General features: G+C 34.4%; 3 protein-coding genes across 5 annotated transcripts; all 3 read right to left on the minus strand.

Moving 5' to 3' along the window:
* Positions 1–5,202: 5,202 nt before the first annotated feature.
* On the minus strand, positions 5,203–7,009 carry LOC115955167. Its single transcript, XM_031073223.1, has 3 exons — positions 6,960–7,009; positions 6,662–6,767; positions 5,203–5,354 (listed from the first exon to the last, which is right to left on the minus strand). The coding sequence occupies exons 1-3, from the start codon at positions 6,990–6,992 to the stop codon at positions 5,203–5,205; spliced, it is 291 nt and encodes a 96-aa protein (XP_030929083.1). The 5' UTR covers positions 6,993–7,009.
* Positions 7,010–19,221: 12,212 nt separating this feature from the next.
* On the minus strand, positions 19,222–35,225 carry LOC115955324 (sulfate transporter 4.1, chloroplastic-like). 2 transcript variants are annotated; one of them, XM_031073415.1, is made up of 17 exons: positions 34,665–35,225; positions 33,582–33,630; positions 32,589–32,790; positions 31,904–32,072; positions 30,065–30,130; positions 29,873–29,980; positions 24,736–24,843; positions 24,571–24,636; positions 23,185–23,245; positions 22,890–23,017; positions 22,222–22,263; positions 21,897–22,013; positions 21,657–21,708; positions 21,004–21,142; positions 20,753–20,841; positions 19,961–20,037; positions 19,222–19,868 (listed from the first exon to the last, which is right to left on the minus strand). In XM_031073415.1, exons 1-17 carry the CDS (start codon positions 35,010–35,012, stop codon positions 19,551–19,553), a joined length of 2,139 nt encoding a protein of 712 aa, XP_030929275.1. In that variant the 5' UTR covers positions 35,013–35,225; the 3' UTR covers positions 19,222–19,550. The 2 variants fall into 2 exon arrangements, with proteins under 2 accessions (XP_030929275.1, XP_030929276.1); XM_031073416.1 differs by having other exon boundaries at positions 32,589–32,794; positions 34,665–34,698.
* A 3,518-nt stretch (positions 35,226–38,743) lies between these two features.
* Positions 38,744–42,758, minus strand: LOC115957505 (metal tolerance protein 11). 2 transcript variants are annotated; one of them, XM_031075761.1, is made up of 6 exons: positions 42,387–42,758; positions 41,224–41,333; positions 40,879–41,124; positions 40,268–40,348; positions 39,890–40,123; positions 38,744–39,367 (listed from the first exon to the last, which is right to left on the minus strand). In XM_031075761.1, the coding sequence occupies exons 1-6, from the start codon at positions 42,562–42,564 to the stop codon at positions 39,020–39,022; spliced, it is 1,197 nt and encodes a 398-aa protein (XP_030931621.1). In that variant the 5' UTR covers positions 42,565–42,758; the 3' UTR covers positions 38,744–39,019. The 2 variants fall into 2 exon arrangements, with proteins under 2 accessions (XP_030931621.1, XP_030931622.1); XM_031075762.1 differs by lacking the exon at positions 42,387–42,758 and adding an exon at positions 41,915–42,189.
* Positions 42,759–72,089: the final 29,331 nt, after the last annotated feature.

The following is a 72,089-nucleotide window of genomic DNA, read 5'->3' on the forward strand; positions in this document are numbered from 1 at the left end:
ATCCAAGAGCTCCATGTCTCACAAAGGACCGTTGATCAATGATGCTAAGTACTACTCCAATACGTTTGAAAAATTACTGTACTCTCATGTAACAAGAGATTGTAATAACGTCTCTCATAGTTTGGCCAAACATGCACTTAACATTCAAAACTTTTTAGTGGGGATGGAGGAAGCTCCACCACAAGTTTTTCATGTACTTCAAGATGATTTAGCAAGTTTTTCATGTACTTTAGGCTGGTTTAGCAAGCTCCACCACAACCTATTTGTTTTGTGGACTTTTGGGTTTCCTATTTGTTGGGAAATTTAGACCCCGATTGATAGAATTAACAAGTTTTAAACCTAAGTTGTTAATTAGATTTATTATGAATAAAACTTGTTAAAACAAAAAAACATCAATATCATGTTAAAATCATGCAGCAAAAAAATAAATAAGACAAGATATGATGACCCAGGAAAACCAATGAAACAAACTAGTTTCACAGTAAAAAACCTGGGGGGAAACCTTCCCGAAAAATAATTCACTATAGTAAAGAGAAGTTTCAAATCTAGTACAAAACCTTTGTCTCTAGACTCTACAATCCCTGTAGATGAACTCAAAGTAGAAACCTTCTACCGCTTCAGAACCTTTAAACTCTTCAATATATGAACGTCACCATTTTTGCACAAATTTCAGTACGTGACTAACCAATGATGCATGGCTCCCAGTACGTGATTAACACACCAACTAGAATAAGATGTTGGATGCAAAGTTCTTCACTTCATCAACAATAAAGATCAAGAAGAACTTGGTTACAAAACCCTAAGGCACAAAAATACAGTAACTTCTTTCAGAGAGAATAAGACATCGGTCACCTTTTGCATATGTTCTTCTTGTATTCTCTTATGTGACGGCCTTTGAAAATAAGTTTTATATATGTCTAAGGTTGTGAGAAAAGAAACCCTACATATACAAGTCAGCATGGGCCGAAAATCAGATCTGGAAATCTAAATTTCGTAATTCTCGATCGATAAAGGAGGTGTCGGGCAGGTGTTGAGGGGACAGAAATTTGCTCAATCGATCGACCTAGCTATTGAGAGGTGTCAAGATTGCGATAAGAAGAAATTGAAGAGCTCGACAGATAAGCCAGGTGTTGAGCAGCTATCGAGCTTTAAAATTTTGCACTTTCTCACTTGATTCTTGGACAGACTTGCATGAGTTTAACACTTAAACTTGAAACAAGGTTTCTTGAAGTATTAAACACATCTTAGATCTACCCAAATACAAGCAAAATGCGCTTTGTCAAAGGATTAACCAATTACATAAAATAGTGACATATGTTTCTAACAAGTGAATCACATATATCCTAACACTACTGTGGGTGGTCCTATACTCAGCAGCCTGAGTACAATCCTGTTACTCAAACCCTTCTCTCTACCTCACAGAGTCACTTTTTCTCTCAAAGTAACTGCTCTTTTCTCTCAATGTTCTCTCCAAAATTGCCAACCTCCTCCTTCCTCATTCTCATCTCCTATTTATAGCTCAAGATTAGTGGAGGGGTTATGATTATTCTTGGCTATTAGTGAGTATGGAGATCCAATTCCATTACCTTTAATTGGATGTTTAGTTGGGAGTGGGAGTGGGATTAATGGCTTTGGAACTGGTTCCCACCTCAAGAGGGACGTTCGGCAGCGATATTCCCCAGGGCAATACCGGGCAGCTGAGACATAGTATCCCCGAGCAATCACGTTCTCGGCTAGGATGTGCTAGCTGGACAAGTCTCTGGCTATGAACCGTGAAGTGTACAGTTCAAGATCGCATGCCCAGCGGGCCTTAGGTCAAGCACAATGGCATGGATCCCGAACCCATGGCCTTAGCAGGCTAAGGGGCCAGCTTAGGACAAAGGGGTCGGAACCATGGGCCACACTGTAGGATTGAAGTTTGTGGCCCAAGTGGGCCTGAGGGCCCTTTTGCCATACATATACTCGCACATAATCCTTCTTTCTATATATGTGATAGGAGGTAGGATAGAAAACTTCTTCTTTTTTTCTTTTTTCTTTTTGCATTGTTAGGATTTGAGTTTGTAGTGTTGGCAAACCATAACAAAAAATAAGTCTCGTTGAGTTAGAATGTGCACTTTCAAGTCCAAGACAAAGAATTAAGTTTAGAATAAAGAAAGATGAAATATGCCATGTTTGATTGATGTTCGATTCCTCTCGATCGATCAAGAGTAGCAAATCAGCAAAAATCAGTAAATATAAAAAAGCTCATAACTTGTCCATTTCAAGCCCAAATCATGATCTATTTGTTACAATATTTATAGGACATTATAAGCTAACCCTAGATGGGGTTTTTAGAGAGAGAGAAGAGTGCTTCTTATGCCTCCTATTGTAGATCTAAGGTTTTTGTACTCAAAACTCTCTCAAATCTTGTACCGGCAATATTCTTAAAAGAAACTCAAGATCTAGTGTTGTAAAAGTTGCTGCCACATTCTAGTCAACAAGGGTGCTAGAGATCTAAACTTTCAAGGATGGTGTTGGAGTCATAGACTTGAGGTCTATGTGATTCAAAGCATTAGTATCAAGTGTATTGAAAAGTAAAGTGTGATCTGGAGGTTTATGTAGGTCCACATCAAAGAAGTTTGAGGGTTTCAAAATTAGGTTTGATAATCATAGTTAAGTTTATTACGAATTCAATATTTTTTATTGTAAACTTCTATTTGATATAGTAGATTATTCTTCTTGGAATATTTCCCCCCAGGTTTTTTTTACCTCGAAATTGATTTGTTTCATTGGTTTTCCTAAGTCATCATATTTGTGTCTTATTTACTTTTTCACTGCATTATATAAATGATGAATGTTTAACCTAATACCTACGTAATTGACTTAAGTATCAACTTGGTAATAATTAGGTTAAATTAACACGGTGTGTTTAAGAGTCTAAAAACTAACATGTATAATACTAAGGTTTTGTTGCAATTCAAACCATTTAATATATTAACCATTTTTTATACATCAGAGTTGTAGGGCTTTTAGGCCCAAGAGTTCATTATCTACTTGTATATTGGGCCTGTGGCCCAAGCCAAGGACAAGAATCTATTTGAGGAAGAGAAGTCTTTGTCAAAAGATAATGTGTTGATGAATAAAAATGTGAGTTTTGGTCATAATGACTCAATAGAGTGGGCCAAGGATGAATACATCCTCGGCTAGACAAAGTCGAGGTCTTAAGAGATGGCCTACCAATAAGGGTGACGATCCGGAAAATTCAATTGGAGCGAATAAGCAATGCAGAGACATCAGATAGGGAGGAGTCCTAAAATATCTTCGGAGAAAGCTGCTGCCTCCGCATTAAATGCACTGTAACTAACTCTCTGGCTGCATTAATGTGCAAGTGATGCCTGAACAGTGGATTTCAGCTTTACAGCTACTACATAAGGACTTATAGGGAGTGCTGATGGAACAAGTATCCACACCGACCGTCTGGCATGCACGTGGAAGGTGGAGATAAAAAGAAAAGACAGTATAAAAGAAGAAAGGGTGAGTGAGAAGAGGAGATCGGAAAAATCAAGAAAGAAACACTATAGCAATCTAGAGTCAAGCTTGTAACCTTGCCTAAGAGTATTAAATAAGAACTAGTATACTTGGACTTCGCCGATGATGTTTTTTCTTCAGTTTACACTTCTATATTTTTATTCTTTTGTCATCCAACCTACCTGACTTGTTATTTAGTTAACTAAAACCCAGTTTTCTAACTCATTCTCTACAAATTCATTGTTTTGGGCTTTTTAGGCCTAAGTCCATTCATACCTTGGGCTAGGATTTCAAATTTGATCCTTACAAGAGTCATATAACTAATTAAACCTTTTGTTAATATATGCAATATAAATTTTCATATATATGAAAATAATGAAGTTACTACTAATTTTACAAAAAAAAAAAAAAACTTATAAAATAGTTTTTTTTTTTTTTTTAAAAAAAACTTATAAAGTATATTGTGACAACCAATGTGATTGGTGTTATATCAATAACTTAATATAAATTCTTAATTATTTTTGTTTTGTATTCAAAAATTGACACATTCATTTTTAAGACTTACGTAGTAAAATTTTTAATATTCGTTATGTCATTTAATCTAAATAAAGATATAAATCACGTACGTAAAAATTGAAATTTATCTACAATCTAAATAAAGATATAAATAAGGGAAAAATTGAAATTTATCTGCCATGCATGCTTTATATAGATTTGTTTCAACAGTTTAAATCTAAGAATAATAAAAAACTATTATATATATATATATATATTTTTTTTTTTTTTTTAAGTGTGGCTCCATCAACTTTAATAGGTTGACACTCTATCATAATATATAAATCAGTATATATATGATTTTTGTTGATGTCGATAAATTCCATAGTTACACTTTCTCATAAAGGAGTGGAAAACTCTTTGTGACCATCTCTTCTTCAGTTGCACTTTCTCATAAAGGATCTGAATGACTCTTTGTGACAATCTCTTCTTCAATATTGCACTTCCTCAAAAAGTATCTGAAAGACTCTGTGATAAATGCAATCTTCCAAGAGTGAGAAGGACGTGGGAATTTAAGGTGCTGTTTGGTTCATATTGAATGTATATTCATTTTCAACTTTTTATTTTTTTGTACTTATTTTCTACTTCTCAAATTTTGTACTTATTTTCTGTTTCTAACTCATTTTATGCTTGGCACAAATTTTCTTGTCTTCTTTTTTTTTTTCTTTTTTCTTTTTTCCACTTTTCAAGTAAAAAATCAACACAAACTTTGAATTTTTTTTTTTTTTTAAATATTACAAAAGTGCTACTATATTCATTTTCAGTTAAAAAGAAAAAGACAAGAAGGTGTATTCATTTTAGTGAAAATGAAAAACACACAAACTTTGCATATTTTTCTTTCTTAATATATACTTATAAAAAAATAAAAATAAAAATCCATAGTTACAATAGGTGTGCATCCATCAATTTTAGAGTTTACTCCAGAGAATTAAAAATAAAAAGAAGAAAATTAAGAAAGAAGGAACTCTATTAGAGCATCACTCCATCATAGTTTTTATTATTGTACATAAAAATGGTGTGGCTGAGGCACTTTAATAGGATGCCACTCTATCACATATATATAATTTTGTTTTTGGTTGGATGTAAAGAATTTTGAGGTGATCATCTCCCAACCAGATACCATCGTTTTGGGATGTCATGTTAGTCATCGGAATCTTTTGACGAATCAGATATTATCTTCTGGATCAATCGGCTAGTCTCTTCCTCGGACATAAGGTCAGCTTTGCTCTGCCTCTGAGATTGAGCATAGGTCTCAAAGAATTCCTTGTTTTCTTTCTCCAGTTCATTCCACACTGCAATTAAATTTATGCATGGCTTAACGTTATCATTGTTCTCGTACAATAATCCTCCCTTTCTGTGTGTGAAACTATTTTTTTTCTTAAAGTGTGTTTCGAAAATCTCTTCCCTCTTGTATTTTTTGGAAAAAAAAAAAAAAATTGGACATAAATTTCTATAATGGCCCCCCTAAATTTTTACTAAAGGTCCGTTTAAGAATAACTTATTTAGCTAAATTTGAAAATTTTTTACTAAAATTACTGTAAGTAAAGTTAAAAATTAGCTGAAATAATAATATGACGTATAAATAGTACCAAAAAATGCAATGAAACCTATAAATAATACCAAAAATAAGCTAAATAGTAAAAGAAGCTGTCTAATATAAACTTATCTCAAATGCAACCTAAAGACACATAATATACTTGATTAGTGAATTTTTCATTCTTTAAAATTACTCTTTTGTCATATATAGCTCATTAAATTAAAGTATATTTAATGTACATCACATGTAATATAATTATATTTTATTTTTATTAAATTGAATTGTATTTTTTAGACATATCAAGACTTAATATTTTTTTGGTTGCAAAGACATAAACACTTATTTGATGTAAATATTTTTGTTCACATAAAAAAATATCATATGTTAAATCAAAATTACAAACATTTTATGTATAAGCTATAAATAAATATAAATGTGCGTGTGCGTACGTACGTGTGTGATATTCTTTAGATTTAATTTAATTTTTTTTTAATATTTAGCTTGGCCTCCTAAAAACTTTTCAAGCTCCACCACTATCTATTAGTACATAAATAGTCTGTAACAAACAAACTAAGTTATCCTGGTCTATTTATGAGATAATACGCTTAATCAAACCAAAGCCACAGGCCATTTTACAAAAGATAAAGCTAAAGCCACATGCTATTTTACAAATTACTGATAAATTAGATGATTATCGGTAAATAAAAATGTAATATTAATAGTAGACTAAACTCAAATGAAAATTAATAAAAATTTGTTACATCAATAGTTTGTAAGATAGTTTATGCTTATATATATAGCATTATTCTTTATATTACCAAGCCAGAGGAAAGTGCTATATATCTACGGGTATAGTGCATCCTGTTTGAGAATCTTGTCAAAGTTTCAAGCCATCCTCAAGCATTTATTACTCAACTAATAAGGTTTTTCCTTTTGCAGATCTCTCTCTTTTGTGTGTATGTGTCTATGTGTAAGCTTGCATGTGTTCTTTGCGAGCTTGCGATGACCATACGTCTTCTATACGAGCAAGAAATCATTAAGAGAGAGTTAAGGGAAACAAACCAGTGGAGGTGATGACAGGGTCGATATTTGCATGTTTTGAAAGGGCTTCCATGCACTCTTCTTTAGTCATGTGGAAAGTCAGGCAAGTCTCTATCAGGTGATGTACCTATATATAAAAAGTAGCTCCGATCATTAACCAAATGCAAAAACAAAACTAAATTAACATACGTATGAGAGAGGCAGAGAAGAGTCCCCCAATGATATCCTATAACATGTACGTACGTACGTAGTTCCATGTGTATATATATGTATCTTAGTAAGAAAAGAAAAAACAAGCTCTATCGATCTCAGTACTTACCAGGTGTATGTATGAGGCAGAAGAGTCTCCCATGTAGCGAGTGAGAGAATTATTCGTGCAAGAAGATGAGTATTTCAGCTGATGTGCAGAACTGTATATCTGGTACTATGACAAGGTGGAAGGGTTCACAGGAATCAGTAGAGTGGAGCTAGGTATCACATGTGGGAGCTAGGATAGATAATAACTGGTTGTAATGAGCTTAGAGAGATGATTTTTTTTTTTTTTTTGTTTCGTACGATGTTATTTGGCAGCGTTCCTTGACACATGTTACCCGTCCAGAAATTCTCCAATCAAACAAAGCCAAACCCCACGTTTGGTCGGTTCAAAGTGACGACCCAATGGCAACGACATCTCTATGGTAATGTCTCATGTCTATATAGTTTAACGATCCGGTTAATATATGTTTTGAAGGTATACATTAATTATTTATTTTAAGAAAGTTTTTACAAAAAATTAAAAAAGTCATTAAAACAGTTAATCACTTTTTATTATTATATGCCCTTAAGATATATGTTAGTAAAACCCATAGTTTAATTAACTCCCTCTCACTCTCGCCTCTCTCCCACAATTTACCTATCTAATATTAAATAATAATTAAAAAAAAAAAGTTCTCATTAAAGTAACTTAACTATGGACAAAGTTTAGCTATAATTGGTTGTAGTTTTAGGTTATAACATTATTTAATATCTTTTTATTAGAGATAAATTTTAACAAAACCACCATTGAATTACGAATGCGTTTGGATTGGGATGAAAACTTCATTGTTTGCGTTTTGTTTGGTTTTTTTTTTTTTTCTTCACGCGTTTTTGAGCGTTTTGAGTGTTGCGGCTACTGTTCATGCACTGTTTAATGAACAGTAGCCGCAAACTTTGACTTTTCAAATTTTTTTGACCAATCACAGCACATCGTGTACTGTTCACGGACCTACAAATTTCACTTTTCAGCAACTTTTTCATTAAAAATGGGTCCCACGATACTATTCACACATTTAAAAATTATTTCACTACAGTGTTTTTCAGTTTTCAGTTTCAATTTTCAATTTTTAGTTGTATCTAAACGGACCCTACATCTTCTTTTTATATCCTCCATACTTGCAAAATTTTAGAAAATTAAATATTAATAGCTATGTCATCAATAAATTATTTAAATTGAAAGTTTTTATAGTTTAAAATTATGCATTAAATATAAGTTTATAGATGATATAATAAATAATATCCAATTGACACAAAATTTGACATGTGTATTAAAAGCGTAAAGAACATGCAATTCAACAATTAGATTTTCAAAATATGTAATAATATTTATTTTATTGAATAAGGTTATACCCTTAGACTACAACCAATTTTATAACTAAACTTTATCATTTAACTATTAATTTAAAAAATTTCACGTGTTAATTAAATAAAAATTATTTGTCACATGTTAAATGTTTTTATTTACTCTTCACTAATCACAGCTTGACCATATCTCTTATTATTTTCATATAGAGTGATAAAAAAGAATAAATTGAAAAAAAAATCATATGAATGATATATTGCAATTTGTAGAATATAAAAGAGCATACACATGTAAGTGACATCTCGTGAAAGATTTATGGTCCATTTTGATTGTGGGGGGAGTGGAGTAGAATTCGCCAAAAATTTGGCTAATTTCCTACTAATTATACTTTAGTCCCCTCCATTCTCCCTCAATCCAAAGGGACACTTAAACATTTGGGTTAATTAATGTAACAGCTCCAATTCTCCAACTGTAAAGGATTAGTGGGAGAAGTAATCCTAAAGTCCCATATCGATTGAAGAAGTACATGAGGATGTACTTATAAAGAGTGTTTTACCTTCAATGTGCAAAGATCTTTTCTCCACGTCTTTATAATTCTAAAAAAAAATTCAACGAAGTTTTCTTTTTTGAAATTAGTTACTCTGAAATTTCAAATTTTCAAAGAAAGCATTACAAAAATTAATTTTGTGAAAATTGAGCCTTTACCAATGATTTTGACATATGATGGCACAAAGATTAATATATAGGTTTAAGAACAAGGTGTAACTCTCATATAGATAGAGAAATTTGGGCTTTACTGAATTTTGAGAGTTGTGTGTTGTCGTTAGAATCTTTCTCATTAACAAAGCCTTTTGCCTTTGTATTGATTTGCAAAATCTTGTTCAATTCTATCCACGCTTGATTTTGTTTGAATTTTCTTGGAAGAAGAAGTAGCTAGCGGTTCACCAGCCAATACATCTAGGAGTCCCACCAAATCATTAAACCTAGTGGTTGTTGCTCTTTAATTGGTGATTCACTAGCCAATAGATCGATAAAGAATCTCTCCAACTTATTGTTATGAGTCAAGTGTTGGATAAATTATTTAACTTTAGTTTAGTGATAGAATAAATCTTCCTAGATAGGTTAGTATTGTTATTTATTTGTATTTAATTTAATTCCTATGTTTTAGAATAGGATTACTTCCTATGTTTTAGGATTTATTGATGAGTTTATCTCATCATTGGTTATTTATGTACATAAAATGCATAAATGAGAATTAAGCAAAAAATTAACAAAAAGTGTTTATTTCCTCTCTCAAGTTCAAGAGATTGGTGTTTCTCAGAAAAAAAAAAAAAAAAAAAAAAAAAAAAAAAAAAAAAAAAAATTCAAAAGATTGGTCATCTCAAATTGACTACACTATCAATTTATTTCTGAGTTTACAACATTTGATATCAAAGCCATCATATCCAACTAGTTATAAAATAAAATAAAAAACTTTGCTACCTTTCTCATTCCAGCAAACCACAGAAAATCCACCCTCTAAATGGTACCAAAAGACTATCGCCTTCCTCATAAACCCCCCCCCCCCCACCCCCCCCTTCCAAAAAAAAATTGCCGCGTCATGTTTGGGTATCCATTAGCAGTAGTAGATCGATTGGGCATCCAAATTGAATCCTTGCTATCTGTCAAAAGAACAACCAACGACTTTGAAGGCAGTACTTTACAAATTCAAGCCAATACTATGGACTCACCAAAATTTTTAATAGAAGTATCGATGCCAACAACAAATGGTGCTTCGGCCTTAGTTCAACAAGAAACTGCTAAGGAGCATGACCAAGAGAATTAGATTCTACAAGAAAGTGATTCATTAGATGGTGCACATGCTAAAAAGTTTGAGTTTGATGATTGTTTTTATGATCAGTGATTCACCGGCCTCTACATCAAGGGACCCCACCTTATTCTCAAACCTGATGGCTCGGTTTATTGGCTCTCCTACATCTTGCATTCAAATTATGGGGGGTCCTGAGCAAATTTTTTTTTTTTTTTTTTTTTTTTTACAAAAAGTGAGAAAAGGAGAATTTGAATCTATATTCTTCTCATTGAGACATTTGGGCGATACCAAATTAGGAGTTTTTTCAAATATCTCCCTTGCACTCTTGATTTGAACGTTTAAGCCACACAATTTTATATTTGGGGCAAAGCAAACTTTCGTTTACAATTTCTTTCATTGCCTAATGGATGGTTTTTGTCATGGCCCTAGGCCTAGGCCACTTAGGCCACCGCCTAGGGCTCCCTACTAGAGGAAGGCCCCAAATTTTGGGAGAGCAATTGATATATTTAAAAAAAATGGAGATATAGAAAAAAAAAATAGTTTTATATTTTTCCTCTACTTTTAAGAAGTCCCAACAAATTGAGTAATACTATAAATAATACAACTTTAAATACATGGGTCTTACAAATAAAGTAATGCTACAATTAGAAACTATTTTACAACATTTTTACAAATTGTTGTTATAGCCAACTTCTTACTGGTTCTCATCTAGACCCACCGATAACATCACTTTTTTATTTATTTATAATCATTTACCACATCATTAGTTTGTAAAAGGTTTTGTAAAAGAATTTGTATCTCTAACATTTTCCCTTACAAATATATGTTTCACTAATCACAAGAAATAATTCAAATAGGAAAATGTTAGATACATTATTTTTTTGAGAGATATTTACAACATGCTGCTAATCTCACACGAACCCTTTCCCCCTTGAACTCTCAAGCACTTTGTGCATGGAGAGGTGTCAATTCAGCTACAAGGTCTTTGGCATGTTAGAAATATTATTAATTTTACTTGAAAACTTCACAAATTGATGTGACAATTAATATGATATGTGGACATCAATAACCTATTAAATGCATTTTTAAATTATTTTTGTGATTAGTGATACATCTTTGTAAGTTTCATGTTATAAAATTTATAATATCCCTAACATCATTCATTCAAATGCTTATTTATTATCTTCTTGAGATGTCATTAATCGCATTCATTTCTACATTGTTTGAAAGTTTTTTTAGTATTTTTTTTTTTTTGAGAGAGAGTTTTTTTAGTAAATTTGTTATAGTTTTAGCATTCCCCCCCCCCCCAAAAAAAGCATATTACAAAATGAAAGGAATAGATTTTTATTATAAAAAAAATTATGATATTAAATACTAGTTAAATATTATTTAAGTAATAACAAAAATACCCCCATTTAATTATATCGTCTTAAGCCTCCAAATTTGTTAAGCCGCCTTGCATGTCATTACTATTATTCCAACACGGATCAGTTTCACACCAAGAAAAGCCTGACTTTGAAGAAGGAACCTATGTCTGTATAATTTGAACTGGATGATCTCTTTAATTACTTGGGTAATTAATTGTGTTGCCCAATGTTTTGAAGGTAAGCAATTTCCACAATTCTTGGATGAAGACCCAAGTTGACGGAGAGGATGCATGCACCAGTGTGCGACAAGGCTTCAATAATGTAGGGCATCTTAATGATTTTGTATCATATGGGCCTACCCAGAATGGTTGGTGATGGTTTAAGTTGCGTGTATTAGTTTGATAGTTATTATTGATGTAGAGATCAGATTCTGGTTGATTTTTCTTTAGCCACGTCTTAAAGAAAATTTCTGGTGCTACAACCTAATGCATAATTTTGCCTACAACTCACCCATACGACGAATTATGGTTGGTGGAGGGGTGTTGATGAGTCCATGTGGAGACACCCCTCCACAAACCACAATTCGCCACATGAACAAATTGTAGGCAAAGTTGTGTACTAATATGTGACAGCAAAACTTCTCCGTCTTAAATGTCTTATATAAAAGTGTATAAGTACCCAAAAGAATTGTCGTATGTTATTAAATTTTATAAAAATAATCAATTTGAGTAGACCTTTTAAAAAATTTGTATAATATATTTGTAATCTTACTCTCATAAACCGTTACTACTATTTTTTAAAAGCTTATTTTGTAAGTTCCTTAAAAGACTCTTTTTTTTTCATGTTTTTTCAAGAGGCAAAATTCCTAAAAGTTTGACAAATAGTATATGTGTAAGTTAATATAAACCTAATAAAATTTTAGGAGGAATGCCAAAAGTCTTGTTAATATTAGTAAATAAAGAAGGTATTAGTAAATATTTATGGTAGTATCCATCCAAAACACATGTAACATCGTTTGAAAATGCAATCAAACATTTCACTTCAAACCCTTTTTGAAAAAGAAAATTGGCTGATATATATATATATATATATATATATATGATCTCTAAGGGAGGTCCCCCCACCCTTCGTTCTCTCCAATGTCCACATTCAAAACTTTCTACAAAAGCTAGAATGAATTAGGGGCTGTTTGGATGGCTTTTTTTCATCACTCAATTTCCGTCACTCATCACTCATCACTTTAAAATACCACACCCGTTTGGCACTATCACTCACTTGCCATCACTTAATATTTTTCACACTATTTGTGGGCCTCATATCTATCACTCGATGCAGCTTTTTTTTTTCCCCAGTACCCAAAAACCCAAACCCAGTGAAAAAAGAAAAAAGAGAAACCCAGATCACCGAACCCAGTGAAAGAAGAAGAAAAAAAAAAAAAAAAAAAAAAAGAAACCCAGAAACTCGAACCCAATGAAAAAAAAAAAAAAAAAAAAAAAAAAAAAGAGAAACCTAGATCACCAAACCCAGTGAAAGAAAGAAGAAAGAAGAAGAAAAAAAAAAAGAAACCCAGAAACCGAATCCAATGAAAGAAGAAAAAAAAAAAAAAAAAAAAAAAAAAAAAAAAAAAAAAAGGAAGAACACTCGAGACCAAACCCAGGAAAAAAAAAAAAAAAAAAAAAGTAGATTGGTCAAAAGGTGTGGTTGAGTTATGACTAGTGGGTCTCCATGTGTGTTTAATTACAAAAATGTCATTAAGTTATGAGTTATGGAAACTAAAAACACCTAAAATATGTTTTTAGTTTCCATAACTCATAATTCAAAAATCAGAAAATTGAGTGATAAAAACAAAAAACTAGAAACAGAGTTATGGTGCTCTCAAACGGACTTCTCGCTATGGATCCCACCATTTTTGAGTTATGAATTATGGAAACAGAGTTATAAGTTATGGAAATTGATGATCCAAACACCCCCTTAGTAATTGAGATCCTTGTCTTCTATCAAGAGGATTTGAGGGACCTTTTATTCTCCAATGATAGGGCGACAGCACAAGTTATTCATCATAGATGATTTGAAGGACCATTTATTCACCAATGATAGGGCGACAGCACAAGCTTATTCTCCAACCATTGGGCAACAGCACAATAAGCTAGCTAGTTTTGCAAAATAAGCTACTGACCCTCCATAAAATCTTGTAATGGAGGGGTTTCCAATCGACAACTTTGTTTTCCTTACTCATGATTTTATAGCAGTGTGTCTAATGTTAACCAATCGTGGCTTTATTTGGACAATAAAGGTAGGCTAAGAAAAATTGGATTTGAAACCGATGACCCAATCCGAACTCAAAGAAAAATACCCGATTTAACTTGGGACTCAGAGTAAAAAACGAGTCAATCCGCAACCAACCTACTTATTTTTGGATTGGGTCAACATGTGACCCAATCCGATCCAAATCGTTTTTAAACTGATCCCCCTCTGCATAATAAATTCAAATGAGACATTACAATATATTCATTCTTAACATTTTAACATACATATTTAGTATTTATGGTGATAATATAGCATATAAAAAAAAATGGTCCACAACATTTAGTTTTTTTTCCTTATTCTTTTATGGTAATGGTGAACTAATAGATTTATTGGATTGTGTAAACATAAGAATTAATGTTTTCTTAAATTGCTGGGTTTTCTTAATAAAGCTTGTCGTTTTTCCCCTAAAAAAAAAAAAAAGAACTTATGTATTATTTAACATTTTATTTTTTATTTTTACTAATTTGTTATATGTTTACTTATCTTTGTTTTGAAAAGAAGAAAAAAATAATATAAATTATATAATCATATTAGCTGTTTTTATTGCTTTATATTTGTCTGCATGTGAAAAAATATGGGTTAACATGTAACCCAATCAACCCAATTCGCTCGCAACCCTTTTAGGACAACCCATTTCTGACTTGAACCCAATATGATTTGTATCCCAATGAACTCAACCCAAACTAGACCTGAACCACTTGATGGGTTTGTTATGTGGATCGAAAATTCACATTTTGTCTTTAGAATCTTAGTTTATATATTATTGGATGGATCTATACAAGCATATCTCATTCACACTTGTGAGTCACAACTTTGATGTGGGGTTTGCTTATTGTCCTCAATCACATTTTTGGCTAATATGAAATACACCAAATACTAGGATATCTTTCATTGAAGTTCATGATAAACAATAAGTCTAAGAACATAACAAATTTCACAACTATTTTCACTATTGTTGAAATGACAGATTATGAGTGATGCACAATAAAAAAGATTTTAATAGTGATCCTATGTAAAAGTATTGAACCAACTACAATCCATCACCTCAACAAATTGCAAAAAAATTTGCATGTAGCATAGTTACATGCAAAACGGTTAACCGTCGACAAAGTAGTTTAGGTTTGTCCATGTCCAATGATGACGAAAATTATTAAAGTTGGATTTGACATCTGATATTCATAAAATTGTGAAAATCCTAAGCCCTCCAGTAAACAAGCATATAATCAAAGAGAGAGAGAGAGTTTAACCAATATATTGACAAATTAATCTATTATTGGATTTCATTTTTTTCTTATATTTTACGTGTTTGCAAAATTTCAAAATGATCAAAGATCAATAACTATGTCACATGTCAAATATTTTTTTTAAATAGGGTTATGTATTTCAAAAGTATACATAAAAGGAAATTTTAGTAAATAATATTCAATTGGCATGAAATTTGGAATGCATGATAAGAACATAGAGAAAATGTAATCCAACAATAGGATTTTCAAAATATTAATTCAATATAGAGTGAGTAAGTGGTGTAATACTACTTAAAAGTTACCCTATGTGTAAATTGATCTTATCTCATATATGCTTTATGTCCCACGTATTTTACTTTTAACTAAAAATTAGAGTCATGTAATTTAATTGGTTGGCACATTCCAAGATTCAAATTTTCTCACTCTCAACTATCGATGTATCAAAAAAGAAAAATAAAATGAGAGAAAATTTTATCCCAAAATAAAGAAACGCTAGAAATTCCACAATAACCAACTAGGACCTCAAAATCATACGACCTTTTCAACTTCACAAGTCACCTTCGAACATTTACTACTTACTATGACCTCAAAATTTGTGTCCTTACTAGGACCTCATAATCTACTATCAAGTACCACCAACATTTGTTGTTCAATGATGTTGTCAACCTTCAAGGACCAGTTGCCAAAGTAATTCTACAGCCACACTTTTTTTTCATAATTATTTTAGGATTTCACTAACGCATGCTCTTAATAAACTATTTTAAGAAATTTATTATGGAAAAATGAAAAAATTATCAACTTTTTTTTATAGTTTTTTCAATTTCCCATAATATGTTTCCAAAAATGAATAATTAAAGTTGTTTGTCACTTTAACGTGTACTCACCCTTTTTTTCCACAATTCACAATATATCATATTAGAATTATGACAAAATTATGGCACGTATGGATGTATCTTTTTTTTTTTCTTTTTCTTTTTTTGGTTCTATATTCGCACTTACCATTTTTTGTTTTGATCAAGTTTAGATCCAAGGGATGGCAATGGGGCGGGGCAAGGCCAAAGGATGGGGTCTTCACCCTTATCCCACATAGTTTTTTCTTGCCCCATTCCCATCCTGCCTAGCATAACGGGAAAAATTTTCTTTCCCCATCCCTGACCCTTGGGGCCCCACGAAGCCTTGCCCCATCTCGTAAAATTCTATTTCTTGTTAATTTGCCTCACAATTATTACATTTTAAAAAATATATATATAAAACATGTTTCATTAATAAAAATATACTTGAAATTACAACTAAATATATCTCATCAAATCAAACTAATTTTTAGCAAAAACTAAATAATATTATGCAAGTGTTTAAAAAAATAATATCACAACAATAGAAAATCTCATAGTATAACACATAACAAAATATAGATAGAGAGCCACATTGGGTAGAATAAAATAAGCTAAATTTATATGTTTGTTCGAATAGTTGGGTTTTAAAGTATGAAAATTTTACAATTATAACCTTTATCAACATGGGGTGGGGGAGCGGAGCGGGGCAAGGTGGGTCTAAAAAGTTTAAACCCATCTCTGCCCTGCCCCGTGGTGCGGGGCTAAAATCTCACCTCATCCTCGCCCCATCACCTCTACGGGGTGGGAAAAACCAGCATAGGGCGAAGCGGGAAGGGGCAAGTCAAGCAGGGCGGGGCAAAACTACCACGGTACTCACGGACATCACTTACAACTATTATCCTAAAACACTATGATTATTACTATCAGTTTAGCTACTTTTTTTTTTTCTAGAATAATTTCAGCTACAATTATTGTACTTTGAATATGATACGTTCAATTTCAATTATCAAGGACCAATTATACTTTCAGTTTCAGTTTTAGCTACCATAATTTTTCAGTGGAGTTTGTAGTGTGATTTGTGTTATAATTTCATTCTCTCTCCTTTTTGTGTTCGGATATTTATTTATATAATTTTTTTTTTAAAAGAGTAGTTGTCTCACATTGCTAGGAGTGTGCATAGATGAGGTTGGGCCAGGTTGATGAGTCTTTTCAACCCAACTCACCATGGTGAGTTAAAAAAATAAATAAATCCAACCTGACCTACATTGATTGAGTTGGACCCATGGATTGGATGGCTGATTATTATTATTATTATTATTATTATTATTATTATTATTATTATTAAATTTAGCATTAGAAAAACACCACCACAAATAAGAGAAAATTTATAACCAAATAATCTTAAGCATAATACCAAACCAACACAAATTATATAAGGAGAACTTAGGGTTTGAATTTTATTTAGGGCTCAGAATAGGAGTAGGAGTGGAGACAAAGAGAGTAACATGAGATAAGAAGGAGTTTGAAATGAGGAAAACTTAGAGTTTGGGTTTTATTTACAAAGAGGGGGGAAAAAGCAAATAACAAAATTGTATAATATATTTTTAAATATATACTAAATATAAGTGGGTTAGGTGGATTTGTGAATCTTATGACCCAAAACCAACCTAACCCACAATAAATAAATAAAATAAAATAAAATAAAAATAAAAAATTCACAACCCGACCCAATTCACCAACTCCTAAAAACCGGTTGGGTTGGATCGGCTCAACTTTGGCAGGTTAGAGGGTTGGCCACACACTCCTACACATTGCTTAAAAAAGTATGTTGTGTGTAGTATAACCTACCACACTAGCACACCCTCCTTTAAAAGCTATCATTGTGGTGTGCTAGCTAGAATCTCATTTTCTCTTCCTTGCATGTATGTGTGTATGTTTTTTTTTCTCAAAAAAAAATATATATATATATATATATATATTTATCAAGGACCACTTATAGCATTTCTTTGATTCTTTCTCTTTTTCATTATTAATTTTTATTAGGATTTATAGAATTTCTTCTACAATAGAAGAATAAACACTTCGAGCTTGTGTATAGGGATGGGCAATTGGAAAATTGGAAGGCCTACACAAGCGAGATCTGCAAAGTAATGCTATGGCTCTATTAGCACTCAATAGCTATAACAGAACACCCATTTGCTCAATTAAATCTATACAACGTCAAGGATTAAACACTTTAGGATGAACTATGGATACTCAACTAATTGGTTAGGATCGGCCATGTATAATTTTTCTCTCCATTCTTTGCTACCTTTTTTTTTTTTTTTTTGAGAAAGGCATTCTATTCTACATTTTTTTTTTTTTTTTTTAGGGAAGCATTCTTTTCTACTTAAAGTTATACTCTTTATCACTTCTTTAATTGATGTCTTTTTTTATTATTTTACTTATCTTATTTTTGTCTTCCTCTACCTTTTTTTGTTCCCTCAACTTCGAGCATGACCAAACTACTTCAAACAACTCTTTCTCATTTTTTCATCAATAGGATTATCCCCTATTTTTAAGTAGATTTTTTCCTTTCAAATCTTATCTTTTTATGTATTTTTACTTATATAATCTACGAAAACATGCAAATAGAGTCTCTCCATATATATACGTTCTAGCTTATAGGACTATATCAAGACATTACGTTAAGATTGATGTTTATACTTTACGTAGGGCCAATACTTGACATTCTGTCTTTAGATTTTCAACTTATAGTCATGCGCAGCGTGAGAAAGGTTTGATGAAGGGTGTGCTTATTGTCGTCAATCTCAGCCGTGATTAATATTAAATGCACCCAATGATTTGAATTTTGATGTCTATATAGAAGTTCAAAATAGATTGGGCTTGTGGATGTCCATTCTACTTTGCTGGTAACAATAAAACAGCAGAAAAGCAATCAAATCATCAGGTTACAATCAAATCATCCGAGATACATAAGAGCAAATATGTCTCAATTGCAACAAAATAAAAATTATGTGCTATTTTTTTTTTTTTTAATTATTAAAATTTTCGGTCTAGTGTAAGGCCAAATCATCAAAACAGTTCATTTTTCATTTTCTCCAAAGTCAAATCAAATGTTTAGAAACTGAAACACAAATACGCTTCCACATCCAAATTAACCTCTTTGATTTGAGCATACTTCCAATAACCTTGACAACCGTTTCTTTTTAAGTTGTCAATCATTATCCACTCTAAAATGCTAGTATAAAATCTTGGTATGGCATGAATCCAGGGAAAGCAATGCCGTAGTTCCTCGATTGCCTGTAATCCACCGAGCAATAAGATCTCAATTGGCCTGAAACAAAGATAAAATGAAACAAGAGAATGTTGGAGGCAAAAAAAAAAAAGACTCTAGATTTGAAATTTTTGAACATAGTTGTGCTCAAACATTTCGTAAATGAGGCTTATTTTGAATGTGAAATACAAACCTTGCATTCATAAAAGCACATACAGATGGGAGAGGAGCAATGCAACCTAGACAAATGTGAATTACATACAAGAATTCTAAAGAGCTACACACTATGGTAGCCTCCCCTTCCCCAATCCCTCTCTATATCTAAGGGTTGAAGTTCATACACAGTTGTTTGTATTACACTTTACAACAAAAGAGCCTAATTACAAGAAACAATCTAAAAATCTGATCATACCAATTACAAGCACTGCCTTGCAAAAATATTGGCATTATTTATATTTGATTAATCAAGCAATTCTCATGACTTCCGAGATAACAATGGCTCCAATTGAGGGTCACTGTCCTTCGAAGTTAAAGGATTTTGGCTGCCCGACTCCAAAACAGAAACTGACACATCCTCCCCTCTCTGTCTCAATAACCTCTGAAACAAGGTCGGCTTATCATCAAGTAAAGGACCTGGTGTCTTAGACGTTTCTTTTAAGCTCTGAACATGCTGAAGGCATACTTGAACAGCATCATGCACTCTCACGAAGTACCACTCTTTACCAATCAGCTCTACAACACCAGATCTAGATAAGGTGAGCAGAACTTCGCGGTTTGGATTGGAAATGGCAATCTGCAAAGATCCAAGATGCAGCCAATGACATTATGGTATCAAGAGATTCCAAAAGAAAACATTTATAAAGTTCAACAAGAGGGGCACTGAACCTGGATGTCCCGTAATTTGTACTCCTGATACAAGTCCTTCAAAGCCTGAACAGCACTGGAGTCTATATATGTCACAGCTGCAATAACAATAAGAAAATTTTGGAATGTAAATATAGGAACCTAATTTTGATGAATTATGTGAGCAAATTTGGTAGGCATAGTGGAGACTAAGGAAGATAAAAGAGTTTATACTGTCCATAACTCACTTTGAACTGGCAATCAATGAGGGAGGACAATCCAAGGTATTCGTAATAGAAAATTATTTATGTTAACAACTCATAATAATTAATATCTAGTCACATCATTAAAAATTTCCAAGCATTAAGCATCTGAGACTATGCTGGTACTGTAACCTTCATATGAACCACATTACTAGCATGCGGTTTTTATTGAGGAACTAATTAACTTCATGACGTAAAAAGATCTTGTGAATTTTGCAGTATAGGAAACCACCCAACAAATAAAAGCTTTAGAGGAAGCAATTAAAAGCTTTAGAGGATCACATGTAAAACAGAACTTCAGATGGAAGCAATTAAATCAAAAAATTGTATAGTTTATATAAACCATTTTCAACTCTTTCCTTCAACAGCGAATATTTCTTGCTTCAATAAAGAGTTTCTTCTTCTTTTTTGGCTTCAATAAAGAGTTGAAAAATATAAACACTTATTTTTTTTAGCATAATATGAAATATTCTTACCAAAAAAAAAGGGAAAATACAGAATACATCTAACATCTTTACAGTGGATATGACTAAAATCTAATAGAACGTAAAGCCGATGAGTAAAGACTTACGTGCCAACTCTATAATGACAAAATAAATTCTTTCAACTTCTGGCCCACGACTGGTAGATCTATCAACATCAACTTCATATTCCCGTAGCCTGACAGAGAACATATGATTGGCTTAAATACTAATTTTTTTAACTTAGAGAAATTGGCAACCACTACTCAACTGTGATATAAGCAAATATGAATTAACACAAGTACAATGGGAAAGCCAGTGTTATCGAATTTGATCAATATAAGAAAGCATGATTCTTTACCTGTCTTTTATGTAACTAATATTTGCAAAATATATAGGAGCATCAATCCGAACAATCACAATTCCATTGTATGTATATGCTTCAGGATACTGTTTACTGTTTCTATAAACAGTGGTGCCAGGAAGACGGCCCAAGACAGCTGCAATGCACCCCAAAATAAAACTTAGAAGATTTCAGGTATCAGTATACCTGAGTTCAGAGTATTCAAAATTGAAGCTAAATACAATTGCAAACAGAAACTATGCCAGCATTGAGCTCCAGCTTTATTTATATACCAAACACACAAACTAGGGAAACAAACTTTCCAGAACCAGAGGCCCCTAAGGAATTATGTCTTTTGGACAGAGAAGGAAGTGGTTAAGAAATCTGACTCAACAATGTTTATTAAAAACATGAGGATGTAAATTTAAGAAGCTGCTAACAAGAAATGAGAAATAAGATTGCTGCAGTTGATAACAAAGAGTAGAAGGCTTGATCAACAAAAATATCAAAAATTAAATTTATAGAAATAAAAAGACAACAACAATAATGAATACTGACTATACCACATATTAAAAACACAAAGCAAGCATATGCATAATATGCTCTAATAAAAGGAGCACCATGGCTCGTGTAAAATACGCATAGACCCATGATAAAATAAAGCCACTTACCAATATGTGGATTTGCTGATTCATGGATAACAAAAGCAAGCGAAGCACCAACCTACAGTTTCAAAAACATTTTAAAATCGTTAAGACTAAAGATGTATTTTTTCCAGGTTCATAGAGACAATCGTGCAATACAAACCCGCTTTTATATAAGGTATATTTACCAGCCTTCTCTAGGTTACACTAATTCAAATATCGCCAGATTGTTACAAACTAACATAGCAAACTGCTTCAAGTACTCACCCCAACAAGGACACCAATCTCAATACCAAGGAACAATGTTGTAATGCAAGTAATGGTCCAAAGAAGAAAATCTTTCTTATCTACTCGCCATAAAAAAATAGCCTCATTATAATCCACCTGGAATAATACATCCAAACAAAAAAGTAAAGAGTTGTGATCTGAACATGGTAACTGGTGGTAACCAGTTCTAGTCTTGAAGAATGTCAACACATACTGCAAAACACTACATTCAATGTCTAACCAAAAAAAAAAAAAAAAAAGGAAACTGATGATGTAAACACCCTCATCAATAAACATCCTTAGCATGGAATTATAGAATACTCACCAGACCCATTACAGCAGAGATCACAATGGCAGCGAGAACACACTGAGATCACAGAGAACACAGATCCCACAGTTAATATTCCAAATAAAGCACTCCTTAAAAGTTTGAAAGTAAGAGTAGATTTATAAAATAAATAGATAAATACATAAAAACCCAGAAACCAGCAGTGAAGGTATGATCTCATGTTTTATAAAATACTTCACTAGGCCACAGATTCTATAACAATAGAATAACAACAATAAGCCTTAGTACCAAAATTTGGGGTCGGCTATGGATCCTTGACAAAGTAGATTTGGTAGGCCATATGAATTCTTTTTCTCCATTCTATCCTATTTAAAGTCATGCTTTTTGTTACTCCCCTAGTTGACATGTCTTTTTAATTACTTCTACTAATGTTATTTTTGGCCTTCCTCTACCTTTTTTCGTTCCCTCAACTTGGATCGACTCACTCTCTTACCAGTTCATTACTCGCACTCCTTTGAACATTACCAAACCATCTCAAGCGACTCTCCCTCATCTTTTTGGATTCTATAACAATCCACTGATAATTTAATAAGCAAACTATTTTGTTCCATTATAGGAGAAGATATGGTGGAATATGCTATCAAGTGGAATTTACAACTTACAATCCCAACTGAGAAAAGAAATGTATTATAGTAGAAACAAACCTGGGGTATATATTCAAACAATGGAGTCAAAAATAAAAGGGCACAGCCCATTATGATTGCTGTAACAATTCCAGCTAAGCCAGTTTTTGCTCCACTTTCATGATTCACAGCAGACCTGGAAAAGGAACCTGCATTCAAAATACATGAACATACTTTTATAAACAGGACATTATATCAAAAAATTTGTTATAAAAGAATTACAAAAAAAATGAAATGGATAATTTCTGTCAACATTCAGTTAATTTTTAATCTCGGACTCATGTTTGCAGCTCTTAGAACCTCACAGAAGTATCACCTGTGGTGGGGTATGATGAAAAGAATGAACCAATAACGTTGGCTACTCCAAGACCAAACAACTGTTTCAAACAGATAGAAGATTTATTAGAAATTTCTTTGCTCAAAATAATGATTACATAATGTCCTATTACTAAAAATACTAATTACCATCATAAAAGACCTTTCACAACCCAGTTCTTCCCTCCACGGCCACCCCCCCCCCCCTTTTTCTCCCCTGGGAATGCACCCATGCGCACACAATACAGCATTCATTTTTAAAATAAATAATAATGTTTAGTATGCAAACTTCCATAACCAATGCAAATACAAAGTTCATATCTTTATCATCTTTTATTACGTTGAGTAATGCATTCCTATGAATTAAAAATGGTTAATATGTAGCACATTGATATCCAAAGCACCATATGATAAACAAGTTCATGATACCAATTTCAGTGCATCCACAACTATTCTTATTTGAAACTTCTCATTTTAATTTATTGGGGCAAAAGTGGGGGAAAAAAAAACAAAACAAACAAACAAAAAAAATGGGAGATCTGTAGTAAAAGATGCAGAGAATAAAAAAATGGTACTTTTTATGAAGAAAGAGAAGTTCATTGTCATAACAAAGAGACCAGGTATTCAGTCCGTTAATCCCACTGATGAAAAATTTATCTATTGCTGAAACTTCAGTCCCCAATTCAATGTTGTCACCCCTTTTTAGCTCATTACGCAAGTAGTAGAAAAATAGAACACAATGTTGACATCATTCTTGTAATATGAGCATCTACTTACATATTTGTAGTTAAAACTTCATTCCTATTAACCAATAAAATTATTCAACCACATGAAACATAGCAAGGACATGCTTCAAAAACAAAAATTTACCATGAAGATTAAATAAAAGCATGCTTTCAAAAGTTAAGATTTGAGCCCCAATTGTTCCAAATGGTTCCAAATGGTTCATGCAACAAATGTTTGAAAACCCCATGGAAAAATTAGATATTATACTGCTATAAAAAGCAGAACACGAGCATGTTTCTGTTTTTTTCTTTTTTTCTTTGGAAGGAATAAGTTTGTTTGTATATGCTTCACAGTAATGACGTCATGATTAAGCCAACAAATTATTTTGAAAAGAATGTCATGCAATATTTAACATTATCCAAGTTGGATGCACGCACAAACACATACAAATGCACACCCACACAATGTGCAGACCTTCATGCTTAAGCCGGCAAATATTTAGGAAAAAAAAAGTCATGCACCAAAGACACACACATGCACACCCACACAGTGTGCAGACCTTCATGCTTAAGCCAGCAAATATTTTGAAAAAAAAGTCATGCACCAAAGACACAGGCACACAACATTTCCATTTTCATTTTTTTTTTTTTAGAAGCATTACCTCTTGATTTGAATCCAACTCATACCCATTCTTTGCTGCTAATGCTTTTGCAATCCCCACAGATTCCTAGATTTCAATAAAAAAATATGTATATATATATTTGTAAATACAGTAGTAATAAAACTAAAATATTACAGGAGTAATAATTAACATAACTTGTCTTACCAGTATAGCTACACCAGTTATGAGAGCTGCAGTAGGAATCAAAGACAATGCATACCCAAAACTTTTAGGTATAGAAAATTTTGGAAGGCCCTGAGGTATATCTCCTACCTAAAACAGCACCAAGAATCTTTTATCAGTCATGTTAAAAATATATGCCTAAGTTATATAGGACACATCTTTCATGAAAGAACATAAAGACAACTAAATGGAACATACAAAACATATATGAATAATTGACAAGCAATTTTAACTTAAGATTTCTGTTTTCCACAAGTTTACGTTATTGGTTTGGATTCCAATCCCTCCACTTCTTCTCTCCAAAAACATCCATTTTCCATCTCAAACCTCTGTGAACAGATTGCATATTGACGTAGGTGCTTCTCATACTCAATGCATTCTTTGCCAAAATTATATTTTAGTTAATTTTTCTCCACAACTTGTAGAGGATACAATAGAAGCTTTGAATGATCAGAGGAAAAAATTATTACTTGTTTTAATACTAAAGTGAAAGCAAATGCATGTTTATAAGCAGAAGTTTGGGGTTCTGTTTTCTCCCTATCTCCAGCACACTTGTACATGCATACTATTATCTCAGAAAGTATCATAATGACATTTTTTTTTTGATAAGAAGAAAATAATACTAATAAGGGAAAAGACATGAGAATACAAAAGGTTTATGGTAGTGAACAAAAAGACACAAGCAGCCACTAAGAAAAACTAATAGACGAAAGGAATTCCATAAGGGTAAAACAATTCAAAAAACCCCAACACCGAGACCAATCAAAGAGGGTCCGTTGGCACAAATCTAATAACTGAACCACAGTTTTCCCCTTATCCTCAAAAGAACACCGATTTCGTTCAGTCCAAATAGTCCACATTAAACCGCCTGGAACCAAATTCCAAATATCGGAACTATGCTTCCCAAGCCAATGGTACCAACAAAATAATAAGTCTGCTACTGAACCTGGCATGACCTAATCGATCCCAAACAACCGAAGCATATAAGTCCACAAAGAATGAGCTATCGGACAAAAAAGTAACAGGTGATCCACAGATTCTTCATTACAACAGCACATACAACAACGATTCGCCAAAGGGCAACCACGAAGCATAAGGTTATCCAAGGTTAGAATCTGACCATGAGCTGCTGTCCACATGAAAAAAGCCACCCTTTTAGGAACCTTGACTTTCCAAATGCCCTACCAAGGGAAAGTGGAAGGAGCTGCGTTTCGAATCTTATGATAAAAAGACCGAATGTCAAACTTCCCACTTCCATTAAGACCCCAACGAAGCCTGTCACCCCCATCACCCCTAGGAATCCGGGTTTGGATGAAATGAAGAAGGGAATAAGAAGCCGCTAACTCCCAATCATTGAAATCCCTAAAAAAGCTTAAACTCCACACTCTGTCGTTATCACTCACTGCAGGGCTTAACACTTCAGAAACATAGGCTTCTTTATTGGCAGAACACAAAAATAACTAGGGATAAAGAATTTTAAGAGGGACATCCCCAATCCATTTGTCATGCCAAAAAAGAATACGAGAGTCATCCCCCACAACAAAAGATAAATGCTTAGCAAAACTTTCCCACCCTTCACTAATACTCCGCCATAAACCACAACCATAAGCCCTTCTGCAAACTCTAGAGCACCAACCCCCTTTCCCCTCCCCATATTTTATGGCTATGACCCTCCGCCATAGATGAGTGATTTCATGGCCAAACCTCCAAAGCCATTTCCCTAATAGGGCCTAATTAAAAAAGGCCAAATTCCGAATTCCCAAACCACCCAACTCGCGCGATAAACAAACCTTTTCCTAAGCCACCAATGGATATTTGAAACACTCAACTGAAGAACCCCACAAAAAATTCCTCTAAATACATTCCAATCTAGTCGCCACAGCTTTAGAGATGGTAAAAAGGGAAAGATAATAAGTCGGAAGGCTTGAAAGGGTACTTTTCAACAAAGTGAGTCTACCACCCTTTGACAAATAAAGCCGCTTCCAACCTGAACCTCTCAAGAATCGGATTCCAAATAGCGGCTGTTTTATACAAAGAACCCAGTGGCATACCCAAGTAAATTATAGGCAAACTGCCCACCCTGCACTAAAGAATATTAGCCAAAGAGTGGATATTGCTCACCTCCCCAATAGGGACAATCTCACTTTTCCCCACATTCACCTTTAAACCAGTGAAAGCTTGAAAACAGGTCAAAACCAACCTAATGGAAAAGATCTGCTCTCTAAAAGCATCGCAAAAAAGAATAGTATCATCAACAAATAATAGGTGAGAAATAGGAATACCAATATGATTATTAGGACCCACATGAAAACCTTGAATGAGACCACCTTCCTCAGTTTTCTTCAGGATACGACTTAAAACCTCCATGATCAAAAGGAATAGGAGGGATGACAGTGGGTCATCTTGTCTTAGACCTCTAGAGCTACCAAAGAAACCAGTAGGAGATCCATTAACCAAAACTGAGAAACGAACGGTAGTGATGCAAGTCTTTAGCCAACTCCTCCATCTACCCCCAAAACCCATCCTCTCCAACAGATAAAACAAAGAGTCCCAATTCACATGATCATAAGCTTTCTCGATGTCTAACTTACACACCACCCCTGGAGCACGACACTTCAGTCTACTGTCTAAACATTCGTTAGCAATAAGCACTGAGTCCAAAATCTGCCTGCCACCAACAAAAGAATTTTGTGGCTCCGAAATGAGTTTATCCAACACCAACCTCAATCTGTTAGCCAAAACTTTAGACAATAGCTTATACACACTACCCACTAAACTGATCGGCCGAAAATCTTTGATTTTCAAAGCATTATTCTTCTTGGGAATCAAAGAAAGAAAAGAAGCATTGAGAAACCGTTCAAACTTTGAGCTCCTATGGAAATGATCAAAAAATGCCATAACATCTGATTCCACTACTTTCTAGCATTTTTGAAAAAATGTCATAGTAAAACCATCAGGACCTGGGGCTTTATCACCCTCCATCTCTTGAAGAACCTTAACTACTTCCTCCTTAGAAAAATCCCTCTCTAGAACAAGTCACTCATCCTCCTCAATACAAGCAAACTCTAAACCATCCATTGAAGGGCGCCAAGTGTCTGACTCAGTGTACAAACTCCGATAAAACTGAACCACCTTAGACCGCACCACTTCCTCATCCTCATAGAGAACACCATCCACCTCTATACCCCGAATATGGTTAGTTCTTCTATGGGAGTTAGCAACCCGATGAAAAAAACGAGTATTATTGTCCTCCTCCTTCACAAATAATATCCGGGATTTTTGTCTCCAATAGATCTCCTTCAGAGAGGCAAGATGGGCAACCTCACTTTTAATCTAACATCGCCTAGTTTGATCCTCCTGAGAAAGGCCTAACAAGTCCTCCCTAGCATCCAAACCCAACAATTCAGATAAAAGACATTTCTTCCTAAAAGACAGATCCCCAAATTCCTCCTTATTCCACTTTTTCAAATCTTCTTTTAGAGCTTTTAATTTACGAGCCAAAATAAAGCTTGGAGTACCTACAAAGCAATACCCATTCCACCATTGCCAAACCCTCTCTACAAAACCTTCTTCTTTCAACCACATATTCTCAAACTTAAAGGCACTACGACCTTTATTAACACTACCGGCCACCACCAAAAGAGGGCAATGGTCAGAAACAACACGAGGGAGTACCCTTTGAGACACATCTTTATATAGCTCATATTAAAGTTCTAGTGCCGGTGTAATAAAATTCGTTTAATTATAACTTTTGACATCTAGTTTATCTAATCAACACATTGTGATGAAACTAGAGACCCAAAATGGTTCTTCTTTTCCAAGCCTTTTCAATTCCCTGTATAATGATATTGTTAGAATAATGGTTAAATGATTAACTTAACTCTTTCCTACCAGCTTAAACTTAATTATAACTTTTGACATCTAGTTTATCTAATCAACACATTGTGATGAAACTAGAGACCCAAAATGGTTCTTCTTTTCCAAGCCTTTTCAATTCCCTGTATAATGATATTGTTAGAATAATGGTTAAATGATTAACTTAACTCTTTCCTACCAGCTTAAACTTTTAGGATAAGTGATAATTTATCATAGTATCAGAAGTAGTCCTAAGTTGGAACTATCTCCACTCTATTTCCCATATAAAAAGTTAAAAATCTCATGTCTTGAGCCACACTTATAAGGACTAGTCAAAGGGTGTGTTCAAATAATAGTTAAATAATTAATTTACCATTTACTAACAGTTTAAGCTTTTGGAATCAAGTGATAGTTTGATAAATTCACAAAAACAATGTAGTAGATGCAACAATGTAAGTTTCTAAATAAAAAATACAACCATTCATCGTATTCTTCATAAAACACATTTGCTATTAGATGTGGTTTAATCACCATACAAAGTTATTTAACATCACTAAAAACAAGGAGGTACTCAGTACACAAAGCTCCCACTTTTACGGGTCTAGTGGACTAAAATTATAGTTTCAAGAATCAATTTAATAAACCCATCAAATAGTCGTAAATTCCAATTTTTCAATTCCAAAAGCTAATCAATGAAAAGATAATTTCTACAATTGACTCTTCAATATTTCATTGGTAATTGCTAATTACACATCACTCAATAGGTTTTGAACCATGACCTCACTGTAATCTCTTCTTTATGGAAGGAGAAAGTAACATTTGAGCTAAAGCTCCTTAAAAATCGTTCTTCGATATTAATCTGTGCTTGGTTCCCTGTAAAAATTTATTTTATTTATTTTCATTTTTTGATAACCAATAATTACAAGTGAAATGTTGTAGCATGTTAGACATTATCCCTAAAATTAAGCTCTAGAAAATACAATTTCATCATGTTGGAAAAGAAGTGAAAGATATGTTTCTGTAGGAAAAAAGGAATCTGAACTTCTAATTATCTAGTCAATTTTGATCCAAATTATGTAGATGAAAATTTCATAGATGTTTAGCAGATTATTTTTTGATGGTGGATTGGTGAATGCTAATTTCTGGTTGACATTACGTGAGCAAACATAAAATGTAGTCTTTAGTTCATTATTCTAGATCCATGACCATTTACTAGATTCAATACCTAAAGATTAAAAGTGAGTCTAATATATGCCATTCTCACCAAAGATATGGAAGCTGGATGAAATATTTTCACGAAAGTTGTACCCAAAACGACTGCTGTGAGGGGACCTGCAGCTCTAAGGAATCGCAAGTACTTCCTTGATTTTCCCTACACATGAAATACCAAAATCATAAGTAAATTCCTGTTGAAGACTAATCTTCCTTCAAAACAAAGACAATAATAAACTCATACCAGGTGCTTCATGATCACAAGTATCGCAAGAATGATGGATCCCATTACAAAAGGGGGCCATGAAAACTACAAAAGGAAAAACCTGTTGTAGTTAAAAAAGGAATTGATAAGTGAATATAACAGGCAACTTAGATGACTGTCAAATGAATACCTTAGCATGGGAAATATTCAGTTATGCATATTGAATGGCTACCATGGTTAGTTAGATAATATTGCAGAGTGAAGTTGCCAAGGTACTGATGGAAACTAACCATAAAGTAAATTACACCCATTTTCCCTTTTTTCAACTCAGTTTCGCTTCCTATTTTGTAATTTCATATTTCAAACCAACTTCTACTACAACTTTTAAAGTCAAAAACTAGGTTTGACCTGATTTGCCTTACATCCAAGCTTTTCCTGAAAGCCTCCACATCTCATCTTAGGCAAAATATATATACATATATATATATATATATATATAAATGAGATGGGTTAGAGTTGCACCTTTTCTACACCATTAGATTTAAGTAGATCTAATGGTCAAAAAAGGGAACTCATTAATGCTGGTTACCGCCTCATTTATTATCCCTTATTTATGAATTTCCATACCTGGCTCTACTCCCAAAACATTCTCACATTCTCTCTCTAGCATCATCTGCTCTCTCCTCCTATGTACCCTCTCATGGCCCAAATCTGAATCTTTCTCCTCCACTGCCCCCAACACAAATTCCACCTCCATGGCCATAGGGTGCGTTACCGATGGCAAAAAAAGCCACAACCACCAGACACCAATATTACCTTCTATAAGGTTTGTGGGTTTTCCTTTCTTGATACTAAAAAGGCTAATAGACATTGTTAAATTTTTTATGGGACATAAAAGCTTTCAATTTTTATTATTGATACCACACATACACTTCTTAAAAAGATCTAAAGCTCTTTTCTGGTTGTGCATTCTTGTTTTGGTGTTACACGTAGCAATTTAATTTGTAAAAGGTTTGAGGTTCTAGCCTTCCACATTTTGTAGCTCTCTATGGACTTTCTGCCTTTGTTGTTTCCATCTTAGACATTGTTAAATTGTCACTTGTCACAACCAAAAAAGAGCTTTAGATCTTTTTAAGAAGTGTATGTGTGGTAACAATAATAAAAATTGAAAGCTTTTGAGTCCCATAAAAAATTTAACAATGTCTATTATTAATGTTGGGCAGCAGCAGCTTTTTTCACTATCAGTGACCCACCCTATGGCTGTGGAGGTGGAATTTGCGTCGGGAGCGGTGAAGGAGAAAGATTCAAATTTGGGCCATGAAAGGGTGCATAAGAGGAGAGAGCAGATGAGGCTAGAGAGACAATGTAAGCACGTTTTGAGAGTAGAGACAGGTATGGAAATGTAAATAGGGAGATAATAAATGAGGTGGTAATCAGCAATAATGAGTTTTTTTTTTTTACCGCTAGATCTTACACCAGATGTAACTTGAACCTATCTATATATATAATCTCAAATTTTTGACGGCCTTCTATTGGTTTACAAACCAATGACTGCAATGGTTTTCTTCAATTATACATTGTCTCTAATCTAGTACATTCTTCTACAAAAGAGCAAATATGTACAGAAAAGGTACTGAAATTTTTAAATCGTTTGTGTTAAATAAATCTTACAAATAGAAATATACGATTTCACTCAATAGAACATGCAGAACTTTAAACTTTCTATTTGAACTCTGGTATCAACTTGTTAGTAGTTAGTATAAACCAACTCATAAAGTATTTAATCAAAGAAAAGGGCAAAATCAACATTTCTACTGAAGATGCAGAGATATGAATAAACTAATATGCAAAGGGTATACCACCGCATCCAAAGCATACCCCATCTGCTCCAGCTATGATACTCTCAATCAATGGCACAATCTTGCTACTCCGTACTATATCATAGCCCAGAAAGTATTTTGCTTGAGATAGGGCAATTACAACAGCTGAAGCACTTGTAAAGCCAGAAATTACAGAGTGGCTGATGAAACGAATAAGCCACCCCAGCCTGAAAGTTCAAAGAATAGATGCATTAGTTATAAAAGGCATCAAAATATCAGAGTGTATATTTATTAAAATAAATCAGAAAATTGGAGAATAGCTATTATTATAACAACTATTTGTTCTTAAGAAAAACTAAATGTGTTTATCAAAAAAATAAAAACTAAATCTCAAATAACAAAGGTTAGGAACCATGCAAATCCTCAACCCCTGCCTCACTGTTAAAAAAAGAAAAGACAAGCTGGATGCTTAGTGGTCGGTTTATGTAATAATATAATACAAACAAATTTAGAAAATGCCATCTATCTAACAAAGATTCTCTAAACTCCAAATGTTCCTCCTCATGAGATAAAAAAGGTCATTATACAGCTTAAGAATTATGTTTGGTAATATCATGACCCACACAAGCAAAGAATCAAAATTGGTGTATAAGATATATTGTTATATATGAACAAAATAGTCAACAAATTCAGCACAAATTTAATGCTGTAACTTATTCCATGAAGAGAATGATAAGCAGAACCTTAAGAGCCCCATTATGCATTCCAGTATCCCAACCATAAGCGCCAATAATATTGCAAGTTCTGTGTATAACTCATCAGATGAATCAACAATTCCACCTAAGACATTGGAGACCAGGAGAGAAACCAGAGCCACAGGACCAACTGCAAGCTGACGAGATGACCCAAAGATGGCGTACACAAATAAAGGCACAAAACCAGAGTCTGCCTTACAAAATCAAGTCACAATCCCAAAATTAAATAAGCAGATATGATATAGATATAAGGACACAATTCAGATATTTATGTGAAGTACTAAGGTATTTTTTTTTATAGATGTAAAGTAATGAGGTATGATAAAATAACAATTTTCTGTATGAAAATTTAATCATAATTAATGTATGCCAAATATGCAAAACTGTCAGTGCATCATCAAGTAGAAGTACAGTAGAGCCAAATCAAATATCAAAGTTCAAAACTTTACAATTTTACCAGAAAGTATTTTCCATTCTAATAAACTCAACTCAAACTGAACAAGGCCAGATACATGGATCTTATTTTTACCATTCACCCTTTCAATTTTAATGTCTCTCACCTCTTACATCTTAAAAAAATTGATAATTCAACTGTTACAACAAGTGGGGGAGAGGGAATTTGAACCTTGGTTCTCCTCATAAAGAGACCAAATAATGCCACTAAGCTATAAAGCTCTTGGCTGCATCTTTAAAAATTATAATCTTTCTACTCATGATTTTAACTCTTTCACCTCCCCAACTTGAAACCATCTGAATATAATTGCCAAAATGGATAAAGACAATATTTCTTGCAAATGAGTAATAGCTAAAATGGCATTTCTCCCTCTTATAAGAATAAGTGGAGGGTAAGGTCCCAGATTCAAAACCCATTGCTTACATGTGTAACTTACGAAAAGAAAATTCAAGACAATATTTCTCAATACTCTCAATAAAAAAGAAACTCATAAATTTTAGTTACATGAGATTTGGTTATGCACTTACAAAGTCCATATATTGGATCAAGCCCAGCTAATTTTGCATAAGACATTGCCTGTCATTCACAAGAAACAGTCAAAAAATTGAACTTGCACCCAATACATGTAATTAAAATATGTGAGTAAATTAGTTTAAAATAAAAAATAAATAAAGATGCTTCACGGGTTTGCCTAACCAATCAACAATAATCCAAGTGCTTAACACATCCCAACCAAATCTCAAGTCAAAGCAGTGCCAACTTTTCTAAACCATAATTAGTTTAAAAATTACAGTCATCATTTCGTTCAAAAAAACAAAGAAATTACAGTCATCATCATAATCTTTTGACACGGGTCTGTAATAGTGAATAAACAGTAATCAAAACTTAATTTTAAAAAAGCAAAAATAAATTATGAAAAATCATCCATACCTATGAAAATTAGCCTAAACCATATCATATATCATATCAAACCCAAAAAATAAAAATAAATAAATAAATAATTCTGATTTTCCAACATATGAACTTTTCACTTATTTCAACGTCAATTATGACAAGTGGAATATGACTTTGGACAAAATCGCCGACTTGAATCGTAGAAATCTGTCCAATCATCAACAGTTAAAGTGCTCAAAAACGATGAAAATCATATACTACTCCGTTTGGATTCCGAGAAAAAAAAAAAGCAATATAATTTCCAGTAATTTCATTATTCTCAATAAATAAAAAAGGATTATAAAGAACAATCCAGCTTTAATTAAGCTGAGACCGAACAAAATAAATTCAATACGAAATTCTCTCCTCTGTCTTTTTCCTTCAATTTTCTCATCAACCAAACAGGAAAAAAAAAATACACAAATTTTAGTGCTTAACTCTACCAACCAAATCAACAACAAACATGTTCAAAACGATGAAAATCATAAAACACTCCGTTTGGTTCCCGAGAAATCACAGGAAAGAAAAAAAAAATGATCATGAAGCAAGAGTCCAGCTTAGTTGAAATTGAATACGAAACTCTCTCTAATTTCTTTTTCCTCGATTTTCTCATCATCCAAACAGAAACTAAAAAGTATTTCAGAAGAACAAGAGAGAGAGAGAGAGAGAAGGATCACCTGCGGGACGAGCATGACGCCGACGGTGGTACCGGACATGAGATCGACCTGCAAGTACTCTCTCCATTTGTAAGTCCGAATCCAACGGTAACAAGGGAGGAAGAGCTCGATCCAATTGTGCCAACTCATTCGCCGAACCTTCGTCTTCCACTTCGAGAAAAGCGCGCTAAGAAAAGAACCCGAACCCGAGCCCGAGCCCGAACCCGAACTCGAACTCGCCGTGTTCGGGTGCAGCAAGGGAATGATCTTGACGGGTCGGGTCAACGTCGTCGCCATCGAACTGTTGGAATTCGAGTCGCCGGAATCCGCGAGGTTCGGAGCGCTGGGCGATGCGTACGTTATCTCCATGCGCACCACCGGCGCATAATAGTAAGTTAGTAACTGTATATGATAGAGTGTGTGTGTGACCGTGTGAGTTTGTGGTGTATCTATTAAAGCGAAAAATATCTCTGTGGTTGGCTCGCTTCGCTGCGTCTTTTTGAGAGTCTGGGATTTTTGGGTGGGCGAGAATGGTCCCGGTCTTTTTGCTTTTATGATGTACACGACAAAGTTTATTACAACAACCAGACTTTTGGTTACTTTAGTTTTAGTTTTACCGGCAAATCAATTGGCATTTAGACATGTTTGCTTCTCTTTGCAATGGCTAATATATATATATATATATATATATATATATATTGTACAGTGGCTCTTTGCCAATTTAATCTAGTCCTCAGAAAAATATTTTATTGAAAATAAAATAATTAATTGTTTTAACGGCTATTTCTTTTATTTCCAATAAAATAGGGTCAAAATTTTTCTAAAATAGCAAATTAACCGTATTTTGTTTTTAATACTATATTTATAATATTTTTTACAACAAATCTTAAGTTACATGTAGTTACTGACTATTATTGATAATCAAAAAAGTAACTCAAGTAGTGAGTTCAAATTATAATCAATAACAATCTATCACCTATAATTTTTATAAATATGTTATAAACATATTGTGAAAATCTTAAATTTTTTATTACAATTATATGTATTTGTTATAAAAGTAAAGACGGTAAAATCTTAGATGATATTTGGTACGTTGTGATGTGTCTTTTATATGATGCACATTACAATTATATGATATTAATGTTTTTTGTTTATTTTATTTTTTTCTAACATTATCGTAATTTTAAATTATAAAATATATCATATCATCTTCCTAACTAATATAATATTATATTATTGTATTTAATAAACCACTGGTGATAACATTACTTATATATATCTTGTAATTCCCTTATTTCAAAGTTTCGATTTGTCAATTTATCTTTTGTCTCGTGGGAAGTTTCCAAGGCAATAATTTTCTAATAATATCGGCTTCTGTCATCTATGTGGTGATGATGCAAGAAAGTTCCTAATACGCGCTTCTATATGGGGACAGTGAATGTGACAAGAAACTCCACCCCATAAACCTTAGTAGTACCACTTTCCTAAAATTACATCCCAAATCGTGACAACTGACAACAAAGCTACATGTGAATTTTTTTTTTAATTTTTTTTTTTAGAATCAAGCTACCACCACAAATGATCAATATGATTTTCGTTTATGGTAGTGGTAATCTAACAAAAATATTACCTAAAGTAGTAAAGGGGTGGGTATTTGTAATTTGTTAATAGGAAAAAGTTAACTATACTCAAAGGCTTTAAGGCATTGGTTTAGAATATAATTTTTAAAAATATTTTACGAAAAAAAAAAAATTAATTCTTTTGACAGTTTTTATATTTTTCACTAGTCTCTGAGTACGTAATCATACGCGTGTTGAATCCTTGAAGACACTTCTATTTTTTCCAACCTTGTACATGAAAACTAATAAGTAATTTTTTTTATTTTAATGCTAAAAAAATAAGTGGGTAAGAAATGTAAGTTAGTGGGATTTTAAAATGGAACACAATTTTACTAGGATATATCTTTCTTTTATATAGAAATTGGTGAGATATATATCTAATTAGAGATAATGTATATTAAAATTTTTTTTTTAAAACCTGTTATCACAAAAAGAAAAATTATCTCATAAAAAAATTGATAAGTAGTAAAAAGTGGATGGAAAGGCAATGAAATGTGGGTGATTTTTTTTTTTTTTCTTTAAATGAAATAGATAACTATTATTTAAAAAAAAAAACTTGTGGCCAATTCAAAAAAAAAAAAAAAAAGGAGAAAATTATAAACGTTGGATGATCGGAAGAAATTCTAATTCTAATTCCAGTCTAAAGAATGGAGTCTAGTTATAAATAGTATAAATTTTATAGAAGATAGATAGAATAGAATAACTAGATAAATTATAGAAGTGATGTCAAAAATTTTTTAAAATGATTTATTAATAATAATTGTCCTAAAATACCTGTTTACCTGATCTTCCTAAATAAGTAGAGATAAATTTGAAGAAATGTTAGGTTTAAAATGCATTGTTAAAAGTACATTAACGTATGTGGATGTAATTTGGGCCAGATTCAAAGGAGGGAAGTTTTTTTTTTTTTTTTTTTTTGATAACAAGGAGAGAAAATTATTGATAAAATTAAAATCCTACTATATATATACGTGCACGTAATAATCTTTTGTTTGACTAAACTATTCAAATCCTCCTATTGTTGACAGCAAGACACGTACAAAACAGCAACGAAAATCAATTATGAATGTTTCATAGGACAGAGGATCAAGTCACTCTTGAACAGTGCTTACCGAATAAATTAAAGTCACGTGCTTTGTTTTTGGTTGGATCAGATACCAGGAAAGGGAAACCTAACATTAGTTAAGGATTTGGATCCCAATTGGATCCAAATCCAATAAATTGCTAGTGGACTGTGCAGGCCAATAATTTCTCCTACCGACGAAAGTATAAATTAGTATTATATCTTTGTCCCCATAAAAAATTAAAAAAAATAAAAAAGTGTTATATCTTTGTCATACAATGCACAATTTAATTGATAATTATATTTATCTCTCAAAACAAAATTTTGATAATTATTTTTTAAATTTTAAATTTAAATAATATAATTAAAATTGATAAAATAAGAAGAAATGTAGGTAAATTAAAATATATATATTAAAAAGATTATTAAAATTGAATAATAAAATGGATTGTAAAAATATTTATGTTTCTTTTTTTCTTTTTTTTTTGTATTAAGTTCGAACAAACATGAGAAGCAACGATTTGCCTTTGGCCCTTTGCAATCCTCATCTACAATACCTTTATCTCTACAATTACTACGACAGCAAAGTCAAGTAATTGTCTTTAATTGTGTGCACCAATATCTAATATAAACCAAATTTCATGTCACAATCAAGATGGCACTTTTTTTTTCTTTTTCTTTTTTTGAGAAAGACCCAAGATAGCACATTGAATGCTAAAATCTCTTTACATTTCTTTCCTAAATATAAAATACACTAGTTTGAGCATTAAAGACACTATAGTTGGCACCACACCGATTTCGTTTTTTAATTTAATCTTTTGTAGGTGGTCCGTTATCCAAGTGAAGCATACCATCAATTGCCACATCAATACTAGTGTTAAATTTATTAGACTATGGGTTACAGATGTTTTGGCATGTTAGGACCATATGAGTCCAATAAGATAAACTTATAATATTTGTGATTTACCTAGATTTTATAATATATTTTAAAGTCATCATGAATCATGCTGATTTTTTATTTATTTGTAAAAGGAAACCCTCTATCGCTTGGGTTCCTCTTACTTCATTTTATATTTATTTCACCAGACATATGTCATTTTTAATTCTTATTTAATAATGGGAATCTAATCTCAAAATGTCAGAATCAATTTTTGGCACCCAATCCGAGCAATGTATTTATTTAAGACGAACCAAGACAAGACCAAAATTCTCGACCCAAATACAGAAAGAAAAGGCCCAAACACGGACAAGCATTTACCAAGCTCCAATTGTTCCAAACAAACTCCCCCAACTATGGCCCCCAAAAAGCAAGCTTGGTCCACAGATTTAAGAACGTTAAATTGACATTTAAGAAGTTTCTTGTGCTAGTTGAGGTTAGGCCCATATTTCAATCTGCATGTTAACATAACAATTAGAAATGGTTGGCTTGGGTAATGGGTTACCTTTAAAGTTGCAAAAGGCCAATAGCCCTAAGAGATGCCCAGGGCAAGTTAGCTCCCCAGCTAACAAATGTTCCACCAAAGTATTAGACAATTTCACTGAATGTACACTTGTAATCAATTTTCTACATGATTCTTACAGCTTCAGATTGTCCTCAAAAGGTTCAGATTGAAGTCAAGAACCTGTAGCTGAGTGTAAAAAAGAGCAAGAAACAAAACTTTTAACAGATTTAATATTAGATTTACTTATTATTCCTAGTGGTGTGACTGAGCATGCTCAGGTTTGTGCGAGTACTCATAATCAAGATGTACAAAGGCACGCTCGATGTCAGGCAGGTGCTCAAGCTTCTCCTGCAAGGATTCCCCAATGTCGTGAGCCTTTTGCAAGGGCATGTCTGCTGGCAAGACTATGTCAACCTCCACAAAGTAGTGAGAGCCAAAGGTGTATGCCCGGACTGTATCGATATGTTTTATGGCCTTGTCGTGGTTCCAACAGAGGTATGTCAGTTTCTGTAGATACTCTGGAGCAGCTGATCTTCCCACGAGGGAGTTCACATTTTCCAACACTGTCATAGACCATGTACGGATGGTATACACAGCCAGCTGCAGTAAGCCCAAAGTAACATGTAAGTGCAAGGGAATAAAAGAAATATCCCATGAGAGTCCATAACTCTTAAGTTTAGAGAAAGAGGAATGAAATGCCAGATCCACATCACAACAAACTATACCAGCATTTGATAATCTTCATGGTGTCAATTAACAATTTGACGTATAATCAAAAGATTATCAGCATATCAATAAACATGATTGTTTAAAAGGAATAGACAGTTTGATCAGAGAAAAAGAAAACTGTTATAGGCACAAAAAGATGTGGAATTGCCAAGGTAGATATACTTGGAAGATCTTAATTTCCAAAGACTACAGGTATGACAGCCTTTTATCTATTCTCTTAAGTCCCATGATTTATTTAAGTTGAATATGATTCAAACTCCAAAATAGAACTAACATATGGCAAGCTCTAATTGTGGTCCCATGAAAAAAGAAATTAGATAAACATTTCCTTCAGCTATTAACTCCATGAATAGAATATAAGAAAGAAAAGAATTTTGATAAAGAGAAACTTACAATGATAGCTCCAACAGGGTCCATCCAATCAGCAATATAATTAGCAAGGAGAGCAGCAATGAGTCCAATAATGTTGGTGATAACATCAAAAAAGTGGTCCAGGGCATAAGCTTTGACGATCTCATTAGTGAAAGAACGGCAATAAAGAACCAGACCAAGTTTTACCAAAGTCACAGAGAGCATAATACCAATAACCCATTCCTCTTGCTCTTTGGTCAATGCAAAATCACTCTCCTTAAAGCACATAAATATTGAGAAGCAACATTAAAGTCAGTTTATGCTCACACATGTATCCAGTAATTCCTAAAAACCATGGTAAAACAAATTGATAGAAAATGGAAGTTTAACACATTAAGAATTTAACTAGCAGCCCCTTACATCAGATAACAGCATGCGTATTGACTCCAAGATTATCTGCAGTCCAAGGGTTGCCATGACAGAGGCAAATACAAGGATCCCCTGCAAGTTGTTGCCAAGATGTATCAAATTCTATGTACGTAGTAATATTAATCATGTCTTTTAATATTATTGGTTATAATGGATTATACAATTGGAGAGAATGGATTAATAATATCAAACTAACATAAAGTACTGGTCTGAGTCCAGTCCACATTCTTCTACAAAATTGGTTATGGAATTGGAAAATAAGTTTAGGACAAGGTTGAAAAGCCCTTGCTAGTAGAAATAGGCCCACATACTAGGATTAACCAACGCTTGTAAGAGGGCAAGTACAAACTAATTGGTTCCTGGTCATGCAGAATCAGAAAGTAAAGAACATTGATGTAAAACCAAAGGTGGCCGCATGTATCGAGCAGGCAACATTAGACATGCATCCAAAACCATAATAATCATTTATTGCATAGATTCAAGTTGCATTATCACCAAACTTATCATCTGTAAACTTTTTCTTTATTTTTTGAGAAGTTTGTCATCTGTAAATTTGACCATAAAAATTTGACTTCACAAAGAATAATTGGAGGATGGCTCACCAATGGCTGCATACGTCTCTTCCCAATAGGATATTGATATGGATTTGGTGTTTTCATGGAGAATGCTGTAAACCACAGGATGAAGCCAGACAGAAGATCAAGAAGTGAGTCCAATGTGGATGCAATGATGGCTAAGGAACCACTTCGGACAGATGCATAGACTTTAGCCGCAAAGAGAAACATGTTTGCAATATTTGATATCCTAATAGCAAACGTTTCACTTCTAGCCAAATTGTCCCTCTCCTCCTAATACCATAAAAATAGCACCATTTCAGTTTTGAGTCTGCAGACAATAATAAAAAGAGAAATTTATAAGCATTTGGCAATGAAAATGATCTTATGAACCTTTGACATGCTAGGAAGAGAACCATGTTCTGTTAACTCATCCATTGCAGTAAAGCCCTCGAGCATTTCTGCCTGCTGCTGATAGTACTCAGCCACATTATCTTCAGGACCTGAACCCATCAAGCAAAACAAATGAATTGGGGTCCACGTAATATCTCTCAAATGTTGATTTATAGTCATCTTAGTTGATGAATCATTCCGATCAACATCACTTTCTCAGTTTCCCCAAGTCATAGTGTCTAACTCTTATGCTAATATTATAAAAGTAACCACTAACCAGTGAAAGATAAAGACTATGCAAATTTGTGATTTCAAACTTTTTACTTTAAAATTAGTGATTTACCAGAAAATTAGTGAGTTCTCAATGTACAAGGATTTAAGAGAAACTATCCTTCAAATTCTATCATGTTTAACTGTTAATCCTCTAAAACCTACAACAACAACAAATCCTTAAACCGCCATAAACACAAACATGAGTGATGCAACAAGAACAACAACAAATCATCAAACATGTCTAAACACACATAAACACAAACATGAGTGATGCAACAAGAACTTACAATCTAAACCATCTTGAAAGAAAGTGAGACCACCAAGCAACCAACTGAATAGCTAAAGAAGACCCAAAATTTATTTAAAACAGAAAAAAAAAAAATCCCAAATCTTCTTCAATCAAAGAAGAGCCACTTACCTAAAATCTTCTTCAATCAAAGAAGAGCTACTTTCAAGTATACCTGTTTTTGTGGTCATTTTCCAAAGCAAACCCCACAGATTTTCAATCAATACTAACCCATCATCTTAACACCAACACTGTATATATAAAAAGCCAAGAGTTGAGTACAGAACAACCACTAATCCAATCCCACATACATCTAAGGAATCAACAAAAATTCCCACTAAACTAAAAAATAAAAACAAAATTAAAAGCAAAAGCAAAGCAAAATAAAATAATAATTAAGAAACAAATAATACCAAAACAAGTAAAATTCCCAGAGACTAACAATTCAGCATAGAATATTAGTCATTTCAGACCAAAAAAAAAAAAACATAAATAAATGTGTAGAGCTACAATAAAGAACATCATCAAAGGAGTTCAGTTCACCAACCAAAATAAATTTGATAAATACGAGGAACAGAAAAATAAGATTGTTTTGGGAAATTACCTAAAACCCCAAGACAGCAGTCATGGAGTCCACGAGGAGGCTTTTTGTCCTGGTGGTCAGTAGACACCTGAAACCCATCGAAGTTCAACCGCCACGACCGGTCAACAGTAATGTCGGGCTCCGACAACAGCGAGCGCTCCTCGTCGTTGTCGAACGCCACCAGCTCAGTCATTTTCATGTCACTCGAGCTGTGAAGAGGAGGGTAGAGGTCGTAAATTCAATGAGAATGGGAGGAGTTTTCTGAGAAAGTGTGTAATGTAAGACTGTGTAATAAGAGAGACTATTGTGGTGGCTGGCTGCTATATTTTCGATACCAACCAGAGATGATAATGGAGCACGAAAAATCAAAAAATGGATTTGGTTTTTTTGAAAACGTAAAGAACGGAGAGGGGGTTGACATACACGCGCTTTTTTAAATTGAAAAGTTTGGTGGCATTCATTTCATTTATATCTTTACCGAGCAGTGGTTAATAGACTATTTTATGAAAATTTTGATACCATTTTTATAGAGAATATAAAAAACTGTCAATAAAATTAATTCTTTTATCATTTTTCCTTAAAAATGTTTCTAAAATAGTTTTTAAACCAATACATTTAGGCTATTTGTTAACATTTCCCTTCATTTATTTATAGAAATTGGATAATTCTTACGTATTCTCAGAGCACGAAGAATGATAATTGTTCTCACATTCATAGTGAGGTCTACTTATTAAATTTATGATGAGATTCATCATAAATATGAGAGAATGAAGCACAACTTCACTATATTCCGAAAATATCTAAGAATTTTCTATAAAAATTACTTTTCTTTTTTTTTAAGTCTATCTAACATGATTTGACACAAAAAGATAAAAGTTAGCTTTTTTTTTTTTTTTTTTTAATATTGAAAGTTGTGTGAATTTGGAAAATAATTATAATTTGACTTTTTTTGTTTATTTAATATATAATTTGTGGATCCTATGCTACTTTTTTGTCTCAAAATTATTTCAAATAACTTAATTGTCAGCTTTTTTAAAAATAAACTAATTTTTAGTTTTTTTCTTAACATTATGCAAATAAACTACTTAGAATAAGCATTCTCATATGAACACAAATTATTTGAAATAAAACTGAAATAAAATGTAGTGTGGGACCCACAAGCAATATACATGCAAATTTTTTTTCTCTTTTAAAATAAAAATCTATTTTTTCAATTTTATATAACAGTTTTTTGAAACATCCACGTTTGATTTATCTAATATCTATTTTGACAAAATTTAACTACAAAATTGGTTGTAGGTTAAGGCTAAAACTTACTTTAAAATATTAACAATACTATATATTTTGAAAATTTAATCATTGAATTGTATATTCTTCACGCTCTTAATATACATGTCAAATTTTTTACTAATCAGATATTATTTATTATACGATCTATCAGTTTATATTTTATGCATAATTTTAAACTACAAAAACTTGTGATTTAAACAATTTATTGATGATATAGCTATTGATCTTTAACTTTCTAGAAATTTTACAAATATAAAGGATATAAGAAGAAAATATAATCTAATTGTGAATTTCTCAAATTTCACATCCAATAACAAAATATTGACTAAGGTTGTAATTTTATAACTAAATTTTGCCACATCTATTTTACTAAAATATAATTTTTTTAATCGTTTCTCACTTTTTACACAACAATTATCATATATTCTCTTTTTTACTTTTCATAATATATATTTAGAGAGAGAAAGAGAGAGGTGTAACAAAATCCTATTTCATAATAAAGTCAAGAAATTATAAAAACTGTTAAAACATTTAATTTTTTTTATTTTTCCATTAAAAAATTTTAAAATAATATATTAATGTATAGTCTGAGTACAAACGGTAGTAAAACTCATTTATAATACGTTTGATTTTTGAATTTTATCGACTTTATTTGGGGGCATATGTTATTTTAAGTAAGCTAGTGCGAATGCTCTCACTAGCTAGTGTGGCGCGTGGAGGGTGGTTGTTGTTGTTTTCGAGTTTTGGGAGAATTCAGACTTCACACTTGTGGGTCTTGATGGCGGCGATACTGATGGGACAGTGTGAGACGTGAGACTGAAACTGCGTTGCTGTTACGGGGTTTTTTTTAATTGGGACACGTCTGCGATGGAGATTGCGTGAAAATAAATGACGTGGATGGATGAAGAGACAAAGTAAGGGGGTCCACGGTGAACTGAGTTAAGAAATCAAAGAATCGTGGAGGGAATAATCTGAGCCACAGGATTGGGATAAAAGCTCATGTGGGTACCGGTTTTTGGATTGGGATACGTGAGAGAAAATTAACGTGGGATCCATCATGCATCGCAAGTGAGCACGAATCACGATGTTTACCAATTTTTTTGACCAATAACATAGCCAGATTTTGCATGTGATATCAATTAATCCTGCGTGTCTATCATATATATTTCTTAGAAATAACTTACATATTTTTGGTTTTTTTATAATTAAAAAAATGAGTAGTCTAGAATATACAACACCCTAAGTGTTAGCTAAAAGCTTGTACAAAATAAATTAAGAAGAAAGAGTGAGCGTGTTTAGATACTACTTATTTGTTAAAATTTAAAATTTATTGCTAAAAATATTATAGTGAAATAATTTTTAAATGTGAGAATAATGATGTGGGACCTAAATTTACTTAGAAATATGTGTTTTGTTGATTTTTGTGTATTCGTGAATAGTACCCATAAGATCTACTAAAAAATACAGAATGCACGAATTGGGCAAAATGCCCAATCCAAAGGCATGCTGAAAATGCAAAATAAAAGAAGCAGAAGAAGAAATTTTCCTTGGCCAAAAGATATGCATAATGATTCTCTTTTGTGGTGAGTGAGATGCATCAATAAGAGAGATATGCTATATGATAATATTAACAACATCATATGCATTAATTTCTAATGGTTCATTTGGATAAAGGGATGGAGGGGAAGTAGAGTAGATTTAGCACAAAATTAGTTTATTTTTAGCTAACACTATTCTACTCCCCTTCACTCCCCCTCCTTCCCCCCTCTATCCAAACAAGCTATAAATGTTTATGACTTTTGCAAGGGCAAGCAGTAGTGGTTCCAGGAATTTTTCTCAGGGTGTTCCTTAAGAAGTTCGTTTGAAATATTAATAAAAGTTATTAATTATTGTTATTTAGTTGTTTCATTAATTTGTTTGTCTTTTATAAACTATAATTTGTTATATTGTTATTTCATTAATTATAAAATTATTAATTGTTGTTTAGCCTAATATAATTTAATTTGTTTGTCTTTTATAATGTATTGGTTAATTAAATTATTAATTATTGTTTATTAGTTGCTTTCTCCAATTAATTATTGGTTAATTATAATATCCCAAACAAACAAATTAATTAGTTCAACTAATTACTATGGTTGTTTGATACTTGGAATATCACACTATTACTTAACAAAAAAAAAAAAAAAAAGTCAATAAATTGTGCAGCACAAAAATATATAGACCGTATAACTTAAGTCCAGGTCTAAAAAATAGTGATTTATTACATATTTTATGACCATTAGTTGAACTAATCAACTAGCACACAGCACACAACCATATTTATTAATTATTAGTTGCACACTTGCACTAGCACTAGCACACAACGTAGCACACAACACACAACCATATTTATTAATTATTTGTTGCACACTTGCACTAACACTAGCACACAACACACTTGCACTACCCCGGCCCTATGGCCCCCAATCACAAGACTAGATTCAATCAGATAAAGCCAATTTATTGTATCTCACCAAAAGACACCAACAACAACACTAAAAGACAATTAATGATCTCATCTACATCGAATAAAGCCAAAAACAAGGCAAATATTAATAAAGTTATAAATAAAGCTAAGCAAAAGGCCAAAAGCAACAGATAAAGTGAGAGAGTGATTATCTGATAGAGAATTAGATAAAGTGAGAGAGAGAGGAGAGTCTCATACAGTCATACTCTCTCATTTCATAATTTCATTTCAGTTTTCACTTTCATAGTTTCATTCTTCAGATAAAGAGAAACTAAGACAGAGATGAAATACCTTGAGGTTGAAGGAGCAAGGAGGCCTGAGGCTGAGGGGCAGTGCCGTTGGGACTCGAGCAGCACATCAAGGTGAGGAAGACCATCCGATCTCCAATCCGATGTGTTCTGCTGTTTTGGAGCTCGAGTTTAAGGCTCAATCTGGCGATCTCCTTCTCCGATCTGGTGATTCATTGGTTCTGGCATTCTGCCGTTCTAAAGCTCAGTATATTGGATTTATGGGTTAGGTTTTTTTCTTTAGACTTTAGGTTAGGTTTCTTTCTTTCAAGTGCTGTCCGTTGGTTTTTGAATTCAGTATATTGGGTTTTGGTTTGTTTGTTTGTTTTTTTTTTTTTTTTTGAGAATCCATGGGTTTGCTACTGTAATCTATTGGGTTTGCTTTACCTTGCTTTTTTTCTTTAGATTGGGTTTGCTTTACCGATTGATGTTGGGCTTTTTTTCCTGGTGGGCTTGCTCTGTTACAATTTTTTTTTTTTTTTTTTAGATTTTAGTTCAAAAAAATTTTTAGGCTTTTTTTTTTCTTGAAAGTAGAACAAATAAATTTTTTTATTTTTTATTTGAAGGTGTTCCTAATTTGTTTTAAAGGGTAAACAAATAAAAAAAATTTAATTATTATATATATATATATATATATTTTTTTTTTTTCAGTTCAGGGTGTTCCTGGGAACACCCTGGACTCAACATGGCGCCGCCACTGGAACTCATCAAGCAAAACAAATGAATTGGGGTCCACGTAATATCTCTCAAATTTTGATTGATAGTTATCTTAGTTTATGAGTCATTCCGATCAACATCGTTCACTTTCTTAGTTTCCCCAAGTCATAGTGTCGAACTCTTATAAAGTTGTTATTCTAATATAACAACTTTTCTTATCAATATATATATATATATATATATATAAGCAACTTTTATCATTAACCAAGCACGTGTGTTGCATGTGCCACCAACATCATAAAAAATAAAAATGTAAATTTGTGAATATAATATTTAATTATAAGATTGTACGGCCGAAAACATAGTATATATATGTCTAAACATGTTGTATTTTATATGTATAAACATATATTATTTGTAATGTATATATATATATATATATTAACTTGAAAACAAATAGATACATATTTTTTATTTATTTTTTATAATAATTTAATTAAGTTGTGCAATGCCACACAAAGCTTAATATGTAGGCAAAATAGAATACCCAAGAAAATTCATTTATTTGTAAGGACAAAGTTTAGCTACAAAATTGGTTGTAACCTAACGTTAGAAACTTACTCAATAAAATAAACATTGCTATATATTTTGAAAATCTAACTGTTAAATTGCATGTTCTTTATTTTCTTAATACACATGTCAAATTTTCTGTCAATCAGATATTATTTACTATATTATCTATAAGTTTATATTTTATGCATAATTTTAAACTACAAAAACTTGCAATTTAAACAATTTGTTGATGGCATAGTTATTGATTTTGAATTTTCTAGAAATTTTGCAAGATTGGAGGATATAAGAAGAAAATGTAATACAATGGTAGATTTGTCAAAATTCATCTTCAATAAAAAGATATTGAATAAGATTGTAATCTTAGCCTATAACCAATTTTATATAGCTAAACTTGGTCCTATTTGTAATATACCCAAAAAAAAAAAAAAGGTTTTATTTTATTTCAACTGAAACAGAACTTAAAAAATGGATTCACTGCGAATATACAAGTGTGGCCAACCTTCATTGCATAGCAGTCATAGGCTATGCCACCAATTAGAGCATGCAATGAATTAGGCGAATTGACTGTTAATATTACATCATTTTAGTTCTCTGGTAAGAAAAGGGAAACATCAAAAGAATACAATGACAAGGATAATTAGGAAAATAAAAAGTGATAAAAAAAATTATTAGTAATGGATGTTCTTTGAAAAATAAAAGCTAAATAAAGGTTGCACTGGTGCCACCCGCCAACTGAAGAAAAACAGGGGGTTTAAACGGTTTGAAATGACGTGCGTTACAGTTTTGGTCAAAAACTAGGTATAATTTTATTGTGAAACACTAATTAATAATTAAAAAGAATTGCTATACCCCTTATTAAGACATAGCTTTTATATTTGTAAATAACAATTAAAGTGAAATAGGGTCAGGAACAATGAATAATAATTATAACATACTAGTATAATACCATTTTTATTTAACTACAATGAAGTGCTTGTATTTCAAAGTGTCAAATTAATATCAACACTTAACATGCTAAGACATTCTTATTTTTTTCGTCAAAAAAAAAATGTTAAGATGTTTATATTAATTAATGTATAAGCATCAAATTAATATCAACATCTATCACACCCTACTATTGTACAAATTATGATTAAAATTGCACTAATATTTTGACTTTAACCCCAAGTGGAGTGTAAAAGTAGACTGATGTTTATATTAATTAATGTATAAGCATCAAATTAATATCAACTTCTATCACACCCTACTATTGTACAAATTATGATTAAAATTGCACTAATATTTTTACTTTAACCCCAAGTGGAGTGTAAAAGTAGACTGGTGCTAGCTGCTAAAGGATGCTTACTCATGAAAACGAATGAGCATGTCTGAAAGATAAGGGACAAACTTAGTATTCACTCGTAGTCAATAAAAAATTAAAAACTTAGGGTACATTTACTAACTGTTTTTTTTTCTCTTATATTCTGATTTTAAAAATAATTTTCTATCTTTGAGACTAAAAAACTTATTTGGCAATTTAAAATAGACAAAAAATAAAAACTGTTCTCAAAACTCAATTTGTGAAGGAAACTAAAAACATACTATAGGCTCTTTTTAGTTTCTAATTTTTAAAAAGTTAATGAAAAAATGCATTTAATTTAATAAACCTATCTCATTTAATGAGTTAGCATTAGAGTTCAAATCCTAGTAACAACATATTTTAATATTTTCTATTTTTTCTTCAAAAAATTATCTTTTTAATTTAAACTAACTAAACATGTTTTTGATTTCAAAAATACAAGAAAATTGTTTTTTTCTTCTTTATATTCCCAAAAAAAATTTTTGAAAGTAAAAAACAAAAACTATTACCAAATATAACCTTAGTATGCACTCTTTTAGAGGAGTACATATACGGAAAATCCTCAACACAAAAACATAGAAGATATAGTGGAACAATATCAAGAATCGTTCGAAAGTCGAAACTAAGTACCCTATAGAAAAAAGGAAAAAGTTAACGGATATCTTAAGAACATTGGTTTAAGAAAAAATTTTAGAATTTTTTTATAGAAAAAGAGAAAAATAATCAATTTTTTTTGACAACTTTTTTATATTTTTTCATAAATGTGGTGTTAAAACTTTCATAAAATGATTTAAAAATTGTCCCAAAACATATGTTAACATGATTCATAGAATATTGAAAAAAATATATATATCTAAAATGGCATGTATGTTTACGTAAAACTCACGGACCCTCCCACCTACTTTAAATTATACTATTATGCATTTGTTGCATGCATGATGCAACATCACACCTAACATTGTGTGGTTCCTCCCACTTATTATGCATATGACAAAAACACCATATACTTCTTTGCAAATCCATTGCTCTATTTTAGAGCATTCTCATCAAAGGTTGTAAAAATTTTATCATTTAGTATTTAAAAAATCAATTTTATAACATTTAACACATCACTTTACAATACAACCTACATCAAAACTTCTATTTTTTTACCATTTCATTTAAATATAATTTCTTTATTATTATTTATTCAATTTTTATTCTTCCTCTCTCTCCCTCTGTCTCTCTCTTTCTCAACCTAACAGATCTAGAACCTTTTCCATCTTTTTGATTTTCTGCTCTCAAACTCGTGCTCCATGGCTGACCACCAAGCTTCGTCTGAACATCAACGCCGCCAAACCCAAATTGATTACCCTTTCCACAATAATCCAACAAAGTCTCACCATCTCCATAGTAATCCAACAAAGAAATAACAAAAAGAAACAAAACCTTGATCCGTCTAAACATCAATGCCACCAAACCCAAATTGATTACCTTCTCCATAGTAATCCAACAAAGAAATAACAAAAAGAAACAAAATCCAGATTGATTATTGGAGTTCGGTGAACACTGAGCCGGAGCTTAACGAAACCCATTGACAGCCTGGAATGCCGCTTCATTATCTTGGCCTAGACTACCTCTGACATCTTCAACAAATCGGAAGGCTGGAGATCGAAGTCACCAGAGGGCGTGGATTTCTTGCCCCACTCCTTCTAGACCTTGTCCTCGTCGTCGTCAATGACATCATCAAGATCATCTGTTATGTGGATGCTTCGCTTCGCCATGGCTTCAACTTCTTGGACTGGTTTAAGATTTTGAGAAAGGAGGAGGAAGAGGAGAATGTTTAGATATCACAAACCCATGTTAGAAATCACAAACACAAAATTAGAAAGAGCATATTTGAAGAAAATTTTCACCCAAAATCAAATCAAATCACAAACCCATATTTGAATAAATTTCTCACCGGAGTCTCAAATTCTAGCTCATCGAGAAGCAGAGAGAAAGAGAGAAAAGATAGAGAGAGTGAGAGTGAGAAAGGGGTCTGAGTCCGAGTCTGAGGAGAGAGATAATTAAGGCTTCGTTTAGGAGTTCATAAGGGAAGGGAATGGAATGAAATGAAATGTATTTAAGTAAGGGAAATGAATGGAATAAAATGGAATTAAGTAACCTTGATTGGATGTTTTAAAATAAAGGAATGGAAATGAATGAAAATGAATGGAATGTAAGTAATCTTGTTTGGGAGCAACATGAAGGGAATGTAATGGAATCATTTTATGATAATATTACTATTAGACCTCTATTTTAAAATAAAGAATTGAATATACAGGGGTATTTTGGGAGTTTTATTAAAAAAATCACTAAATTTAATTTAATTTCCTCCCATTCCTCCTAATTTCGGGGGGAATGAAAATTTGAGGTTTTAAGGGAATAGAGAGGAATGAGTGTTCCCTCCTACCCATTTCATTCCCTCCTACTTAAACTTCCAAACAAGTGAATGAACTTTCCATTCCCTCCATTAAAACTCCCAAACAAGGGAAAAGAAGAATATTCTAAAATGATTTTTTTCATTCATTTCCATTCCATTCCATTCCCTCCTCCCAAACAAAACCTAAAAGTATTCAAAAATTATAACATCTTGCTACAGTGCGCTCTCAAAAATGAGAGTGCACTGTAGCAAGATGACAAATCTTTTAGCATATGCAAATTTTGATGGAGTGGGTTTTTTAGGTTTCAAATGCTAAAAGTTAAGTTTTAGCATTTTTGCAATCCTTGATAAGGGTGTGTACTAAATAACTTATAAAATTTTGAAGAGGTAAATTTAACTTATGAAATCCACTCCGGATGATTGTTCTTTATTATTAGACTAAGATATCAATTAATTTTTTTTAATGTAAGCGGAGACCAAAACCCCAAAATTTATTTTTCCTCTTAATCGACTATAAGAGATTTTATTAGTTAAATTAACTGAAACCACTAAAGGTGGGTTTGTATAAATGGTTGGAAAACTATGTTTTGAGCTTAAAGTAAGTTTTATAAAAAAACTATGAGGTAGAGTTTCAGATTTTAAAAACACTCATTTAAACTCTTAAAATGTTCTTTAAAAAAAAAAAAATCCCAAAACTAGACTCATTAAAATACTTAAGGGCTTGTTTGGTTTCAAAAAGTTGTGTATCAACTTTTCATTTTATGTATTCTATATTCAAATCCTAAATTTTAATAAACCAGATTTGCATGTGATATCAGAAATCCTGCGTGTATATCATAAATATTTCTTAGAAATAAGTTACCTTTTTTTAAAAAAAAAAAAAAAAACTAATAGCCTAGGATATACAACACTGCAAGTGTCGGCTAGAAGCTTGTTCAAAACAAAGGAAGGAGAATGAGAATGCAAAATAAAAGAAATAGAAGGAGAAATTGTCCTTGGCCAGAAGATATGCACGATGATTCTCTTTTGTGGTGGGTGTGACTAATATAAGCTTTCTCAAAATGTTAGAGGAAGGACTTATAACTATAGGAAATAATCAAAGCACTGCTGGGTGAGATGCATCAAGAAGAGAGATATGAGATATGATAATATTAAAAACATCACATGCATTGATCTCTAGATGTTTAAGACTTTTGCAAGGGCAAGGCCATCCTTAAAGACTCCATAATTAATTTTGCTGCTATAGAATGTGTAAACCCAATATTTATGGTGAAGATTCTAATCCAAGATCCGTGAGAGTCTCTAATGAGACCATTGGCACTATTTTTTTTGTTACCACCAAACAAATCATATCCAGGTGAGCCTTGTAAAGCATACTGTCGCCATGTCTGTCAATCCCTGAACTTCTTGGAGCACTAGTAGAGGAGCAACTTGGACATGAATATGTTTAAACATCTTTTGTAATGTTGCAATATCTTCCATGAGCGGGACATTCTCCAAGCTAGTCAAGCAATGTGTTTGAATTAGCTTTACTCCGTGATTTGATTGTAGAAAAAGAATTACCTCCCTGAAACCTTGTTTCCACGCCTCATACAAAGCTTCTCTAATTGTGGATAGTAAGTTGGTTTCATCATTGCTGGAATGCCAGGAATAACAACCTTTACGAACGGACTGGCCTAAACAATTTTTGATCACAAAGGCACCTCCATTCCAAATAGCTTCGCGCGAACGCTTTTTTATATCTACTATAATTATTGCTTGCCAATTCTGAGTTCTGCATGTAGACTGGTTCCCAGTAGTTTCAGTAGGTGTTGAACCAATTTGGAGGTATTCATCTAATTCTATTTTCCATTTTGTCATGAAGTAACTGGTGCTTGAAATGGCTTGTTGGATGTCAACAGCTTTATTCTCAAATAGAACCATATTTCGATAAGTCCAAATCACCCAAAGAGTGGCACCAATATCTGTAAGAACATTATCTTCCTGTTCATTACCTGCCTTATATTTTTCAAGAATGCTTATCAACCATTGCCGGATAGAGGGGATAGTATCAGAATGAATGTTCCGTGGCGAGCCAAACCATAAAGCTCTAGCGAAGGGGCATTTGAGGAAAAGATGGTCCAATGTTTCGTCTTCTTGTTCACACATTACACAATTGGTGCTAACAATAATTTGTCTTCTGTTGAGCTCCAATCTAGTGGGTAGCCCATTATGTAATAATTTCCATAAGAACAGACATATTTTATACAGTATTTTTAGTTTCCAAAGGTGTTTCCAGCCATGTTTATTCATACCATAATTAATTGTCCCATCTTGTCCCTTAGTAATCAGTTTGTATCCTTCATTTACTTTGTAGGTCCCCTTCTGTGATTGCAACCATAAAATTTTATCCAGAGCTCCAAACTTTGAGTGTGGAGTGTTTAAAATCTCCCGTGCAACCCTCGTTTCATATATATTTGCAATGATTTCAGCCCTCCAAGTGCCTGTTTCAGTATCCATAAGATCTCTAACTGTGCCTTGGTCCAGTCCATATTCCACCAATGATGTTTCATTCCGAGGTCTATACCATAGTGGATCTCGTAATTTGATGCCATCCCCCATACCTACTTGCCATTTTGCTCCTATCAGTAGTGTTTCTTTTGTCGTCCATATTCCTTTCCATATTTGGGACGCAGTGGTTGGACATCGTTCCATATCCCAAAGGTTTTGAGCTGTTGGAAAGTACTTCCCTTTAAGAGTAGTAGCTAGTAGTGATTGTGGATTCTGGGTTAGTCTCCAGTATTGCTTGGCTAAGAGTGCTTGATTAAATTGTTCTATCTTCCTAATACCGACACCTCCTAGTTCCTTAGGTAGGCAGATTGTATCCTAAGCTATGGTATGTAACTTCCTCACTTCTGCATTGTTTCCCCACCAAAAATCTCTAATGATTCTGTCAATTCTATTGCAGGTATCTTTTGATAATCTATGGATCGACATAGAATAGATTGGCATGGCTTGCATAACTGATTTAATAAGAGTTAGCTTCCTTGCAGGTGATAAGAGCTTACCTTTCCAAGTTTGGAGTCTACTTTGTAGCCGATCAATGATTTGGTTGCCAATTTCTCTTTTAGTTGTTCCCGGGTCTACTGGGACCCCTAGATATTTTCCAATCTTCTCTGCAATATTTACTTTGATCTTTCTAACTAAGTCTTCTTTTATAACATCATCACAGTTAGGACTGACCACCATGACTGATTTGGTGCCATTTATTTTTTGGCCTGACATTTCACAAAAGCTTTGTATGGTTTGGCTGAGCTTGTCTGTATTCTGTATGGCAATTTTGAAAAAGATGATAATGTCATCCGCAACATGAGATGTGAGATAGGAAGCCCTCCTTTGTTTATTGCCACTCCCTTTAGCATACATGTATCTTCTAATTTCTGCAACATACATGACAGGATATTTGTGCAAATAATAAATAGGTATGGTGATAGTGGGTCACCTTGCCTTATACCACAGTTGGGTTTGAATTTTTCTGTGGGAGATCCATTGACTAAAACGATGTATGTTACTGTGGTGACACATTGCATTACCAATTGAATCCAGTGCTGGCTAAAACCCAACTTCTGGAGTGTGGCTTCAAGAAAATTCCAATTTAGTCTATCATAGGCTTTGCTCAAATCCAACTTTAGTGCAGCGAAACGAACCCTTCCCTTTTTTTTCCTCTTAATTGTGTGGAGTAACTCATGAGTCAAGATGATATTATTAGTGATCAATCTACCCTTGATAAATGCATTTTGGTGAGGAGTGATAAGCTCATCAATAACTAGTTTCAGTCTATTTGCTAAAACTTTGGCAGCAATTTTGTAGGCCACATTACATAAGCTGATTGGTCTGTACTCACTAATTTTCTCTGGGTTGAGGCTTTTAGGAACCAAAGTGATAAACGTGTTGTTTAGTTCCTTGAGTATGTAGCCTGTTCTGAGAAAACTTAATGTAGCTTGTATCACTGTTTGTCCCATTGTGTCCCAACATTTTTGGAAAAGCATTGCTGGAATACCATCAAGGCCTGGGGCTTTCCATGAACCCAATTGGAAAGCCGCCTTTTTAATCTCTTCTATGTTAAATTCTCTATCCAGGATTTGCCGATGTAGGTGCGAGAGTCCTGGTAGCGTGTACTCATTCAAAACCTCCATAATAGTTGCAGTATTTACCCTTGATTCTGAATGGAAGATACTTTGAAAATGTTGTTGTATATGATCCCTTAAATTTTGATCCTCATCTATCCATTGATCTGAGTGGTTCTTAAGTCTTGTTATACGATTAGCTGCTCTTCTTTTGCGAACAATAGCATGAAAGTATCTAGTATTTCTATCCCCCTTTTTTGTCCAATCTTTCCTTGCTTTTTGTGCCCAAAACACTTCCTCCATATTCAGAAGTTGTTGGAGTTCTTTTTGTTTTTGTTGTTCTTGTTGGGCAATTTCTGGAATATCACTGTTATTTTGGATATACGTAAGCTCCTCCTTTATTTTGGACAGTTTCTGGTGCAAATTTCCAAATTCATTTCTGTTCCAATTGATGCAAGCCTACTTGACATTGTAAAGTTTGGATTTAAGGATATAAGCAGGGGAACCCGAGATCTTTTTCTGCCATTCCTGCTGGATTACTTGTCTACAGCGTGGGTGTAGTAACCACATAGCTTCAAATCTAAACGGCCTTTTTTCTGTATAGGGGGATGTTGTTGATGTCTAGGACTAGTGGTGCATGATCAGATACCGTGATAGGCCAGGCTTCAAGAGTGCAATGTTCAAAAGTATGCAGCCATACATTGTTAATAAATGCTCTGTCTAATTTTTCAAGGACTAGCGCATCCCCACCTCTTTTATTTTTCCATGTGTATTTGACTCCCATAGATTGTAATGGTATCATTTCTGTGTCTCGTAGACAATCATGTAAATATGAAGCTCCTGGACAATTTTGAGAGGTTGAGGATTGTTTTTCTGCATTGGATAACACTTGGTTAAAATCACCAATCCATATCCAAGGGCCATTTATGTGTTCTTGGAAAGATGCAAGTTGGTCCCACACTTCCTTTCTTTTGCTGGTTTTAGGATGGCCATATACAAAAGTAAAATAACACAAACCAAAAGTAGGATGTTTCATTCTAGTGTGGATGAAATTTTTTGTAGCTTCTAGTACATTCAAACTGATATTTTTCCAACACAACAAAAGCCCCCCAGATAATCCTACTCTTTCCACTTCACAAAAGTTTTCAAAATTCCACCTATGGGTCGAATACTTTCCCCTTCCTTTCTTCTGCTTTGTCTCCATTAGAAATAGGATGAAAGGGTTAGTAGTTTCAGCAATTTTTGAGATGAGCTGAACTGCAGAGGTATTGCCGAGACCCCTGCAGTTCCATACCAGTGTCTTCATGGTTGCTGTGGAGGCCTTTGTTGGGCTGCCTCCGAAAGCCTTATGTTTGCCAAAAGTTGGATTAGATTAGCAACTATATTCTCCTGATGTTTAGTTTCTGCACTCTGTCTGCTCCATATAACTTCAGTCTCTTGAAACTGATCAGATTGACCAGTGATCCTAAGTCTAAGAATGAACTCATTATTCTCAGACTCAATGTTATGCAGTGAAGTAATTATTGGATCAGCTTCTTCAGTGAAGTTGTGATTTCTGTTGGATAAGTTCCTCTGCTCTTGATTCAGTCTTCTCCTATTAACTCTGCTTGTTTCTCCTTCATCTTCATCACGCTGTCTCTTAGGTGAGGCAGGTCTGGATTCAACATCAGCTGGTGTAGCTAAAGGAACCAATCCGTCCATTAATCTGTTCCTACTAGGAGTAATGTCTCCAATGGCAAAGCTTGCTGGATTTTCATGTAGTGGGTTTGTGATAGGATTTGCTCTTTGGTTCTGTCGGATAGCATGTATGTCGTACAGCCATTGAGGGACCAGTTGTTGCAAGAAAAGGCCCATAGATTGTATAGTGTTCTGAGAAAACAGTTGAACCAAATTTAGAATATAGCCAGGGGATTGTGACTTAGAGAGATATTCCATCAGCTCTATTCCCATTAAAACTGGGTTGTCAGTGTTCTGAGACCATTGGCACTATAGCATAGGGAGTATTCCTTCATCACCCTTTTACTAATTATATAGAAATCAGGGAATTGAGATTGAAACTCAAGCTGCCTTGTGTGAAGTCCAATTTTCTCATTCACAAGCATCAACCCATTTGACAAGTATCATAATAACGTGAGATATCTACAACAATTTTATTAAATTGGCTATACGATTTTAAATTGCATATTTTTAAGTTGTTAATTTTTAAGAAATCCCCTTTTATTTCGAATTTGTATACTTATCGTTGCCTTGTAATTCTTAATTCTCTTATTTTCTCATGACTTTATTAGTTTTTGGAGTGGTTTATGGAGCTTCATAGGTTAAGAAAGTGCACATCCTTTCGGGCTTGGTTCTTACCTATGAGATTATGAGAGCATAAAATTTGTCTTGGAATACCAATTAAGTGACCGTGTGATTAACTTTTTTTTATCATTGTTATTGATTACAATTAATCTTTATTAAATGTCATACTATAAATTAGTGTATTTTTATCCTAATATAACAACTTTTATCATTAACCAAGCATGTGTGTTGTTTCTCAAAAAAAAAAAAAAAAAAAAACCAAGCATGTGTATTACATGCGCAGCCAACAGTATAATAAATAAAAATTTAAAATTGTGATTTTATAATATTTAATTATAAGATTCCACATCTAAAAACATAATATATGTCTAAAAATATATGTACAAAAATATATTAATTTGAAAACAAATTGAAACGTTTACTCAAAAAAAAAAAAAATTTGAAACACATTGAGAGTGTATTAATTTGTATTTAATAAATTCATAAGCATATAATATTAAACGAAATTATGTAATGACAAAATATTTTATTTATAATTGATGGACAAATTGTATTGCAAAAAATTGATTAAAAAATCGTGCAATTTGTTTCCAAAGTTATTAAATGTGTGATTGATTAATGATGACAAATAGTAATTAATATGACGTTTAGATGTACATGAGTAATCATTGGAATGTCTATTATGGCCTGTTTGGAAGTTTAGAGAGGGAGGAGAGTAGAGGGGAGTAGAGAGGAGAAGAGTAGTGGGGAGGAGAGTAGAGAAAAATGGTTATTCTCCACTTTGTTTGGATGTTTTTAAAATTATATGGGGGAAAAGAGTAATTAGCCATTCCTTTTGTTTGGATGTTTTAAAAATTAAAAGGGAGAGGAGAGGAAATGATTTAAATAGACAAATTTACTCCTATTTGAAAATGAACTTGTAACATTAGTTTATGATTAATTTGTTAGATTAAATAATTATTTAATCAACATTCTCATTCCATCAAATACCACTAATAAAAATATAAAACTACTATTAACTATTATAAAATAATTTTTATTACCTCAAAAAAATTATAACAAAAATAAAAAGGAAAAAAAACAACCTTCCTTCACTGCTTCACATACAAGTCAGACACACGCAGTGTGTAAGAGAAGAGAAGAAGAACTACTGCAACGTGTGACTGTGATAAGCCCACAGACACAAAAAGATATATTCCAACTTCTATCTGTTTGCTCATTTGTTGTTTGACAAAATGACTGACAGAGTTTACCCTTCTTCCAAGCCCATCACCACCAACAAAAACAACACCACCACCCCAATTCCCACAACCACCACAACAGCCACCGCCGCCACCACCAAACACCAACAACAGCAGCCCCACTACCCTTACTGCCCACAACCCCAGTACGACAATCACCACCACCGCCCCAGCCGCCACCGCAGAATCAACTGCTGTTGTTGCTGCTTTTGGTCACTTCTTGTTTTGCTCGCATTAGCTCTACTCTTAGCCATAGCTGGCTCTGCTCTCTATGTCCTCTACCACCCACAAAAGCCGCACTTCTCCATCACCTCTCTTTGCATTGCCAAGCACAACCTCATCGTTGCCACGTCGGACTCTTCCCCCTTAGCCTCCCACCTGAACTCGTTATTCAACCTCACGCTTACTTCCAAAAATCCCAACTCCCACATCGTGTTTTTCTACGACCCATTCACTCTCACAACCATTTCCACCAGCTCCGTACAACTCGCTAATCGATCTATCCTAGCTTTTGTGAGCAACAAGAACAACGAGATGAGCTTCAGAGCTGTTCTGACTGAGTCAAAGGACACCACAAAAAAAAAGTACAATAAAAAAGGGAGGTTGTTTAGCTTCAGTGTGAGATTCAATTTTTTTTTTTCATTTACCTTAAATTTTCTCAGGAAACAAACAAAAATTATTTATATAATTGGTTTGTAATTTTGTTAATTTAGAAAGGGTAAATTAGGAAATTCATTTGGTCAATAATTTATCTACTCTACTCTCCCTCCAAATCTTTCCAATTTGGGAGAATTAAAAATGAGGGGTTAGAGGTAGTTAAAACCCCTCCAAACCCCTCTCCCTCATTCCTTAAAAAACTTCCAAACAAGGTAATTGAATTACTCTCCCTCCCTCTACTCTACTCTCCCTCCTTTTTTAAACATCCAAATAGGTCATTAGTGGATGGATGAATGAATGATTGCTAGGAAGGAAAATTTCAATATTTTGGTCCTAATTTTAAAGCATATGTATGTTAATTAAAGTGCATTCTATATAGAAGGCATTTTGGTTGCATTTAATTAGTTCGCCTCCTACCATGGTCGGTCTAATTTTTTTATGGATGAAGAAGGCAAGAGAAAGACCCACAAAAAAGAAAACCAAAAAACAAACCGGAAAAATAAAAACTTCCACCAAAAGGAAAAACATGGTCCTTTAAAGCATCCACAACAATGGGGTTAAATTTTTAGCAATTTAGCTCCACCAAAAGTTACTTTATCTTACCTATACACATGCTGCAGCAGTGGATCTATTTTAGCTTTCAACACAATAAAATAATATAATCATCACAATAAAATAATATTTCTACTACAATAAAATAATATATCACCACCACCACCACCACCAGTCCACAGCAGAGAAAGAAAAAAAAAACTCAAATCCTAAACCCAGACCAAACAAAATCACCAACCGGAGACAAACCCAGCACAAATCGAAGACAAACCCACGTGTCGATGCTGCCCATGCTGTCAACATCCTTGCCAACACTTTGGTTTCCGATTACGCTACATCGGAAAGTAACAGTGAGAGAGGAGAGTGACGGTGAGTTTATCAGCGGCTTGGGACGACTGGGTCGGGCCAGCGGCGGTGAATGAGGGAGATTGAGAGCATGCCAGTGAGAGAGGAGCGACAGTGAGTGATTTGGGGCCTTGGGACGGCTGGGTTAGGAGTGGCAGTGGGAGGATGAGAGCTTGAGAGAGTTTTGGGAGAGTGAGAGGGACGGCTGGGTCGAGAGAGGATGAGAGCTTGAGTGATTTGGGAGAGGAGGCTGAGTGATTTGGGAGAGAAAGAGAGGCACATAGTGAGAGTGATTTGAGAGAGTGATGAGAGCTGAGTGATTTGGGAGAGAGACATAGGCACAGAGTGAGAGAGAGAAAGATATAATTTTTTAATGGGAGTGAGACAGAGGCACAGAATAAAATATATATATATATATATATATATTTTTTTTTTTGCTCTCATGAACAGTGGAGCTAAAATTTTTAGATTTAGCTCCACTGCTGCAACAACGTTTTTGGGTTTGTGGAGCTAAATTTTAGTATTATACCTATATAGCACCATTGCTGTGAGTGCTTTTAAGAACTACTACCATCTTTCACCTCTTGGAATTTTCAAAATAAAACTGGCTTGGCGGGATCCTATTTTCACCTCGTGAGGTTCCCTAGAGAGAAAACTTAGAGAAAAAACTCAACTACTCTAATATATATCTATATGTTTCAAGTTTCAAACAATTCATATTCATTTGTAGAATCATTAGAAAATAGATTAGATGTCTAATTAGCTACTTTCCACGAATATATATATATATATATATATATATATATGAGGGTCGCTAATTAGCATAAATCGGATTGATTACCACATTAGCACATATGTAATGACTTTCCTATTGTAATAAGATGTCGATTAATATGCAATAATTTATTTGGTTACTTTATTTCACCTATGCAACTTCCCAAATTTTAGGAGATATCTTATAGATATGAATGGTGTTTTGACCCTTCTATAATTTAGAGGATCTGTTATCAATATGAATGATGCTTTCCATTTCGCAAAAATTAGAAGATTTTTTATCGATATGAATGGCTTGTATAATAATTTATTATTTGATATGATAATATCTGTGGAGTCCAATAATTTGTGGCCCTAGCCCATTTTTACATTGGGGCCCAAGGCCCGAGCCGAGGATAGGTAATAAAAGTCCAAATGGTCTTGAGACACAGCCGAGGATGATTCTGTCCTCGGCATATCCGAGGTATCCCTGGAAGGAAGGGCAAAAACGGTATAGGAACTGTGGGGCCCGAAATCTGAGGTCCCAGCCCACTTTGTATTAAAAGCCCAAAGCCCAGGCTGAGGAGCCCTACTGCTAAGAACGCGCAATGAAAGCTCCTTGAAGGTCCAAGGATGTGGCCGAGGATGACTTTACACCCAATATCTCACAAAAAAGCCTGAAGAAAAGGACAAATTCAGTACAAGAGCAGCACAAGGGAGAAGGCTGCCAACGCCTTAATGTGGAGCCCATCGCCTGACAAACCCATACTCATACCATGCTATCCAGCTTTTCCCAACCACTCTGATGTGAGGATTGACAAGACGAGTAACCACCCCGAACAAGGAGAAACGGACACGTAGGTGAAGAATGGGAAGGAAATACTAGTATAAAAGGGAAGCTCGTTGCATTGACAAAGGGGGGTCTTCCTAGGAACCAGAGAAAAGGGGGAGGACGAACTCATAAAAAAGGAGGACGGCGAGGACGAGACGCTCCTCGGACTAATTCCGAGGAGATAGATCTTCACACCACATCCGTGTAAGGCTTAGACATACAGGCCAAATCCACCTTCGAATGGGCTTCCATGAAAATCCTGACTAAACCGTTACCCAACGACCAAGGTCTAGCCTTTCCAAACCCACTCTCTACAAATCCTATTGTTCGAGCCTTTTATATACGAGCCCAAAGTCATCTTTGGGGCGTTAAAAATTGTGTCCCTACAATTGGCGCCGTCTGTGGGAAGGCTTGCACGTTGGCGCAGGTGGCGGTGAAGTCAACTCTCTAGCAAGCAGAGATTCGCGGGGTCTCCTCTATCTCTGGCGACATGCAGCTGTTGCTCCGACATAAACTTCTGCTAGGGGCTACACCTTGCAGTGCCAATGGCGCTGGCAGCTCTAGGGGCTTTTGGCCTCAAACCAGCTCTCCCCGCCCTCGTCCAGGGGCTTACGTTCGAAACATAAATAAATGTAAAAGAAATCTTATAAGTTTTGGATAGAACCAAGGCCTTGCATGGTCCTCGGACTCAAGCTTATGGGGAAAACCAAGTACAAAAAAGAAATCTTGCAAGTTTAGGACAGAACCAAGGCCTTGCATGGTCCTCAGACTCAAGCCTATGGGGAAACCAACTACATAAAAGAAATCTTATAAGTTTTTGACAGAACCAAGGCCTTGCATGGTCCTCGGACTCAAGCCTATGGGGAAACCAAGTACATAAAAGAAATCTTACAAGTTTTGGACAGAACCAAGGCCTTGCATGGTCCTCGGACTCAAGCCTATGGAGAAACCAAGTACATAAAAGAAATCTTGCAAGTTTTGGACAAAACCAAGGCCTTGCATGGTCTCGGACTCAAGCCTATGGGGAAACCAAGTACAAAAAAGAAATCTTGCAAGTTTTGGACAGAACCAAGGCCTTGCATGGTCCTCGGACTCAAGCCTATGGGGAAACCAAGTACATAAAAGAAATCTTACAAGTTTTGGACAGAACCAAGGCCTTGCATGGTCCTCGGACTCAAGCCTATGGGGAAACCAAGTACAAAAAAGAAATCTTATAAGTTTTGGACAGAACCAAGGCCTTGCATGGTCCTCGGACTCAAGCCTATGGGGAAACCAAGTACAAAAAGAAATCTTGCAAGTTTTGGACAGAACCAAGGCCTTGCATGGTCCTCGGACTCAAGCCTATGGGGAAACCAAGTACAAAAAGAAATCTTATAAGTTTTGGACAGAACCAAGGCCTTGCATGGTCCTCGGACTCAAGCCTATGGGGAAACCAAGTACATAAAAGAAATCTTCAAGTTTTGGACAGAACCAAGGCCTTGCATGGTCCTCGGACTCAAGCCTATGGGGAAACCAAGTACAAAAAGAAATCTTACAAGTTTTGGACAGAACCAAGGCCTTGCATGGTTCTCGGACTCAAGCCTATGGGGAAACCAAGTACATAAAAGAAATCTTACAAGTTTTGGACAGAACCAAGGCCTTGCATGGTCCTCGGACTCAAGCCTATGGGAAAACCAAGTACAAAAAAGAAATCTTGCAAGTTTTGGACAGAACCAAGGCCTTGCATGGTCCTCGGACTCAAGCCTATGGGGAAACCAAGTACATAAAAGAAATCTTATAAGTTTTGGACAGAACCAAGGCCTTGCATGGTCCTCGAACTTAAGCCTATGGGGAAACCAAGTACATAAAAGAAATCTTACGTTACACGAACCTTAGAATCTATCCGAGGAGAACTACTCATTAACAGTTGGATTAATCCCTATACTGAACAGATTCCCCAGTCTACCCTCGGATCCTCAGCACCAAAGGGATTGATGCAACATAGAGCAATATGCTACCAAAAACACGATTGAAGTCCCTCACTGCTCGGCTACCCTCTCGGATGAATTATTTAGAAGTTTATCGTTCTCGGACATTTGTCTAGCATGCATCGCACAGCGCTCGGCCATTATCTCGGTTAGTTCCAAGAGTTTAATTTATTGAGGATTACCATCGTTATATTTAATAATGTCAGTAAGTTTAAACCAGTAGGAATTTGTTTTAAGGCATTTTTTTGCTCCAAGTATCATTAAAGGCAAACGTATATTTAATATTCATTCACAAAGTAATTGCTGCCGAGAGGAAAAATATTTAGAAAGAAATAAACTCATCTTTTATTGAGACAAAGAAATAATACAGTGTACAATGAAAAGTTGAAATAAGCTTATACTAAAGCTAACTACGTAAGTAAAAAGAAAAAATACAAGAGAATGAAGATAAAGCCGAAGAAGAAGCACAGAGGAGAGGTTGGCTGCTGTTCCGAGGAGTTGTGTAAGAAAACCATTCCTCAATACTTTTACATGCCCATAACTAAGGCAGCCAAAGAACCCAATGTGGGGCCTGCACCATCGAAGAAAAGGTGCAGAAAGCACCTGGCTTCGGGTTAGCGCCGCTGAAGAAAAGGTGCAGGGAACCCAACTTGAGGCCTGCACCGTTGAAGAAAAGGTGCAGGGAGCCGGAAGTTGAGGAGCCCCCGCGAAAATTTGCCTACGACAAGGCAGACGGCGCTGATGGCGGAAATTCCTTCTTCTGACATACCAAAAATCTGGCATGACCAGAACCTGCTTCGGATTTTAACTAAAAGAGGGAGGAATACCATCTTCCCCCTGTCAAAACGGGGGACTGGCTTGAATCTGTGCCATCCTTGTCCGTACCATATCACCTTGAGGGTTCGATGCCTCTGAAGCATGCGGAGACCTTTCATCCCCATCCACGCCTCAAACATCTTGCTTTGAGGCAGAGTGGCACTAGAAATGGAGATCGTGAATATGAAAGAAGAAGTATGATTCTGAAGGGAGCAGGAGAGTTCATGTGCAGGTGGAGTGACCCCCTGCCCTATTTATACACAGAAACAAACCGGTGGCATTTAATTCATGCAAATTTCCAAGGAATGCTACGGACAAAGCAGACTCGGCTCAATTTCCAACCTCATCCTCAGCCGTAGGATCTGAAGATCCTCGTGAAGGCGCACCTCGAGTACCGAAATGTCAAAGGACCCCGCGTGAGCGAAAAATAAAGGAGTGGCCCTTATCTTGACACGCCTCCCATGTAAATGAAAAAATACAAATAATAATGGAGTACTGGATTTGAGCGAGCCATAATGTGGGCCTAATGTCACCAAAACCCTCCTCCCTAACTAAAAAGTCGGGCAACAGGATTTTGAGGGGCTATTGTGGGGCCCGAAATCTGAGGTCCCAGCCCACTTTGTATTAAAAGCCCAAAGCCCAAGCCGAGGAGCCCTACTGCTAAGAACGCGCAATGAAAGCTCTTTGAAGGTCCAAGGATGTGGCCGAGGACGACTTTACACCCAATATCTCACAAAAAAGCCTGAAGAAAAGGACAAATTCAGTACAAGAGCAGTACAAGGGAGAAGGCTGCCAACGCCTTAATGTGGAGCCCATTGCCTGAAAAACTCATACTCATACCATGCTGTCCAGCTTTTCCCAACCACTCTGATGTGAGGATTAACAAGACGAGTAACCACCCCGAACAAGGAGAAACGGACATGTAGGTGAAGAATGGGAAGGAAATACTAGTATAAAAGGGAAGCTCGTTGCATTGACAAAGAGGGGTCTTCCTAGGAACCAGAGAAAAGGGGGAGGACGAACTCATAAAAAAGGAGCACGGCGAGGACGAGACGCTCCTCGGACTAATTCCGAAGAGATAGATCTTCACACCACATCCGTGTAAGGCTTAGACATACAGGCCAAATCCACCTTCGAATGGGCTTCCATGAAAATCCTGACTAAACCGTTACCCAACAACCAAGGTCTAGCCTTTCCAAACCCACTTTCTACAAATCCTATTGTTCGAGCCTTTTACATACGAGCCCAAAGTCATCTTTGGGGCGTTAAAATTCGTGTCCCTACAGGAACAGTTTGGGAAAAAATCTAAAATATCTAGGTCAATAGAGAAGGGTACGCTGGATAGTATAACGACCAAGGACAAAGGGAAAGTTGTCCTTATTGCCATTCAATACTCTGCACCTGACAGAGCCATACTCTTCAGCTTTTACAGCCACCCCCAACCACTCTGGGTATGGGCTGATGGGACAAGTATCAGTCTTGGAAAATCGAACCCACACGTGGACGTTGGATAAGGGATACAGGCTAGTATAAAAGAAAAAGTAAGCATTCAGAGGAAGAGGCTGGGAAAAATGGCCAAAAACCAGAGCCTCCCAGCCCGCCTCCAGGAGAAAGACTCCTAGGGCGATCACAATTTAATTATGTATGAACACCACAGAAAACCACCATCTTGTGACCAAGGCCTAGCCTTTCAAACCCACGCTCTATAAATGATATTGTTTGGGCCTTTTTACGTGCGAACCCAATATCATTTCGGGTCGTTACAAATCGTGTCCTTACAATTGGCGCCGTCTGTGGGAAAGGTTTGTGCGTTGGCACAGGCGGTAGGTCGAGACAATCCCCTTGTCATTTCTAAACACCCGGTTGTAACGTTCTAGCGTAAAGTTCCACTAGGGGCTATGTTTCTTTATTAGGGGCTGCGCTTCGTATCGCCAGCAACACGGATGGTTCTAAGGGCTCGGCCGAGGAGCTAATTCCCCTTAAACCAAGGTCCCATGCCATAACCGAAGGGTTAATTCCCCCAACTACTTAGAAATCAAGTTTTGGACAGAACCAAGGTATTGCATGGTCCTCGGACTCAAACCTATGGGGAAACCAACTACTTAGAAATCAAGTTTTGGACAGAATCAAGGTATTGCATAGTCCTTGGACTCAAACCTATGGGGAAACCAACTACTTATCAAAATCAAGTTTTGGACAGAACCAAGGTATTGCATGGTCTTCGGACTCAAACCTATGGGGAAACCAACTACTTATCAAAATCAAGTTTTGGACAGAACCAAGGTATTGCATGGTCCTCGGACTCAAACCTATGGGGAAACCAACTACTTATCAAAATCAAGTTTTTGACAGAACCAAGGTATTGCATGGTCCTTGGACTCAAACCTATGGGGAAACCAACTACTTATCAAAATCAAGTTTTGGACAGAACCAAGGTATTGCATGGTCCTCGGATTCAAACCTATGGGGAAACCAACTACTTAAAAATCAAGTTTTGGACAGAACCAAGGTATTGCATGGTCCTCGGATTCAAACCTATGGAAAAATCAGCTACTTAAGAAGAATTCTAAGTCGCTTAGTCCTCGAACCAAATACCAGAAAAGGTTAAGGCTATGAAAGTTATTAGGAAGATGGCGAAGCGCCTTATTACACAGCGACCAACATGGGCTATATATTTTGGGTTATATATTCTCGGATGATTACTTCCTACATGGCATCGAGCATTCAACCATCACCTTGTTCGAATTTGGGGTATACAACCCATTTTCATGTCGGCATCGAGCATTCAGCCGTCACCTCGTTCAAATTTGGGGTATACAACCCATTTTCATGTCGGCATCGAGCATTTAGCCGTCACCTCGCTCAAGTTTGGGGTATACAACCCATTTTCAGGTTGGTCTTATTGTACACGATACCTCTAATAAGTTCATCATGACATCTTTTTTTTTGGTAAAGGATTTCGGCCCAAAATACTGTTTTCTCAGGTCGGCATTATTATATCAGACAGCTCTAATAAGCTCATCATAATATCTTTTCCTTTTCTTCTTAGTAAGGATTTCAGCCCTAAGTATCATTTGTTCAAATCGGCCTTATTATGTCGGATAGTTTCAATAAGTACAGAGCAAGGTCTTTTTATTGACTAAGATTTTGGCCCTAAGCATCGTTCATAGTACAAAAATAAAAAAGAAGTCATAGGGTAGTACGTCTATTCATGGCATAACCATTTCAAAAAGAAGAGATAAGATATACGAAATAAAGCATGATGACTTTTATTAATATAAAGAGGCATTACAGCGTACAATGAAGAGCTTAAAGAAGCCTATATAGAAAACGAATTACAAAAACAATAAAAAAAAAAACAAGACAAACAAACAACCAGAAATCTTTGTAAGCTCTGCTCCCAAATCTTTCCAAATTCTGCCCCAGTGGCGCTCATATTGAGAGGAGAACCTTCTTAGGTGGAAGAGGAGAAGAAGAGGAAGAAGGAAAAGCACTAGGATGGATCTGGTGATGGGAAAGAAGAAGAAGGAGAGGCAAAAGGAGGCACCAGTGAAGGAAGAGAGGAAGAACCAGGGATACTTTGTCCTTGCGTCAGTCTTGACTCCTAACACGCTAGTGCCATGTTAGCTATGCTCATAAGAGAGCGGCTGGTACCGATAATGGGTGACCCCAGCTCAGTCCCGCCAAAATTTTGACGCGACGAGCCCCTGCTTCGAATTCTGGCTGAAAGGAGGATGAGAAGTATCTTGAGTCTCTGTCATCCCTGCCCTGACCGAGCCATTTTGAGCTTCATAAGAACGTAGCATTTCTGGGAAGGGTATAGTCTCTTCATTCCCGCTCCTATCTTGGACGTATCACAATTCAAGGTGTAAGTGAGCGGATAAGGGAAACTCTGGGGGAGGCTAAGGGTTTTCAGACTTTAAAAGGATTGAAAGGTCTCTGTGTAAGGGAGGTAACCTCTTGCTTTCCTTCTTATATGAAGGGAAAAACGGGAGGCATTTAATTTTTCCAAATTTTCAAGAAAATTTGTAAACGAGAATATGCTCACTCCACTTCCCCACGCTATCAATAACCGTCGAATTTCAATGGTCTCGTAAAGGGAAATCATTAAAGGCGCGTTTCAGATAATGAAGCGGCAGAAACGCATCATGAATGAATTCAAAGGAATGTCTCGTAGTCCGGTATGTTTCCTGGATAGATGAAGAGACACCCATATTGATGAAGGGCAGATCTAAGCAGACCGCAATAAAGGCGTGGCATTACCGAAACCCTCATCTCCGACCAAGAGGTCGGATAGCAGGATTTCGAGGGGCTATTGTGGAGTCCAATAATTTGTGGCCCTGGCCCATTTTTACATTGGGGCCCAAGGCCCGAGCCGAGGATAGGTAATAAAAGTCCAAATGGTCTTGAGACACAGCCGAGGATGATTCTGTCCTCGGCATATCCGAGGTATCCCTGGAAGGAAGGGCAAAAACGGTATAGGAATAGTTTGGGAAAAAATCTAAAATATCTAGGTCAATAGAGAAGGGTACGCTGGATAGTATAACGTCCAAGGACAAAGGGAAAGCTGCCCTTACTGCCATTCAGTACTCTGCACCTGACAGAACCATACTTTTCAGCTTTTACAACCACCCCCAACCACTCTGGGTATGGGCTGATGAGACAAGTATTAGTCCTAGAAAATCGAACCCACACGTGGACGTTGGATAAGGGATACAGGTTAGTATAAAAGAAAAGGTAAGCATCCAGAGGAAGAGGCTGGGAAAAATGGCCAAAAACCAGAGCCTCCCAGCCCGCCTCCAGGAGAAAGGCTCCTAGGGCGATCACGATTTAATTATGTATGAACACCACGGAAAACCACCGTCTTGTGACCAAGGTCTAGCATTTCAAACCTACGCTCTATAAATGATATTGTTTGGGCCTTTTTACGTGCGAATCCAATATCATTTCGGGTCGTTACAGATCGTGTCCTTACAATATCAAATTTTGAAAACTATATATTAATTACATGCTAATATGGCCAGGGTAATACACATGGAATTCTTCTGTCTTTCGTTCACTTGTATCAGCAAATCTATATTTGTAGCAAATAATGAAGATGTAAAACTTTTTTTTTTTTAAGTGTAGAATTCTACGACTAAATAAACAAATTATTTATAAACATATTCTAATATATATGTACAAACATGTATTAATTAATATGTATAAAAATGTATTGGTTGCAAACAAATAGATATACATATTGTGGATGTATAAAGATGTTTTAGTAAATTCAGGAGCAAATATTACTGAAAAAAATTATATTATGTAAACAAAAAAAAAAGTATTATTCTTAGTCAAATAGTATTTGCATCAAATGACTAAAATAAAAGACTTTCTTTGTGTGCATGATTAATTATGACAAATATTGGCGGGTTCCAGTTAGCTTAATTGGTAAAGTCTTTGATAGTTGGATAAGAGATCTGGAGTTCAATCCTCGTCTATACCAAAAACTGATTGGTGTCTTGGTCTGCTGATAAAGAGTTATCATTATGAGCGGACGTCATAGGTTGAAATTCTCTAAAAAAATAAAAAATTATGACAAATATTGAGAAATGCATATAAAATTGTATATGTTACTATTAATGGGTGTATGAATGACAATTTTTTAAGAGGAATTTAAATACTAATAGTAGTAGATTTAAATCCCCATGCACATTGTGTGCCTCAATGTATTTTACTTGCAGGTGAATTTATTTACTTGGGAAGTTGTAAGAGGTTTGAAAGGAAACAATTGTTCTGCATTGGCTTAGCTTAACAACTATTTTAAAATGATTAGTTTGGGCATTGTATTATACTATTGAATTTTTTTAATCAATATACTATTTTTTTAAAAATCGATATACTATTTAATATTGAATAGAGATTAGAGACATAAAATCACATAAAATAAAACTTATTTATAATTCCATATCAGAGCTACTACTTCAAATTCTAACAAGGAATCTTGGATCTGAAACATATATCATAAACTAGTATATAATAATTTCATCACACAAACATCATAATGCTACACATAAATAAACCCCACCCCCCCCCCTAAAAAAAAAAAAAAGAGGTCTAAAAATCATAAACCCTAACTCATATCAAACAATTAATGTCAAAAGCATCAAAGAAATAAATAAATCTCACACAACCAAATCAACACCAAAAAACCCATATGAAAAATGATAAGAAATCAAACATGTATAAAAATTATGATTCATCAAAAATAAAAACATGAAATTTTGAGGTGTTTTTCCAGCAAGGAGTAGAAATCAAACCTAAGAAACACTAGAGAAGGCTTAGAGATGAAGAAAAAGGAAAAGAAAATGAGAAATCTAATCTAAAAAGATAGAAAAGTACCTAGGTTTCGCCGGTGATGGGAGGTGTTGGCAGAGAGTGGAGTTTGTTGGTGGTGTCTCTGATCTTGGAGCCGGTGATGGGTGGGAGAGAGGGATTGGAGGTGGATGGGTTTTTTGGAAAGAAATTTGAGAGGGAGAGTTTAAGCGTGAAAGTGACTCTGGGAGTGAGGGAGTGATAAGTATCAAGGTGTGAGGGAGAGAGCAAATGTAAAATGTTTTACCAAAATTTTAAGTGTAAAATATTTTACATAAATTTGCGTAAGTTGATTTAGTTGACTAAAAATATTTTATTTTTGACCAAATATTTTACTGCAAAATAAACACTATAAAATTGGAAAATATTTTTCTTGAAAATATTTTATATCGAAACAAATGGAGCGTTAATCTTTGTTTGCTTAGTAGATGGGTGCCCTGTGCCCATATCAATTCATAACAAGGATAGCCTTGAGACTAGGAGCGATTAAAAGGGCTCAATAAGAAAACACACACCAAAAAAAAAAAAAAAACTAAGGAAATAAATATGTTAAAAGAAAAGTAATATAGAAATTATGTAAATCAATAATACGAGGGCTTCTATTTTTTATTTTTTCAATATTATTATTATTGCTATTATTATTTTTAAGATGTTGGACAACTATACGAGTGTATAAACAAGGAATGAGTCACCTTTTCATAAAAACACTACAAGTTGCAGGTGGATTTGTTTGCTTGGGAA

This window comes from Quercus lobata, chromosome 8 (genome assembly GCF_001633185.2).
Source record: "Quercus lobata isolate SW786 chromosome 8, ValleyOak3.0 Primary Assembly, whole genome shotgun sequence".
In the NCBI taxonomy this organism is placed as follows: domain Eukaryota; kingdom Viridiplantae; phylum Streptophyta; class Magnoliopsida; order Fagales; family Fagaceae; genus Quercus; species Quercus lobata.

Coding starts and splice junctions, on each gene's coding strand:
- LOC115955167 (XM_031073223.1), bottom strand. CDS start 6,992: ATGGGAGACTCTTCTGCCTCATACATACACCTG. Junction 6,768..6,959: donor CTGCCTCATACATACACCTG/GTAAGTACTGAG, acceptor TTTTATATATAG/GTACATCACCTGATAGAGAC. Junction 5,355..6,661: donor CCCTGTCATCACCTCCACTG/GTTTGTTTCCCT, acceptor ATTTAATTGCAG/TGTGGAATGAACTGGAGAAA.
- LOC115955324 (XM_031073415.1), bottom strand. CDS start 35,012: ATGGAGATAACGTACGCATCGCCCAGCGCTCCGAACCTCGCGGATTCC. Junction 29,981..30,064: donor TTGTGATCATGAAGCACCTG/GTATGAGTTTAT, acceptor TTTCATGTGTAG/GGAAAATCAAGGAAGTACTT. Junction 20,842..21,003: donor ATTAGTTACATAAAAGACAG/GTAAAGAATCAT, acceptor GTTCTCTGTCAG/GCTACGGGAATATGAAGTTG.
- LOC115957505 (XM_031075761.1), bottom strand. CDS start 42,564: ATGAAAATGACTGAGCTGGTGGCGTTCGACAACGACGAGGAGCGCTCG. Junction 40,349..40,878: donor AGAGACGTATGCAGCCATTG/GTGAGCCATCCT, acceptor AACAACTTGCAG/GGGATCCTTGTATTTGCCTC. Junction 40,124..40,267: donor TACGCATGCTGTTATCTGAT/GTAAGGGGCTGC, acceptor ATGTGCTTTAAG/GAGAGTGATTTTGCATTGAC.